At 39.3% G+C, this 72,089-nt stretch overlaps 4 protein-coding genes and 1 non-coding gene across 7 annotated transcripts in view; 4 read left to right on the top strand and 1 right to left on the bottom strand.

The window, feature by feature from the left end:
* The window catches only part of LOC117298432 (E3 ubiquitin-protein ligase RNF13-like), a 23,374-nt gene extending 10,320 nt beyond the window's left edge, over window positions 1–13,054 (top strand). The window contains exons 5-10 of one of the 2 annotated variants that reach the window (XM_033781693.1): window positions 610–697; window positions 827–908; window positions 4,225–4,330; window positions 7,022–7,115; window positions 8,932–9,012; window positions 9,915–13,054. In XM_033781693.1, the coding sequence (XP_033637584.1) occupies window positions 610–697; window positions 827–908; window positions 4,225–4,330; window positions 7,022–7,115; window positions 8,932–9,012; window positions 9,915–10,399 (936 nt within the window). In that variant the 3' untranslated portion in view covers window positions 10,400–13,054. Of the gene's footprint in view, window positions 1–609; window positions 698–826; window positions 909–2,233; window positions 2,340–4,224; window positions 4,331–7,021; window positions 7,116–8,931; window positions 9,013–9,914 lie in introns of both variants that reach the window. The other variant, XM_033781692.1, reaches the window with a different exon arrangement.
* A 2,504-nt stretch (window positions 13,055–15,558) lies between these two features.
* LOC117298383 (profilin-1-like) lies at window positions 15,559–24,514 on the top strand. The gene is made up of 3 exons (XM_033781626.1): window positions 15,559–15,767; window positions 17,912–18,089; window positions 22,864–24,514. The coding sequence occupies exons 1-3, from the start codon at window positions 15,609–15,611 to the stop codon at window positions 22,959–22,961; spliced, it is 435 nt and encodes a 144-aa protein (XP_033637517.1). The 5' UTR covers window positions 15,559–15,608; the 3' UTR covers window positions 22,962–24,514.
* Window positions 24,515–35,341: 10,827 nt separating this feature from the next.
* LOC117298537 (general transcription factor IIF subunit 2-like) lies at window positions 35,342–43,288 on the bottom strand. The gene is made up of 8 exons (XM_033781843.1): window positions 43,055–43,288; window positions 41,703–41,776; window positions 40,144–40,298; window positions 39,369–39,404; window positions 38,677–38,755; window positions 38,033–38,126; window positions 37,480–37,623; window positions 35,342–36,014 (listed from the first exon to the last, which is right to left on the bottom strand). The coding sequence occupies exons 1-8, from the start codon at window positions 43,115–43,117 to the stop codon at window positions 35,886–35,888; spliced, it is 774 nt and encodes a 257-aa protein (XP_033637734.1). The 5' UTR covers window positions 43,118–43,288; the 3' UTR covers window positions 35,342–35,885.
* Trnas-aga lies at window positions 39,932–40,004 on the top strand. The gene has a single exon. It is a non-coding gene; the product is annotated as a tRNA-Ser (tRNA).
* Window positions 43,289–45,948: 2,660 nt separating the features above from the next.
* LOC117298760 (fragile X mental retardation syndrome-related protein 1-like) lies at window positions 45,949–71,740 on the top strand. 2 transcript variants are annotated; one of them, XM_033782080.1, is made up of 14 exons: window positions 45,949–46,009; window positions 58,781–58,833; window positions 59,625–59,724; window positions 60,871–60,942; window positions 61,488–61,570; window positions 61,955–62,020; window positions 62,263–62,356; window positions 62,907–63,194; window positions 63,677–63,752; window positions 65,315–65,514; window positions 66,040–66,286; window positions 66,789–67,043; window positions 67,729–67,869; window positions 69,996–71,740. In XM_033782080.1, the coding sequence occupies exons 1-14, from the start codon at window positions 45,959–45,961 to the stop codon at window positions 70,451–70,453; spliced, it is 2,184 nt and encodes a 727-aa protein (XP_033637971.1). In that variant the 5' UTR covers window positions 45,949–45,958; the 3' UTR covers window positions 70,454–71,740. The 2 variants fall into 2 exon arrangements, with proteins under 2 accessions (XP_033637971.1, XP_033637970.1); XM_033782079.1 differs by having other exon boundaries at window positions 67,726–67,869.
* The last annotated feature ends 349 nt before the right edge of the window (window positions 71,741–72,089 follow it).

The raw sequence follows: 72,089 nt of genomic DNA, 5'->3' as shown, positions 1-72,089 counted from the left end.
ACAAAAACAGGGTTCTGCCCAGGATTTTTTATAAGTGTGGTAAAAAAAATGGCTGATGGTTGTTGCCTACTCGCCGATCCTTGATTACTAAAACAGACTCAAACCAAAGAAAAAGAGTAAGTTTCGCCAGCGGTGGTCAGGAAATCAAGCTTTCTGGCACTGACCACCATGGGCAGAACCCTGAATACAGAACCCATTGATTGAGTTATTGACTTAAATAAAAAACAATATTTGAGTTTATATAGCGCTTTTTCACTTTCGAATGGGTGTCTCAAAGCGCTTCAAATTATTACCCCTGGTCACTGGACCTTAATTCACTCCTTAAACCATCTCAGCTCCCTGGGGAGTATACAGCCTTGGCAACAAATGCGCTACTCGGCTAAATCAATCACAAGAACCATCTCTGCCCTCACAGGTCCCCATTTACCCCTGGGTGGAGAGAAGCAATAATAGTTAAGTGTCTTGCTCAGGGACACAAGTGTCACGACCGGGATTCGAACCCACACACTGCTGAACAGAATCAGCAGAGCTTGAATTTGGTGCTCTTAACCGCTTGGCCACAACACCCCATATTGATCAATCATTTATCTTTAATTATCTTTTCTCAAGGTATTGAACGCCCAGAATATGATGTACCAGGGTGTCATTGTGTTTAATGTGGGGTCTGATGAACTGCTGGAAATGGGTGGTGACAAAGGTTAGTGATTAATTGATGTCAGTCTTAATCCCTTGTTTGTAAATGTGTGACAAAGTTCCACAGTAAGCTATGCATCTACCTCGCTGGGCAGTGTACCAATCTCTATTTTCCGATGTCTTTACCCTACAGATGCCAAAGAGGTTTCTATACCCTCAGTATTTGTGGGCGCCTCGTCAGGGGCGGCCCTAAAACTAATGAATTACACCTCCGGGTAAGTCACTTAAAATCAATCACTCAAGTCCTAAACCCTCATCCATCATAATCCAACAGCTAGGCCCAATTTCATGGCGAATCTTGCCTTGAAATTATGCGCTTATGACCCTTAGTAGAAAGCACTTGATTCTATTGGTGTTAAGCGCAGAATTTCAGGCTAAACTGGGCCTTGGTGCTGCTGGTATGCTTTCATCAAATGAACAGGCTCCATTTTCATGGCTCTGTTAATATTGAATTTGGCGCTTACAATCACCATTCGGTGCAAGCGCGGAATTTTTGTGCTGACAGTGTAAGCGACGAATGCCTAGTAACTTCAAGTACTCACTCGCGCAAGCCAAAAATCCCTGCTTAGCCTTGGAAATTGCTTGCTGCAAGTGCGTAATTCCCTGCTTCCAATTCTTTTCTCACGGTAAGCAGAGCCATGAAATTGGGCCCTTATGTCTCGCTGATGGACCACTCTAGTTTTATCAGAGAGGCATTCTCTACAATAGCCTACCTGCCTATTTTGAAAAGTCATAAACCTGAATGCCTGAAGTCCTTGGCTGTGGTCAGCGCCGTAGCAGGGCGTAGAAAGTTCACTCTGGGGTCCTTTGGGCCATCTCCTGTGATCTGCAAGTCACACTATCGGACCTTGCAGAAGTCAAAGTCGTCCTTTCTTGATTTTTGTTATTCCTTGTAATCTTCCATTGTCTCAGATTATTTATCATACATGCAAAGTTTTTTTTTTGCACAAAGTCAAAAAAGAAAACTTCAAGCACTTGAACAACTATTTTGATCAATTTCAATACAGTGGTACTAAACAGGAAAATGAAAACAAAAAAAACGAACAAGGAATAAAGTCTTTCTGGTTGCCAGACCAGAAACACTATTTTCTTTTTTTTTATTGGCCTGACATCATGTGCTATTGGGTTTAAAGGCACTGTACACTTTTGGTAATTGTCAAAGACCAGTGTTCTCACTTGGTGTATCCCATCATAAGCATAAAATAACAAGCCTGTGAAAACTTGAGCTCAATTGGTCACTGAAAAAACACCCTTGTTGGACGAAATTGTGTGCTTTCAGTTTGGAATAAAATACTTCTAGCTAGAAGACTTTTATTATTTTAGTGATAAATTACCTCTTTCTCAAAATCTATGCTACTTCAGAGGGAGCCGTTTCTCACAATGTTTTATACTATCAACAGCTCTTCAATGCTCGTTACCAAGTCAGTTTTTAAAATAATATTTGTTTTGAGTAATTACCAAACGTGTACCATCCCTTTAATACAATTAATACTGATTTATTTTGTTTGAAATTTCCTCCCGTTTCTGTTTTCATACCCAGGAGCAAAATTATTTTGAATTCCGAATTCACCTTCCCCTATAATGTATACATCATCCCATTCATAAGTATTGTAGGCGTTTGCTTCATCATTATGATGTTCTTCTTGGTAAGTTTAGTGGTTTATCAATGAATGTCGGCTGGATTTACGGACATCCCCAAAGGTATCCTAGGATTTTAAATTCACTTAAAGGATTTGGGTACTTTTTGTAACACAAAACACAATGTCCACAGATTTACGTTAAACTAGCACTAGAGGAATCTTTCTCAATGGCTAAAATAGCAACACAACTAGTTAACTACTATACTTGTGTGTTGTGTTTTCGCTTAGCCTTTGAGAAAGCCTCTGCTAGGGTCAAATTGTGAGACCGTTTATACCATAAAGCCTGTAAGCACAAGAACTTGCTAAGCACAGACAAGTATAGCTTGGCAGACACAAATTACGAGCCAAATTACATAAAGTTTGCATTGTTGGGCAATTTTTGCTTAGCAAAGCAAAGAGATTTGTTTTAAAAGCTTATTTTCTGCTTAACAGCTTTTTGAAATTAGGAACGGGCCGATTTTACAAAGCAATAAAACTCATCGCAAGACAAGTTTTCAGTATCACCATAGAGATTTGTATTGTGACATCACACTTTACTTAGCAACTACGATTGATTTGAAGTTACGATCAATTTGAGACCTTTGTGAAATCGGCCCCTGGTCATTTCTGTAAGTAAGCAGTTTGCAACAGCCCATTCTATTTTCTGGGTTTGTTATTTTGGTCGAGGCAGTACGACACACATCCTTGAAAGTAATTTGATTTTTCTGAGGTTATTGTGATTGGATATTTTTTTAGTGACATTCCGAAGAAACCTTCCAACCTGTCCATAAATTCAGCCACTGTTGTGTTTGTTGTGGCAAGGCATGTTAGTTTGAAGTGGATGCTAAATGTTGATATTCTTAACACATCATTCCCCAATCACCCCCCCCCCCACATCCCCCGCCCTCTTCCTTCCTAACCTTTCCTTTGTTTTGCTTGTTTGCTTTGTTTTTTCTTAAACGCATGAAGTTCTTGATCTTTGCATGAAATGAGTTTTTGTAGCCCTCTTACTCTTGGTGCAATTATTCCAGTGAGTTTGCGAACCGTTTGAAACGATTCACTGCTGAGGTATTTTTCGGTGGCACAACTGACAACAGAACTAACTTATGTGTACTGAATAGATGGTATCTTATTTTAGAATGATACAGTTTATCTATTAAATTTCCCTAACACTGATTTTTTGTTTGCATCTTCTGTTCTGCAATTAAAACGGCGTCCAACAAACCTGAAAATTGGTTTGGACATGCTTCCCCCATAGCGCCCTCATCATGGAGGTAATAATAATAATAATAATGGAGTCTGATATAGCGCCGGTATCCGCCACAAATAGCCACATGGCGCTTCGGTTGCTCATGATACAAATAAACAGTTACAAAAAAGGAACAGAAAAAGGTGTATTTCTCTCGTCCCCATATAGCCTCCTTTCCAGATGATGCACAACCTAAAACAGCACCCTCGCTGAGGTCAGAGGATGACTTTCATTGGCGCAGAGTTATGCATAGATAATTGCGTAGTTGTTTGCCCTCATCGATAGAGGGCCTGTGCAAGGAAATTCGCAAAACATTTGCAACCCACTTCCATCCTATGAAAATAAAATTCTCAAGACGTTTGCAACCCACTTCCATCCTATGCAAGGAACATCTTAAGACACTTGCAATCCACTTCCATCCTATGAAAAGAAAATTCACAAGACACTTGCAATCCACTTCCATCCTATGCAAAGAAAATTCACAAGACGTTTACAACCAACTTCCATCCTATGAAAAGAAAATTCACGAGACATTTTGCTATCCACTTCCATCCTATGCTTTGCCACAGCATCACACCGCCATCAAACAATGCCGTCAATTACTTTGTTTTTTTTATCGTGATGTTTTGTGTTTTATTCCTCTTGACGTGCAATTCGGTATAGGACGGAGGTGAAACTTACCCCTTATATCAACTTCCCCGCCGGCTATTTCCTCTTTCCTTTTGTCATTGTTTCGTCAACGTGCATTGTCTTCTTTGGTATTTACGTGGTAAGTCAAGTCTTTCACTAACCCAATGGGTACCTGCATCATGCGCCTCTCCCCCCTAACTGTGGCTAATCCACAACACCATCCTCCCCTTTCTAATTTGTAAGTTTATACTGTTGTGTTTTCCCTTCAATATGAACGTCACCATCTTTGGATTGCCATGTTCTGGTGCCAAATTTGAAGAGCTGCTTACTGATAAGTGAATTTTCACGCTATTTATAGCAATACAATTCGTAAAATAAAAAAACACAACTGTTCACAGATTCACACATGACTTACATGATTTAAAAGTAAGTAATGGTAGAAAGGGTTCCTTTCAATATTTCTGCCTAAAATGCTAACGGTTTTGAGAAATGAGTAGAACAATAGTTTTTATGTATATTTGGTTTGCGGTAACACCATGTGTGTATCTACTTGCCAGGTAGAGTTGTTCTTAGGGAACTGTCTTGCTTTATTCTACTGCCGTGGAGTAGATAAACGGAGGTTCGGGAGACTTCTCAGTTCTGAAAAGAACTGTCCTGCTTTTAACTATTACCAGGGCGGATGGTATAGAAATTAGACTGGACTACTACTTTAGCTCATAGGATCGTAATTAACTGTACTGCCGCGGAGTCAGTTCTGAAATTGGTCTCAACGTTTCGACTAGCTGGCTCTAGTCATCGTCAGAAGTCTCTCGAACCTCCGATTATCTACTCCACGGCAGTAGAATAAAGCAAGACAGTTCCCTAAGAACAACTCTACCTGGCAAGTAGATACACACATGGTGTTACCGCAAACCAAATATACATTGATACCTCACCATGCAATGCCTCAAATCCTATAATAGTTTTTATCACGCGTGATAATAAACGTGTTCACCCTGTATTGATTTGTTTGCTAACAGAAAGCAGCAAAAGGTTAACATGCCTTTTCCCATCTTTGTGATTAGCAGCGATGTGAAATGGAAATCGCACAGTAAGCTCAAATTCTGACAGTTAGGCAGCTCAATGATAATGGTTCCTAGTGTTATTAGAGTATGGCTTCTTGGTTCTGGTCGTTACACTTGTTTCCTGGTGAAAGGGCATGTCCTGAACTGCCATTTTGTCAAATTTCAACACCAAAACCAAATTTCTGCTTCGAAATTCGACTTCCAGAAATTATTTTATAAAAACATTGTTTCAAAAGAAAATCACCACTGGGTATGTGTAATGTGATTATTATACAGACATTAAAGCCATTGGACACTTTTGTTAAACAGTATTGTCCAAGTCCCACACTTCGTGTATCACAACTTCTATATAAAATAACAAACCTGTGAAAATTCAGGCTCAATTGGTCATCAGAGGTGGGAGAAGGTAACAGGAAAACCCACCCTTGTTTTCGCACGTTTTGCCGTGTCATGACATGTGTTTAAAATAAATCCGTAATTCTCGATACCGAGAATTGATATTGTTTTAATGTTTTCTCAAAAAGTAAAGCATTTCATGGAATAATAATTTCAAGAGAAGTCTTTCACCATTACCTTCTGTAAACCCTGTAAGTTATTTGTAAATCTGTGAACTTTTAATTTTTTTTCTGTACCGAAAGTGTCCAATGGCTTTAATAGACTTTAAATGGATTAATGTTGCACAACAAACATCATCCACTGTAAGTTTTAGGCATCAACTATGAGTGTCATTCTTTTTAACAGGCGGGCATGATACTCTTCCTAATGGGCCATATTTTTGACCGCGTGAGGGCGCACTCAATCACTTCCGGGGGTATATTCATTCATACCCAAAACAGTTATTAAAGATTGGAACACATTACCACCACAGACATCTAATCCATCACGGACAATAAGACTTTTAAAGGAGCCGTTATAATCCACCTCTAAAACAAATTGAAACTACGGCGCAACACTAGTGACAGAACGCCTATTAATCTGTGCAGGGCGAATCGCGTATACCCCCGGAAGTGATAAAAGTACTATTTATAGCGCCCTCGCGCGGTCAAAAATAAGGCGCATTTGATTTCTGATAGCTTGAAAATGTTTAAATTGTATATATGCACATGTAGGTCAGCCATTGCACTTATTAATAAGGGAATCAATGTGTGGTGAAGAGGTTTTCAACTAGTGGTTTAATCCCAACGAGGCCTTGTTCTTTATAACTCGGCGGGTTCAAACCACTAGTTGAAAATTGATTCAACACACTTTGATTCCCATTCATAAATACCTTTTGGGTCAAAAAACATCAACACTTTTGGTCAAAAAGTAAAATAAATGCTAAAATTATAATTATTCAATGATTTCTTTCAACACAACACCCCTCCAGCTATGAAATGGTAAAGCCCTCCGGTAAGGGAATGCTGTGCACGTCCCGCGTATCGCATGATGTTGCACAACTGTTTCAGCCGTTGCTCTAGACCAATAGGAATGAAGCAAATGTCTTATAATCACAGGTGCAAGCTAGCGCGTCACGCCCATGTTTCAAAACTTTTTACTGGTGTTATATCATCTGTTCAAACAAGCCCTTGTGATGCCCTCTCGACCAATCAGAATGGATAAACTGTCTTTGGTATTTATGAATACAAATTTAAACTAATTTGTTTACAAGCTGACTGATTCAGCATTTCCATGGCAACATATTTCCATGGCATAACAAATTCATGTAGATCAAAATTAATAATAACTGCATCTATGATTTAAATTGTTTTTTATTTCTTTCCCTCTAGGCTGCCAAGTATGTCCGTGAGAGACAACAAATCAAACGGGCCAGACTATCCCGTACAAATCTAAAAAAGATACCCACCAAGAAATTTGTGAAAGGTGAGAGTCTGTCGGACTAGGGAAAGATGATTTGGGTATGAACAAAGACAAATTTGACTAAATTGGGATTTGTACCAACAGCCTCCCGATTAACGTGCTGGTGCTCTACCAACTGAGCTACGGAGCAGTTCGAATCCCCAGCCGTGACACTTGTGTCCTTAAGCAAGACACTTAACCATTGCTTCATCCTTCAGATGGGACGTAAAGCCGTTGGTCCCATGTGTTGTGTATAGCATGTTAAAGAACCCAGTGCACTTATCGAAAAGAGAAGGGGTTCGCCCCTGTGTTCTTGGCTGTGGCTGCTGTATGCGTCGTAGCACCTTGTAAACCCTTATAAAGTGCTACATAATTGGTTCTCAGAATTCATCACTGCAATTACCTATCTTTCTGAAAGTTTGTATATACTCAGCGTCTCGAGTACCTTGTTTGGTAGATACGTGCGCTATATAATTTAAATGATCTTATTACCTTCCTTTGTTTTGTAAAAGGCATCCCAGCTTACAAGCTTTGCTTTAATGGGCCATGCCTCCATACAGTTTTCAGTCTTGTAACATCCTATTGTTTGTATTTGTATATTGTGTTTGTATGGAAATAAATGTTGATATAATAATAATAATAATAATAATAATAACCGTATTTATAACGCGCCTTTTGCCAAAGGATACAAAGCGCCAGGTATTATTACTGCGAGGAGTGGGGGCGATTTCTGAGATAATATAAGACCTAATCCTTAAGCACAATGTAATGGTTTACAAGGTGCTGTGGCGCAATATGCTGCCAATCCAGCCAGGAACACCGGGGCGAACCCCTTCTCTTTTCGACAAGTGCACTGGGTTCTTTTACATGCGTTTAAACAACACATGGGACCAACGGCTTTACGTCCCATCCGAAGGACGAAGCAATGGTTATGTGTCTTGCTTAAGGACACAGGTGTCACGGCTGGGGATTCGAACCCACACTCTGCTGATCAGAAACACCAGAGTTTGAATTCGGTGCTCTTAACCGCTCGGCCACGACACTTCCACTTATATAAGACTTATTATTATTATTATCTAGCCCTATGTTGGTGATCTCCCTAAAAAAGGTTTGTGACACATTGTAGAAAACAGCGTGTATTGATTACTTGGATCAGATATTTCTCTTCACTTTTGCTCTTGTTAATGTGGCTTAACTGTATGTTATGTTATAAATAACCTACATGTATATACTAACTGGCAACGAGCTTAAACAGGGTTTAAAGACACACGTTGCCTTGGATCGGTCGAGTTGGTCTTTGAAAAGCGTTTGTAACCGTTTGAAATAAAATGTATATGGTTAGATGTTGTAAAAGTAGAATACAATGATCCACACAAACATGCCTCGAAATTGCATGGTTTTTCTTTTACTTTGCGAACTAACACAGTCGGCCATTTATGGGAGTCAAAATTTTGACTCCCTCACATAAATGGCTGTTTGGTTAGTCGATGAGGTAAAAGGAAAACCATGCAGTTTCGGGTAATACTTGTGTGGATCATTATATTCTACTTTTAAAATATCTTTCTAATCATATAATAATAATAATAATAATAAGACTTGTAATGCGCACATCAAGCGAATGAGATATGGTTTGAAACGGGGTACTCGTTCTATAGTTTCTTGAGAGAATGACAACGAAATTTGGATAAATTTTCACTTAAAATAATGTTTGTAAACAGTTGAAAATTGCAAGAGTCTTTTGGAGTGTATATTTTGCCCACTGTACTATTGTTGTTCCATACATTCACTTCCCATAGAAGTGTAGATTTCATGTTTTTCCTTTGTTTCTGACTATAAACAGGTGATGCGTATGATGTCTGTGCAATCTGCCTGGATGACTATGAAGAGGGCGACAAACTGCGCATCCTCCCCTGCAATCACGGTAAGAAAAACCTCAATTTGTCACTTTACAGCAAATGCAATAACAGAAGCCCTGGATTACCATATGTTTACTTGATGCTTCCCACTGCCCCACAACAACCCTGTCCTCCCACAATTCTATTCAGCATACTGGGCAATTCCAAGCAAACATGGACATGACAGCTAACAATCAAATTGTTGTCACAATTTTCTTTCCACTAAGAAGTAATAGCTAACATAAGAAGTCAATTTATTTTTAGTTGTTGACAAGGAATGAACCCAATTTTGCCAAATAAGAACTTAGCTTGGGCTCAATGTAGGCTCAGTCAAATTGACTGACCATGGTTCTGCCATCTATACCTAAAAGTTCAAGTTGCTGACCGTTTATAAGTATCCTGTTGGATACTTATGTATAAGAGTTGTGTTACATGTAGTAAAACTTTCGCAAGTTTTTTAGTTAGAGGAAACTTTTGAATTGTACTAGTGTATTTTTGATCATGTCCTTTTTGTGTAAATGCGACTGACCGCTTTTTACAATGTTATAACATCCAGAGCACAAAGCCCACAACATTTATAATATCATCAATTCAAAGCCTTGGTTGTCAAGTACAAATCAGTCTATAAACTTAGTGGAAAGAATATCTCACATAGAACTACTAGCACCAAGATCAAGAAATGACACAGAAAAGTGTAATGTGACTGACCACGGAATTGCCCATCTCCATCTAACAGCTTAACGCTCCCAACAAAGTAATTGGCATTGAGACACTCAGCTATGCCAATGTGTTCGAACCATTATATCTGTATACTACATATAAATGTAGCAAAGACATTTCAAACAGCACTCCCCACTATGTCTTCACTACGCAATGATAAGTATAGCAGTGTGCAGTAATTTTTACTTGTATTTTGTCCAATCCACAGCATTTCACTGCAAGTGTGTTGACCCTTGGCTGACCAATAATCGCCGCACCTGTCCAGTCTGCAAACGCAAAGTGGTACCGGCCGGAGAAGCAGACTCTGACGAGAGCGATTCCGACGAAAGCTCCGGGGGTCCCACAGAGCACACCCCTCTGCTCTCGCCCACCAGCAATCACGCCGGGCCGGCCACCGCAGACACCTCGGCCGCCTCGTCCCGGGGTATGGACGGGGCATGGGGTGGAGTCGAACACAGGAACGTCGATCAAAAGGACGCATCCACCGCCATGACCGAGAACGACTCAGACTCAGATATCATCATCGACGACGATAACGTGAACTTGCTGTCGCAGTCGCCGATCAACGAGCAGACCATTCCCACCTTACACAATGTCGCGGGATTAGTTGAAGATGACGTACCAGCTGTTGTAGTCATCGACGATGAGCAACTTGTCCAGGTTGACATGGAGTCCAAGGAAAATCTAGCTTGAACTTTGACCTAGTAAGATGCTGCTGTCAACGTGAACACATCTCTAGACAGAAATTGTACATTAATAGTGAAATGTTGATGCACTAACCACTTGTAAGGTCTCACACAATGTATGTAATGGCTGGTTCAACAACAACCATGGCCTTTCAGGCCTGTATGCTTCGCAGGGCAGGTTCTCCTTGTCAAAGGGCACCCTATGAGGAAACTGATAATTTCTACTGGAGCATTTCAAGGGCACCAAATCAATGAATGACCAGGGGGCATGGAGGCAATCACATTCATTGCCTCTGTGAAGTGTCAGGCCTGGCCTAATTGCCTTTCACGTTACCATGGCCTAAACTACAGCTGAGCATGCTTTAAAATTACTCTTGTGGATTTTGAACTCTTGTTACAGAAAACAAAGAAGTATACAGAGACATTAAGAAAGCCATACAAAGAAAACAAAACATCGCAGACTTTTTATCCCTTACTGCCCCAACTACTTTTGATTTCTTACCCGATCTGAACCAACTTGCATGCAATGGTTTCGGGCATTCCAATCTTACACAGTCTACAATGTTTGAGTGTTAAACCAGCTTGAGTTCGGTGCTCTTATCCATTTGGCCAGGACACCCCATGGACACCCCATGGACACCCCATGGACAAAGGACAAAGGACCAGTCTATCCTATTATTGGCTGAGAGGTGCTCTTTTCCATTGTTTGACCTTGATAATGGTGGCTAATGCAAGGGGGTAACCGGAACTATCAAAAAAGTTACACATAGAAACTGATATGGACACCCTTCTAAACACGTTTAACAAACAAACCTTGATTCTTTGATTTGCTTTTTGATAAAATGTGAAGAATGAATATAAAGTATGTATGATATTTATACATGTCATGTAATCTTTATTTAGACATTATAAACATCAAACAATTGATTTGTTTATAACGTTATAAACTTTAAACAATTGATTTGTTTATAATGTAAGTTTCCTGCAATTAGTATAATCTCACTCTCTATTTTTCCTTCTGCGAGTGGCACTTCATGTAAATTTGTAAATCATAATCCAACTTTTGGGACGATTTATCTTTTTTTTTACAATTTCAAATTACTTGATTTGAAAGTTTGTAGAGTAGAGATACAACCTAGCAAGGTGTTTTGTAACGGCATCTAATTATCTCTTCTTTTTTCTGATTGAAATGTTGTGTTATTACACCGCCTGGGCCCGATTTCATGGCTCTGCTACCATAAGCACAGAATCAGCGTTTACGGAAGCAGTGAATTCTGTGCTTACGGCAAGCGTATTTCACGGGTAAGTGGCAAGTTTTGGCTTTTGCGTACTCAGAGCCATGAAATTGGGCCCTGTTGTTTTACATAACCAAATTTCTCTTGAAGATGATCGGAGCTTACTGATCGCAAGGTTGCATTTCCAGTTGTTTACACCACTGGATCTGTTCAGAACCATCAAACCTCAAAGAGAGATTTGAATTTTATGGCAAACTTGCAATGTTTCAAAGAAGTGTGCCAGTCTTCTAAGTAGGAATTCTTCAAAAATCAACAGTGCTTACCAGAAAAATATTACCTGCAAAAATACACCATCATGTACTGTTTCCCGACTCACCTAAGCAATTTGTTTCAGCTTATGTGGTTTCATGAAGTCTGACTTTGGTTTAACCCTAACCAATTGCCCAATGTTCATCTTTACTTTGTCTCAAATCTTACTTAAATTTCCTTTAATATTTTGACAAATTTACCTGTGTGTCTCTCAAATCTTACACTAACTTTAATCTTGTCTAATATTTTGACAATTTGTTTTCTTCAAATTTGTGTGTGTGTGACAGAGGCTATTACATTCTAACTCTTGTAATTCTCTCTTATTTTTCTGTATTTTTTTTAAACAAAGGGTGATTTTGGAGACACGTAGACATTAATATAAAAATTATTTACCTCAGAGTAATACAAAAATCACGATTGTTTTCATCAAGCCTGTTTGTTTGATACTGTGACGTGGTTGCCATGCTAGCATGCATTGATGTAAGAGCAACTCTTTTGAAAACAGCTGCAGCATATTAACATGCATTAATAATAATAATAATATTAAAAATAACAACAATAGTAAACATGCGTTGATGCTTAGGATTCCCTTATAGCAACACTCCTAGGTTAATCCCCTGCCACCAATTTAGACTGACCTAAGGAATTTCACGAAAAAATAGTTTAATCATGTTTCGAGCGAAGGCATTTCAGCATTAACCTATTCACAATTGCAACAGGGAACATAACTCTCAGGGGTGAGAGGCTAATAAAAAAGTCTGATACTGGGATACAAATTCTAAAGTATTTTGATACAAAAAGCTTTTTTGAACAGTTTCTGCAAGTAGACACAAGAGCGGATTACTTTATACATGTAGACAAAATTATTTTCCTCACAAGGCCGACATAAAAAGTCTGAATTCAGCATAGAGCTTCAAAACCTTAGTGCGTGTATAACGGGGTGTTAGCGCTCTAGTCAATATATATAGCTCTATGGAATTCAGATACAAGTTTACAACAAATCTTATCCTTGAACTAGGCTGCTGGCAATCAGCAAGGTCAAGCGAGGCCCATTTGTCGACTGATTTTGCTTCTTACACCAGGCATGATATTCTTCCTACTTAAAGGGTCTATGTAACTTTTGTACGACAAAAAAAAACACAATGTCCACAGATTTACACTTAACTTACACAGTTTGAAAATAATGATAGTAGAAAGCTTCACTGAAAATTTTACCCGCTGAGGTGCTGTAGTTTTTGGGAAATGAGTAAAACAATGTCATAAAAATAGTTTTCGTCTCATGAGGCAAAAATTATTTTAAGCATTTACAAACGTATTTTCATGACATTGTTTTACTTATTTCTCAAAAACTACAGCACCTCAGTAAGTAATATTTGAAGGGAAGCTTTCCACTACCATTATCTTCAAACCCTGTAAGTTTATTGTAAATCTATGGACATTTTAAAAAGGTACCCAAATCCTTTAAGTCTGATTATCTCTCTTTTTGGTACTCAGGAATAATCAGCAAAATTGTTGTAAAAATACCCTGAAATGTCTATAAAGCCTATACTATACATTTATATACATGCAGGCAAGCCCTTGTTCTCGAACACTCATAGTTTTTTCAAAAGGGCCAAGCATCATGCCTGCTTGAGCCCAATTTCATAGAGCCGCTTAAGCACAAAAAGTAGCTCAGCACAATAAAATGTTGCTTACCAGAATAAGGTTAACCAGCCAAACTGCAATGTCACATGTACGATTTGTAACTGGTAACCAGCTCATTTCTGCTTAGCAGACAATTGTAAAGCAATATTTTCTGCTTCAGCAGCTCTATGAACTTCAGCCCTGGTGCCCAATACAGATATTTGAGCATGAGTACCAGTTAATTGACTGGCATTGTGCAGTTTTTTTTTACGCAGTTGTAACCAGTCAATGGCCAGTGATCAACCAATGACAAGTTCAACCAAAACAGTTATTTGTCAGGACCCCGAAAAACGCATCCCTGGTTGTGAGCACTTGGGGATAGTAATAAAAGATTCTGTTTGATAAAATCATGTTGTAAACAGTCAGCTAAATATGTTTTACTTACAAGATTTAATTCTATTTCTTTTTGGTGTTTTTAATAACTATGTATTAAAGGGACACATTGCCTTGGATCGGATGAGTTGGTCATTAAAAAGTGTTTGAAACCGTTTGTTATAAAATGCAAATGGTTAGATGGATCAAAAGTAGAATATAACGATCCACACACACATGCCTCGAAATTGCACCGTTACCCTTTAACAGCGCGAAGAAACACGATCGGCCATTTTGTGGAGTCAAAATTTTGACACCATAAAATGGCTGACCGTGTTAATTCGCGACGTAAAAAGAAAACCGTGCAGTTTCGATTGATACTTGTGTGGATCATTCTACTTTTAAAATATCTTTCTAACCATATGCATTTCATAACAAACGGTTTCAAACGCTTTTCAACGACCTACTCGATCGATCCAAGGCAACGTGTATTACTTTAATAAAGAATACTGAATGCAGCAATGTCAAGAATCATTTGGAGGTACTCTGTCTGAGGCACTCTTGTTTTAGGAGGACAATATTTTGTAAAGGATTAATTAAATAATGCGTTAATTTTGTAACAGGTTCAAGATTGGTTGCTTTTTAACTGAGGTACACAAACTTGTTGTAAATATAAAATAAATAAAAAATTATATTGTTTTGATTGTAAGCTAATTAATATACGTACATGTATTTGGTAAAATTTAAATAAAGTTTTAAGATATCAATGGTAAACTTGTTGTGTGGCAGTTTGAGTATGTGAAAAAAAATTAATAGTGTGAAAATTGCAAAACAAGACCGCCCCAACCTAAGGGCTCAATTTCATAGAGCTGCTTAAGCACAAAATAAGCTAAGCAACAGATTTTTCTTACCAGAATAAGGTTAACATTCCAAATACCATGTCACATGTAGAATTTGTGACTGGTATCCTGCCCATTTTTGCTAAGCAGAATTGTTAAGCACTAATTTAGGAGCAATTAGGCCCCATCAGCTTGGCAAATTGATTCAAAGCAAACAATTGAGCGGGGCACCAGTTGCAATACTGTAAACTTCATGAAACTTTGGCTGGTAACCAGTTTCTGTTAAGCAAGAGTTTGTGGGCTTACAGGCTTTTTGAAATTGGGCCCTCACCTCCAATGAAGTTATATTAGTACCAACTCACCTCACCACCTACCCATTCCATCCAACCGAGCTCTACCCATCCAGTGCCTCGGGGAACCTAGCTTGCTTCTCCCCCCCCCCCCCCCCACCCCCCGGCCAGGTTTGAAGACTGTTTTAACAACCCCCCTTACAACGCCGCCTACCCCCCCCCCCCCTCCCCCCCCCAATTAGACCAAGCCCCGCCCACATGATACCTTAGAATAGTGGGCGTTTACTTTAAATCACGTTTTTAGGTCTGAAACCAGACTACATTACAATCTTCCTATATCATTGTGGGGCCTGCTCCAGACTAATTTCGGCACGCGCGCGCGCGCGTGGCCGGGCCGGGTCGATCAATCATCGACGATCGCGTGATACAATTTTGTGTTTTATTTTTGAGTTGGTCGTCTGCTGCATGCTACTGCTCGATCAGTTGATGAGTGGCTGTCTTAAGTGACCAAATTGTGCCGTAAATTTCAACAATAAATACAGAACACAATGGCTTGGGATGCGTACAAGGACTCCCTGGATGGCTACTATGTTGCAGAAATCCAGAAACGTGGGGAGAAGGGACCAAGTCAGCTCTCAAAGGTTGGGATTTTTGGATTAAGCGATGGAAATCCGTGGATGTCGACGAACAAACCTTGGTCGTTGCAGGTAGGTGAAATAAATTGCCACACTGAAGCAAATTCGTGAAACTTTGTCCATTCCCCGCCAAAACTCTTCGACTGCGGGGCGAGAGGTGAGAAGAAAATAAGGGGTTCTGTTTTATGGTTTTACATTCCTTCCTTGTCCTAGTCCAGTAATATTTTGTTAAAATCATTAAGGGCACAATTGCAGAAAAACTGAAAACCCCAAATGTTGTAATTTTTGCTTACCGATTTGTGAACTTGTGGGGTTGTGTTGTGTTGCTGTCGCGGAGTCAGTGGTTGACTGATTTTCCTGTGCAAAGTTTTCTCTGTATTTATTTTAATTTACAGTTTGAAGAAAATAAATTAGTTAGTCCATACTTTGGAAAAGTTTCCGTATGGCGCCACCACTTTTTCATTCGATATGAAATAATATAGACTATATAGTATCTAATTTACCTCAAAGAGATATCCCTTTTTGTAAAAATGAGGGGAAAAGTGGTGGCGCCATACGGAAAGTTATCCCATACTTTATAGCAGATACTGAGCAGAGCCTGGTATTTTCTTCCAGCTAGTTGCGATAGCTAACATAACCCTCCTTCCGACTTCGCCGTCGGGAGGAGAGTTTCGTTATTAATTAGACGTTATCGCAACTAGTAGTACCATACCATCAAGCTACCAATCCATTTCTGATTTAAAATTTAATGATATATAGGCCTATTAACTAGAAAATAATAATGTTTATTTTTTTTATGCAGAAATTTATGATTTGCATAAAATTATGATTTTCTTTATTTGTTTCAGCCTTGAAAACGCTCAGTTACATATGATGAGTCTTTCTATGTTGACTGTCAGTGTCAGTCACAGAAAATGGCTGGATGCCCAATTTGGTTGTTACTCCTATAAACTAGCGTCCTAGGCAGAGTAGGAATTGTTGATTCCTGTCGCTAAGCAAAAAAAACAATTTTGTTGTTACCTTTTGTCTTAAAATACTAATAATGTCATATTCATTATGGTTCGGGGAATATCTACTGTTGTATGATGACATGGCATCCTTCCCTTAATCCCTTTCCCCTCTTTTTGTCTATAAATGGATATGTTTGTACTTGTGTATGCCTCTGAAGAGAGCCTGGTTTGGATCGAAAGCTAAGGCCACCCTACTCAAATGACATGGCATGGCAATAGACTGTGCAAGTCTCGCGCGGATTTTAACTTCCAGGACCATTGTGGTCCCAACCTTATGGAGTTTTACGTTGGGGAGATTTTGTTTCGTCCATTACTTTAGTTTAATATAGTTTATGACCATGAAAATGACATATGTTGTTTAAAATGTAATACTAATTAACATCATATATAAAAGTAAAAATAAAGTCAACATAATAACGAAGAAAAACCGATATTTAAACTTGACCTCAGGTCAGGTTACTTGGTAAAAATTAAGAATTTGGGCCGTCTCCGATCACGAAACTTACGCAGACGCTTGTTTTGGTCGCGCGGGGTGAAAAGCCTTTTCATTGTTCGTTTAGGCGTCGGCTTCCTCTTTAAACTGTGTCATGCGTTTATCTAACGCTCTTGCGACCATCGTGCGTCCGCGTATAAACCAGCTTTGAGTAGTTTCACATTTGGGCGTAGATTTACAAAAGGGGTTTCACAAAATTTAAGATCAAACAAACATCCTTGTCCCAGAGTTTTACTTTTGTCTATACATAGACTTTAACCGATAATTGTGTATTTGTTTAAAAAGCTAAAACTAATTTAAACAAGCTCTATAGGGTATTTTTGTTGTTCAGATTCGGCACTAAGAATAAATTAAAGCAAAGATTTGTTCATAAAAAAATAAAGTTCTTCAGTTGTCGTGTTTTCTCGCTCCGGTGCGCGCGATACTTGCACAGTCTATGACATGGCAATTATTAATGTTTTGGAGTTTCTAATTTCCCCACTGAAAACCAGAAAACTGAATGCAAGATGAAAATATTGTTGATAAAACTAGTGAGAACGTGTAGTCCTTTCATTTTTTTTTTTTAATATGTTGTGATTTACAATAAGGCCGGGCAATTCCAAGGTTACTCATGTTAAGATTTTGATGTACTTTTAAGTTTCCTTGTGCTGTAATTGCTTCACTTGTAAGTGGCACTTTGGTAGCTTATTTATTTGACTTTGATTTGTTAACAGGCTGCACCTGGTGAGATAACAGCGATCGCATCGTCCTACACACAAAATCCCAGTCCACTAGGTGGCACAGGCATCAAACTAGGCTCTTTGAAATTCATGTACTTGAGGAATGATGAGACGACGATATTCGGAAAGAAGAAAGGCGTTGGAGCTCTCTGCATTTATAAATCAAAAACAGGTGAGGTCAAAAGTGGAAGGGTTAATCAAGAAAAAAAATCATTTGAATAAAAATGAGTTATCAAGATTCTCTATTGACCCATTTTTATGACATGCCCTTCCCTTCCTGTCTGCCATTTTGTAAGCCCTGTAAGGAATTGACTCAAAAATGGTTGAAATTGTAGCATTTTATTGTGTGAAGGTGTGTTCCACATTGTGTAAGGGGTCAATAGTAGTGTCAGCGAGTAACACAGACTTCGTTTCGACTGGTCTTGGCCTTAGTGCCTCTTCCCTTAGACTTTAAAGATTTGATTTTCCCAAGGAAAGTGCCCTATCGCAAAATGAATTAATGGCTTTGCAACTCAATGATGACTTTGGCCCTTAGTAATGTACATGTAAAGCCAAATGGGCCTGCTACTTCAGTTTTGTATAAGGCAGGCATGCAACCCTTCCGCGTTTTTTTTTTTTTTTTTTTTTTTTCAATTTTTTTTTTGCCTCATATATGCCTGGTATTAACAGTGTACAACTACAATCATGTAAAATAAGCCTAGTACATGCTAAAAATGCACCTAGGAGCATAATAAACCTCAACATTTTCTAGGGTACCATTGTGGGTATCATGTCCCGTGGCGTTTCGGCTGCCTCGCTCCGCACTTGCCTTGTGCCTTTGAAAATTTTCCTTTTTTTAAATTTTTCAACGGGCAGTTGCATGCCTGATAAGGGCAAGGCAGTCCTTTCCTTTGTACAGTAGCTCTGTTGTCTATGAGAGAAATGTAAATTCCTGCGGAACTTTTCAAGGCAATCCAAAGGGCATGTAGGCAAATTCCTCTATAAAGTATCGGGCCTGGTAATTTTGAGTGTATAATTGGATTTCAAGACTTGATATTCAGTTATTTATTTAAACGTTATGAAACTGCTGATCAAAGTCATTGTCAGGGACTTATTCTGGGCTTGAAATAACCATTGGACCACTGGCAATGAGAGTGAGCAAGTTAAGCCGGGCGATGATAGGCGAGACAGAAACACACTAAATTATATGTCCTTTAGAGACGCGGGTAACTATTGGTCAAAGACCAGTCTTCTCACTTGGTGTATGTCAACATATGCATAAAATAACAAACCTGTGGAAATTTGAGCTCAATTGGTCATCGAAGTTGCGAGATAATAATGAAAGAAAAAACACCCCTGTCACACTAAGTTGTGTGCTTTCATATGCTTGATTTTGAGACCTCAAATTCTAAATCTAAGGTCTCGAAATCAAATTCGTGGAAAACTACATTACTTCAGAGGGAGCCATTTCTCACAATGTTTTAAACTATCAACCTCTCTCCATTAGTCGTTACCAAGTAAGGTTTTATGCTAATAATTATTTTGAGTAATTACCAATAGTGTCCACTGCCTTTAAAGAAAATGGATACTACTGACTGTGATTTTATCTTTTTTGTTATCTTTTTAAATAGGGGCAAGCTGATGTGAATTTAGTTATTTTATTTGTTTATTTTTTTCTCCTAATGAATTTTTACTGGAAAGAAAAATCGAATAAAAAAGAAGAAAAAATTAGGATTATCATGTTTATTTGTAAGTAGTTTCAATTTAATTTCTAAACATGCTGCTTGAAACATTGAGGATCGAAAGAACGCGTAGATTATGCAAGAAGACAATTTAATACCAAAACAGTGTTTAACTCCTTGTACTACAGTACGTGTACAGTACTTACTGTACGTATCACTTTTATCACCCCCAAAGACATTTAGTTTTAAAAGTTGCTCTTAACAAAATTTTCATAAATGATTTGGAACATTTTCTTGTTTTGGGAGCAGATGCCTTTGAGACAAACATAAATGCAAATTACAGAATGAAACCCCGGCACGCTTGTCAAATTGCCATCTCTCGAAACACTCTCTCAAACAGTTTCATCAATGCTTATTGAACCCTCACCAATGGTTCCCCGCCGCCACACACTTAGCGTATTAATGTCAAGTTAACCCAATTGAAAGCCGATACCGACGGCTCGGTCCATAGCCAGGTTAATAACCAGTGATCCCGGACTCCCCATACAGGGGTAAAATATGCATAGTACAAATATTAAGACTGCGGCGTGCTTGTTTAGAAATGTAGCCTAAAGGGCAATGTGGAGTGTGGCAGTTTCCGAACGCCTGAAGCCCCAAACAAACGCCCCGCTGGATTGGATAACAGCTTAAACTGTGTTTGTGTTGAAATGAACAGCTCTGTGATAAACACATTAGACAAAAACATTGCTTTAAGGGCTAACGACGAATTTTGACGAAGAAAAAAATAATGGCTGGGCAGGGTTCTCTGCAAAATGTTTGCACAGTGACTCTCAGCACCACCACCCCCCTCTACTCCCCCTCCTCCTCCACACACACACTCACAAACAATCCCCCCTACTTATCTGCTTATTTTGATTGCAACAATAAAACAAGAATATCTTTCATGAATTGCCATAAAATGGATCCTTAACAAAACACTAAAATGTGACCACTGACATGCAAGTATCATTTGTTGAAGTTTTCATGTTTAGATTGTACATTAGATTAGATTTCTTTATTACATGAATGGCCATAATAAAAAAAATACAGATTATTGTATTCCATTGGCAACTGAAACATTAAAAATCAGAAAATATAGCTCTTAAAAGCAACAAAGTAGGCCTGACAACAAAATTTAACCAATAAACAAAAAATACAGTGAGGCAATACAATAGGAGACTTTTTGATGGTCCTTTTCACAGATCTCGCCAGTAGTGCGCGTGCTCAGACCTACACGTACAATACTGAGCATGTGCACACACGCTCAGAACCGCAAAAAGGACCGTTATTTCTGCTGCCGCCAGCATCTCAAAAGTCTAAAAAGTATCAAATGTCAAAAAGACAAACAATTTGAAACTATAAAAACGTTGGCTGTATGGTGTGTTTTTAAAAGTTTTGTAAGCCTTTTTGAGATGAGGGGGACACAATGCTACAACACTATGGTTTGGGTAAATTTGTGTGTATACACCTAAACCAAACATTACACTCTATCACGTACATGTACGCCATACTTCCAAAAGGCTTATTGAGGGATGGGTACGAATTTCTCCTTTCAAAAACAAAGATAAATCACCTGTAAAACAACGCATGCTGTAGTGTTTAATAAATTTAGATAGAAGAATATTAGGAAGGTAACTGAAAGTGTATACCGTAATATGGCACCATTCCTTTAGTTTGTGAATGGAAACGTGTGTGGAGAACATTCTTGTTATGTGCACACATTCATGGCCTGATTCCAACATATGTAGTAGTCCAACCCCTCCATTAGCCTTAAAGTTGAAGCCACTGACATACTAATTAGTCTCATGTAGACTAAGAAGTAGGTCATTAAAGATCAGCGTATTGTAAATGACTGTTGGATAACATGAAGATATGTTGGTAGCCAGGCAGGAGGATGCTTTTTTGATATTGTATCACCACATAAACACAGTGCATGCAGGCCTGATACTTCACGTAGGCCACAAAGGTCATTGCCATGCCTTGGTGCCCTTGAAATGCTCCAGTAGAAATCTACAATTTTCTTAGGGTGCCCTCTACCAAGGAGAAAATGTTGTGCCCTTTCGCTTTCAAAACATGAAGCATACAGGGCTGTGCATGTTTGTGTAGATTTTCAGTACAAGTGTAAGCGTGTGTCATCTTCAGATGAGTTGTCAACAACACCATGGGTATTTGTATCGTGACATCACACTTTTTGTAGCAGTTTTAAGAATGATTTACAGTTTTAGATTAATCTTAGGTTTTTTGTGAAATCAGCCCCTGGTCAGGCAGGCTGTCAATTCACGTACAGGTACAACCCACAATAATTGTCAAGAAAAAACTTCTTCCATTTTGGTCAATGAATTGATAATCTTTTTTTTTAGCCCTTTTTTTTTTAAAGATCAATCTTAGCTCTTTATAAAATTAGCTTGGGGCTCAAATTCACAAAGAGCTGAGATCGTTCTTAACTCTGAATCAATCTTAATTGCCGAGCAAAGTGTGATCCCAAAATACAAATCACTATGGCAATACTGACAACTCGTCTTAAAGACGAATCTTATCTCTTTGTGAAATCCGCCCCCAGGTCAGGTAGCGTTCCAATTAACTTGCAACCCTCAAATTGCTCAAATGGCACGATTTGGTTCAGTATTGCCCAGAACGAAAAAATTTGTCTAGCAAAAATACACTGTGCTGCCCAGCACAGATTTTCCCCAGATTTCACTTTAGTAGTGATGGCCCCCATATCTACATGTAAACATGAATAATGTTGATGAACTGTTCGCCCTTCGTGGTCTTATTGGATTTAGAGCCCACACTAAAATTTGTCTAATGAAGCTACAATACTGTTTTGGTCACTGAATTCAAGACAGTGGACACCTTTGGTTATTGTCAAAGACCGGTCTTCTCACTTGGTGTATCTCAACATATGCACAAAATAACAAACCTGTGAAAATTTGAACTCAATTGGTTGTTGAAGTTGTGAGATAATAATGGAAGAAAAACACCCTTGTCACACAAAGTTGTGTGCTTTGATGCTTGATGTCGAGACCTCAAAATCTAATTCTGTGGTCTCAAAATCAAATTCGTGGAAATTTCTTCTTTCTCGAAAACTACGTTACTTCAGAGGTAGCCGTTTCTCACAATATTTTGTACTCTCCATTGCTTGTTACCTAGTGAATTTTTATTCTAACAATTATTTTGAGTGTTTACCAATAGTGTCTAGTGCCTTTAAATAGTGTTGTCTTTTCTCCTTTGCTGTCTCCTATTCAGCTCTTCTGGTCGTCATTGCCGGTGAAGCTGCCCAAGCCGGAGATCTAAACAGTGCCACCATCAAGCTAGGAGATTACCTCTCATCTACTGGCATGTAACTGTAAGATTAGATCATGAACATAGGAAACCATTCCTACCCCTTTATAATCTCACATTTTTATTCATCCTCGATTTATTCAATCTGGCATCAGTAAAGTGGCTTCACATCAAATTTGGACCGTGTACAAATTATTTCTCGTGAATGAAATACATTCAAACATCAGTTGGAAGACTCCAGTGTAGTAAATGATTGGTTTTTTTTTCTCTATTTGGATTTTGGACTGTGTAGAATGTTGAAAGTTTTTAAGATTTGAGCATATAAACACAGATTTGAGCATGTAAACACGGTCTCTGCCATTTTTTATGTATTGGTACAAACTTCATGGTTTGTATAACAACTCTTGGCCTAACTTCAAATAGTTTGTTCATAAAGTCAATGCAACTGTGCAGAGCAGCGTGTTGTACTGCTGTTTGTGAATTGTTTGACTCCTGTCAGACACCCATGCAGTGTATCTCATAACAGCCATATCGTCTTTTAAAACAACTCAACAAAAACAGAAATTTACAGCTGACACATGTTTTTTTATTAAAGTGATTTTTGTTTTACTGAAATAAAACATATTGCCAGATATTGCCGCTAATTTGACAGATTTAAAAAAAAAATTGTCTTCGTTGTGATTACATTTATATACAAATTCTTGCCGATATGCAAATGTAGCTCATAGACATTGCCAAGGAAATATTTTACAAATAATTTCACAGAAGTATCAACTGAATTTTTTTTTGTCAATAAAAATTCATTATCGAGACTGTATTCATTTGAAAAGTGATGTGACTGAAACAAGAATCAGGGAAAACAATGTGTATTTCCTGATGTTTTAAAGAAAAACTGAAATGAAATGGTGTGACGGAATTGTGCAAGTGAAATATGCATTGGTTCATAATGATATAATTTTCATTGCTTTTTTTGTTGAGTTGTTACTTTGTTTACACATTAGTGTTGAAAAATTATCATAGAAATTTTATAGCAAATCTATTGTTTTTTAAAATTATTTTACAGTTTAATTTGTATCATTATTTGTTAGTCATAAAAAAACGTGGCTCGCACGCTGCTGCCAGTAAATCAAGGTCAATTTCAAGATTGATTGTTAATAGTTTTACAATTTTTTTTATTGCTAAAGAAAATAAGAGTTTTCCACAACAGATGCTTCCTTGGACTTGTTAAAAAAAACTTTTAGCAAAGGTGAATATATGCAAATATCTTTTGTTCATTTATCGACAACAATTAAATGTCGTATTCAAACACTGGTTTTAAATTTTATGTCACTGACCGTGACGAAATGATACGTTATAAGTTCAGACGGAAATATTTCAATGGAGAAAAAGGGCATTTCATGGTTTTTTTTTTGTGCTTCCGGTATTTTATAAACCAAAAAATATTCATATAAGTATTCACTGTATATGGGATTGGAAGCTAAGAGCACAAATTTACTGAAATTCATTTTTATTGCATTGTGTCAAAATAGTCCCAGATCGCAGGCTACAGACAAAGAAATGTGTCTAAACATCATCTTAAGGTTTAGCATATTATGTCTGGACTGTGGGGGGGGGGGGGGGGAAAGGGTCCATGTTAGGTAGTCTGTCATATCTGGCACACAGCCAAGCATGTGGATTTTTCTCCTCTTTTATTTAGGGGGATATTAAGTCAATGAATATTTACATTTCTGCGGGTTTTTTTTCCAGCGCCAGATGGTGGAATGATTTGGTCAGCGTCAGGGTTGAAATCTCACACACGACCCTTGCCTCCCGCTTCCCTAGTGTTGGGACTGATTGCCTATGTGTTAAGCATCCAATGGGTGTATTAAGCATTCAATGGGTGTGTTAGATTCATAATACAGGCTGACAGGTTTCATCCCTAAAAGCAAGAAGTTTGTAAGATTTTTTGGGGAAATGAAACTGGTTTTTTCCCTTTTTTTGTTCCTATGTTTCTTAGCCCAATTTCATAGAGACGCTTTAAAACAAGAAGTAGCAGGGCACAGCAAAATTAAGCTTGCCGCAATAAGGTTGGCAGTAAAAAATACACAATTACCATCATGACTGTCCTACATGTACCTCATTTTTACTTAGCAGAAAATTAGGTAACCTTTTTTGCTGAAGCAATTCTCCTGACCTATCTCATTTTTTGCTGAAGCAATTCTCCTGACCTATCTCATTTTTTGCTGAGCAAAAAAAAAAAGAAGTAATATTTTCTGCTTTCAAGCAACCCTCAATAAACTCTTCTGCAGAAGGATGCGATGTGCTGATGGATTATTACCATTTTGGACTCTGGAAGTACAGTGCTTAATAATCGCACAGCGGTGATGAACAAACGGATTACTGGGCAGAATTTCCATTTATAATTTACAATGTCTGACTGTGGAGCGAGGTTTGCAGGCTTGCTACACCCATTTTTACAGTAAATGTAAAGCGGCCCTAATGCATGACTCACTCGATTCATTAGTTTGTGACCGTAGTTGGGAAAGAAAAAGGGGGGAAATACAGTTTCCTTATTCAAATAATGACCTTGGTTTGGTTAAATCAGATGCTTCGTATACAGCTGATAAAATAAAGGGTTGCAGCGTATCTAGGGACACCCGATATTCACAAAATCAACCAAAAATATTGATGCCTTACTCGCACAATTCATTAGTTTCTGGCCATTATTGGAAAGAGTTGGAAAAAGACAGTTTCCGTATTCAGGACAAAATAATATGTGGTTAAATCAGGTGCTTCTTATTCAGCTTATAAAATAAAGGAATGCAGTGTTTTCTCAGGACACTTTGGACCAATTTCATAGAGCTGCTTAAGCTGACAATATTGCTTATTAATTGTTTGCTTAGAAGAAATGAGCAGGACACCAGTCACAAACTGTACATGAGACATGGCATTGTGGTTGGCAACCTTATTCTAGTAAGCATATTTTTGTTGTGCTAAGCTATTTTATTGTGCTGAAGCATCTCGATGAAATTGGGCCCAGATAGTCACAAAATCAACACCAAATACCAAATATATCTGTTGGTTAAATCAGATACCATTTCAAAGTAATCAGCACCAATTATTTGATATTTCATGGTCTGGGTAAGCAGTGCATACTTTCACACCCGGTTTGTTATCGAATCGGAGAAGCTGTGTTCAGTACATTATGCAAAAAGAAAACTCCCACCTCAAGTTGCAAACACGAGCCAATGGCTTTAATAAAAAACCACACTTCAACAACAATTTCTTAAGTGTTTTTATGCCGTGTTTGGATTTCGCAGAACTATTGAATTCCTATCATTGGTGTAGCCCTGCTTCAGAGCTGCCTCGGGCGAAAATATTGATTTTTTTAAGGGGGTGGAAGTGGTTGTACCTTTTCTTTCAACTGAACACATCCAGTGCTTACGTGTAATGATATTTTGTTTGTAATTGCTAGGACTTTAAAATAATTGAATTTTCATCTTGTTAATCAATTGTTCAATGTTTTATAGCTTAAAGGAGTTATCTTGTCACGATTTTACTGACAAATGTATGGCCATGGGATTGTCACCCTTTGACCTTTCCCATACTGCGTGTCACTTTAACTTATGATCAAAGGTATACGGTTCTGACCAAGTGGTGCTCATCCCCAGTGGTGGCTTTTATTTTGTTGGCTACAGAGGACAAGCTTGTAAAGCCGTTCATAAAAGAACAAGATTGTGCAGAGAACAGAAAAGTTTGGCTTAAGAGAATTGGGTTACTATCCGAAGTACTGTGTATTTCAATGCTCTTTGAGGGTTCCCTGCCATGTTTGTGACATTGTGGGCCAGGGTCAATGGTATCAATTGGTGCTTACAGTATTCAGGCCTGGAATTTCATGGAGACCATGGCCTCTGTTGCCCTGGTCTTGGCCTTGGTGCCCTTTCAAAAGTTTCCCATAGATTTTCCAAAGAAGGTGCCCTTTTCAAAATGAAAATGGCCTTGCCCTCTCAATGATGAAATTCCAGGCCTGTGAGTTGTCCAAAAAAAATGTGTAGCAACCTTGTTTTAACTTGTAAAGGCCGGTTTATAGTCGGTCGTGCGATGGTCGCGCGACAGAAATCTTGCGCGCAATCCTAAGACTGAGGCCTAAAAACCATTTTTATGATTGCACGTCAAGATTTCCGACGCCCAACCATCGCGCGACGGACTATAACTCGGCCTTAAGAGTTAGTTTTGCAAAGTATTCTAATTGTTGTTCAATGTATTAAAAGAAGTTTTAAAATGTTCATTAACCGTTCAAGTATTAACTGTTTTGAGGCTAATGTTTTAAAAGTGTATGAATATACACATTGCTGCAATATGCATTTAAGAAATCAGTTTTGTAAAAAAGAACAAATTTGTTGAACAAATTTCCTAGAAATTTAAAGCTCATAATAGAAAGGCTAAATTGTTGTTTCATTCAGGAATGTAGACAGTATTGTAAGCATAGCCATATTCAGTTTGAAATATGCACTTATGGTTTTGCACTGCATGTAAACAATTTACCAATGAAACATTATTCAGTGTCTACCAAGACGGCCCATTCATCATAATTTGAGACATTCTTCACATTTTTTTTTTTTTGTGGGGGGAAAATTATTCGAAGTTGCAGGGCCAACGTACACCGTAGCCATACATATTTCTTTTGATCAGTATGTATCCTTCATGCATGTACATGTATAACCAACTGGTTGATAACAGAAGCGAATGAATACAAATATGAATGCAATACTTATATGAAGTCTATTTGAAACTCATTGCTGAGTCACATTTTCATTATGCCTGTGTGTTTTGTCTGTCATCGTTAGGTCGATATTGGAGGTCCGGATCACAGGTCGAATTTGATACGACAAGAGTTAAAAAGAAATAGATCGACCATAACTTAATGCAATGCCAATTCAATCAAGTGCATAAATTATTTGTAATTTTCTTTTCAAGGAGAACTTCAAGGTAATTAATTTTTTCATTTAGAATGCAATGCCTGAGAATATCCTTCCATTGGCTCACATGTATACCATGTACACTGTATTAGATATGTGACCCATTGTACAGGGCCTAATTTCATGGTACTGTTTACCACAGCATTCTGCTCTTATCATCATCATCATTTGGGCTGTATTCATCATTTCTATTTCTTGCAGTTCTGGATTATGTTGTTATAATAATAATGATATAGCATTGCAGTCTTATACAGCGCACTTATCTACCAACAAGCTTGCAAACTCAAATTCACCAACTCAACCCCCTCACCCCCCCCCCCCCCCCCCCCCCGATAGTCATACTCGTTAGCGATTGACAGCCTTTAAAAAAAAACGTTTGCCACGACACTTCCACACTTCATGTTGTTCCTGCCTATATACCATGATGTCATCTCTCCATCTTCTTCTCTGTCTACCTCTTTTTCCTTTTTTACCTGTCCTTGGTTGCAAATCCATTATTTGTGTTGTCCAGTATTTCAGTATTTTTCTGTTTTTAATTAAAAATATGTTCCTTTAAAAAAAAATGAAATCATCAGAACATTAAACCATGCCAATAGGAAATTGAGTACTCTTTCATCTTAAAATTTGTTGGTTTTTAATTGGCACTATAACAATACAGTGCGTTCAAATGTACAAAATAACGATTTAACAATACATAATCCAGTCTAGTTACACACATCACCGAGTGACATTTTTAGGGGGCAATCTAAGCCTGTGTTTAAGACACTGGACACATTTGGTAATGTTGTCAAATACCAGTATCCTTACTTGGTGTATCCCAACATGTGCATAAAATAACACATCTGTGAACATTTTGACTCAATTGGTCATCGAAAGTTGCAAGACAATAATGAAAGAACCCTTGTTGCAGAAAATTGTGTGCTTTCAGATCGGATGCCCTCCTTTGATACTTGAGTGAGAAATTACCTCTTCTTTTCAAAAACTACTTCTCACAATGTCTTAAAACTTATAACAACAGCCCTCCAATGCTCTCCAATGCTCGTTCGCCAATTAAATGTTTATGCTAACCATTATTTTGAGTATTTACCAATAGGTCATCCCCCCGTCTCAGGGGATGGACCATCCTCAGACCAAGCATAATAAATTCTCACACTATTGCAGTGTCAACGTCTTGAACGATTACAAGCAGATGGTTCGTGTGAAATTGAGAATGGATGATAATTTCACCGGGGTTAAAGTTACACTTTTTGATGCAATCGGAGATGGCTCGTTGAAAAAGAGTTTATATTGAGGACAGTCTGTCCCCATATATAGGCCACTCGTCACAGACCGTGACAAGATAAGCCCCATCAACGAAACCACATCTTCAAAATATGCTCAGAAACATTCTTTGAATCCAGATAAACATTCAATCTGTGAACATTTTCAGAAGTGAGGGCAGAGTAGTGCAGTACCGAGTGAAAATGCAAAATATGTCGTCGGTATACACAAAGTTTCTGGCAAAACATTTCTATGTGGTAGAAAAAAAGTCTACTCCAGACGTCACATAATAGCTATAATTCATTTTGATGCGAGTTAAATCATTATCGCCACCGTGATTCCTATTTTATTTAGTAATTCCTTTAATAATGTCACATCACAGTTTGCAAAGAAGAAAGATTCATCGACCAACTCCAAATTTTCCCTTTACTCCGGAGAAGGTCAGGGATGATAAGTTTCAGAAATGTTTAGGCCTGTCTGGTGAAAATAATGTTATTTTCTTCAGCTATAAATAAATAACTAATTATGCTGATTGGACAACTTCTCTAGCACTGAGGATAGGCCCTACCATTCCTAAAAGCTCCTTGAAATTAAATTCTATAACTCGCAGGATTCCCAAAGAGTTGAAATTCCTTCATTTCAACATACCTCCCCAAATTTGAAATCTTAAGTTTTTAGACCTTTTTATCAACAATGACTCTCACCCCTAAAAGCCACTCTATTCCAGGAAACTTGTAAATAAAATTCATACTAGATTTCAACTTGATCTCAGAGAATTTGATTAGCAGATTGTACAAAAATCCTTCCAAAACAACAGGTCTAGAACTCAGATTTTGTTTTAGCATGGCAGTTACTTTCTATCACAATCTATCAAATTTGGCCACTCTCTTCCAGAAATACAGACCTTTATGAACTGTAAAATCATTCTTAATAGGTTTCAACTTGACCTCGGAAAAATTTGATTAGTGAGAAAAATGTAATTTTATAAAAATCCTTCCAAAGAAGTAAGAAATGTCTAGAATTTAGAATACAGTTCAGCATGACAGTTGCTATCTCAAACACAACCTCCAATTAAAAAAACTTGATAACCATTTACTGCAGTGTAGGTAAAATCAGTAATTGAATTGAAGTTGATTTTGTAACCATATTACTTTTAAGGCCGTCCTATCATTCAATGCATGTTGACGGGGCAATCCAGCCAGAGCCATGATGACATCAATTTGGCTTTGCTGATGTAGCCAGGGCCACGGCCATGTCTGGATTGGCAGTTGTGGCTGTTGTTAAGATCTTGGTATTTCCTATCCTTCAATGCATGTTGTGGGGATGTAGCCAGAGCCAATGGCTATGTGCGGATTGGTAGTTGGCTGTTGTTAAGAGTATTGCTAGGGATGTCCATATTGGTGACATAGCCATGTCAGGATTAGTGTTTGCTACGAGTGTTGCTATATTAAGGCTGTCCTATCATTCAATGCATGTTGATGGGGCAATCCAGCCAGAGCCATGATGACATCAATTTGGCTTTGCTGATGAAGCCAGGGCCATGGCCATGTCTGGATTGGCAGTTGTGGCTGTTGTTAAGATCTTGGTATTTCCTATCCTTCAATGCATGTTGTGGGGATGTAGCCAGAGCCAATGGCTATGTCCGGATTGCCAGTTGTGGCTGTTGTTCAGAATATTGCTTGAGATGTCCTCTCCTTCAATGTATGTTGAAATGTTTGCTGCCTGCACAGGCCTACTGATAATAAAGGGGAGGCCATAACTCAATTGATGACAAGTGCTATAGCACCATAGAGTTATATATAAGAACTAGAGGGCGCACTGGCCTATATATGCGACCCGGCATGCGCGCAGGCGGCCATTTTCTAAGTTGACAAAAGAGGCATCGCACAGCTTGTGTTTGTGCGGCCGTTTTGTAAGTTGACACAACAGCATCGTGTACAGTCATCCTATACTGATGTTGATGATGTAGCCAGAGCCATGGCCATGTCCGGATTGGCGACTGGGGCTGTTGCTAAGAGTTGCTAGAGATGTCCGATCATGTTGATGATGTAGCCAGGGCCATGGCCATGTCTGGATTGGCAGTTGTGGCTGTTGTTAAGATCTTGGTATTTCCTATATCCTTCAATGCATGTTGTGGGGATGTAGCCAGAGCCAATGGCTATGTCCGGATTGTCAGTTGTGGCTGTTGTTCAGAATATTGCTTGAGATGTCCTCTCCTTCAATGCATGTTGATGTTGGGATGTAGCCAGAGCCAATGGCTATGTCCGGGTTGTCAGTTGTGGCTGTTGTTAATGAGTATTGCTAGGGATGTCCTCTCCTTCCACGATGTTGATGTTGGGATGTAGCCAGAGCCAATGGCTATGTGCGGATTGGTAGTTGGCTGTTGTTAAGAGTATTGCTAGGGATGTCCATGTTGGTGACCCAGCCATAGCCATGTCAGGATTAGTGTTTGCTAGGAGTGTTGCTATATTAAGGCCGTCCTATCATTCAATGCATGTTGATGGGGCAATCCAGCCAGAGCCATGATGACATCAATTTGGCTTTGCTGATGTAGCCAGGGCATGGCCATGTCTGGATTGGCAGTTGTGGCTGTTGTTAAGATCTTGGTATTTCCTATCCTTCAATGCATGTTGTGGGGATGTAGCCAGAGCCAGTGGCTATGTCCGGATTGCCAGTTGTGGCTGTTGTTCAGAATATTGCTTGAGATGTCCTCTCCTTCAATGCATGTTGATGTTGGGATGTAGCCAGAGCCAATGGCTATGTCCGGATTGTCAGTTGTGGCTGTTGTTAATGAGTATTGCTAGGGATGTCCTCTCCTTCCACGATGTTGATGTTGGGATGTAGCCAGAGCCAATGGCTATGTGCGGATTGGTAGTTGGCTGTTGTTAAGAGTACATGTATTGCTAGGGATGTCCATGTTGGTGACCCAGCCATAGCCATGTAAGGATTAGTGTTTGCTACGAGTGTTGCTATATTAAGGCCGTCCTATCATTCAATGCATGTTGATGGGGCAATCCAGCCATCGCCATGATGACATCAATTTGGCTTTGCTGATGTAGCAAGGGCCATGGCCATGTCTGGATTGGCAGTTGTGGCTGTTGTTAAGATCTTGGTATTTCCTATCCTTCAATGCATGTTGTGGGGATGTAGCCAGAGCCAGTGGCTATGTCCGGATTGCCAGTTGTGGCTGTTGTTCAGAATATTGCTTGAGATGTCCTCTCCTTCAATGCATGTTGAAATGTTTGCTGCCTGCACAGGCCTACTGATAATAAAGGGGAGGCCATAACTCAATTGATGACAAGCGCTATAGCACCATAGAGTTATATATAAGAACTAGAGGGCGCACTGGCCTATATATGCGACCCGGCATGCGCGCAGGCGGCCATTTTCTAAGTTGACAAAAGAGGCATCGCACAGCTTGTGTTTGTGCGGCCGTCATTTAATTGACACAACAGCATCGTGTATAGTCATCCTATAATGCATGTTGATGATGTAGCCAGAGCCATGGCCATGTCCGGATTGGCGACTGGGGCTGTTGCTAAGGGTTGCTAGAGATGTCCTATCATGTTGATGATGTAGCCAGGGCCATGGCCATGTATGGATTGGCAGTTGTGGCTGTTGTTAAGATCTTGGGTATTTTCTATCCTTCAATGCATGTTGTGGGGATGTAGCCAGAGCCAATGGCTAGGTCCGGATTGCCAGTTGTGGCTGTTGTTCAGAATATTGCTAGGGATGTCCTCTCCTTCCACGATGTTGATGTTGGGATGTAGCCAGAGCCAATGGCTATGTCCGGATTGTCAGTTGTGGCTGGTTGTTAATGAGTATTGCTAGGGATGTCCTCTCCTTCCATGATGTTGTTGGGATGTAGCCAGAGCCAATGGCTATGTGCGGATTGGTAGTTGGTAGTTGGCTGTTGTTAAGAGTATTGCTAGGGACGCCATGTTGGTGACCCAGCCATAGCCATGTCAGGATTAGGGTTTGCTACGAGTGTTGCTATATTAAGGCCGTCCTATCATTCAATGCATGTTGATGGGGCAATCCAGCCAGCGCCATGATGACATCAATTTGGCTTTGCTGATGTAGCCAGGGCCATGGCCATGTCTGGATTGGCAGTTGTGGCTGTTGTTAAGATCTTGGTATTTCCTATCCTTCAATGCATGTTGCGGGGATGTAGCCAGAGCCAATGGCTATGTCCGGATTGCCAGTTGTGGCTGTTGTTCAGAATATTGCTTGAGATGTCCTCTCCTTCAATGCATGTTGAAATGTTTGCTGCCTGCACAGGCCTACTGATAATAAAGGGGAGGCCATAACTCAATTGATGACAAGTGCTATAGCACCATAGAGTTATATAAAAGAACTAGAGGGCGCACTGGCCAATATATGCGACCCGGTGTGGCGGTTTCAGTCTTCCGCCGTGTTCAGTTTTCCGGGTGACGTAGCCTGACATTTCACCACGTTGTTGTAACGGTTTAAGCTTTCCGGCGTGTTCAGTTTTCCGGGTGACGTAGCCAGTCTGCCATGGTCTGTGAAGATGGTTGCTTAAGACAGCCCAAAGTAAATTGACTAATAATATCACATCCCAATTTTGGATTGCGGTGCGGGGAGCAATTACTTCATTATTGCAGATTTCTTGACTAGCGATCCTCATTTATTTGCTCATTTATTTGCTCTTGATTAACGATTTCAAGATAAGGCTTGAAGCTGGGAGCGGGTGGGGGAGATTTCAGTTGAGCCCAAATGTTCATGAAGAAATTTTAGCCAAGATGCGCTTTAATAGATTTCGTAAAATAAGGGAGTTGTGGCGGTGCTCTCACGCGAACTGCTGGTTGCCGACTTCTACTCCCCATCAAATGGGACCGTAGTCGTGAGAGCAGTAGTCTCGCGGGGCCAGCAGTCTCGCAAGAATACCCAGGAAGCGCGGGGAGAGTCGGAACACTATCACCGGGACATTTAACAACTTGTCCACAAGTCTATGTTTTATCTAGTAATAGAAGAAATAGGTATTAACTACGTCCGTTATCACTTGCCAATTTGATGCATCCGATTTCAACTACTGACCAACAGGGCCTAATTTCATAAAGCCTGTAGGTAGGTAAGCAAGAATTCCTTAAAGTTAACATTGTTATCATGTGCCCCACTCAGTATTTTGCCCGGTGGGTCCAATGTCATGAAGCTGTTGCGCAGGAAAACTGGGTTAACAAATCCATCTGCTAAGCATAATTAAGCAGAACAGCCTACCTGATCACATTACATGATGTTTTGGTTTGAATATTAAAGGAGGAATTTTGTGCTCGGCCAATTTTTCATTCATATTTATTTACTTTGAACATGATACAGAAATTTTTCACAAAAAAATTCCTCAGTAGAATGCAATATTATACAAATATAACATGGTTTGAGGGTGACTAGTCAATATTAGCTCCCCAAGGTATTGGAAGTTGGTTCGCCTCGGGAGAACTAGTTTGCCAATTTCCAATACCGAGGGAGCTCATCGACTAGTCACCCTAAATAAACCATGTTATATTTGTTTTACTATACTTCATACATATTCAATTACCGGAACATGAGTTTTGAGCAAGAGAAATGATGACTGAAACCAAATGCACATGATAAGTTTGTTCATGTATTGGATGTCGCTAAGAGAGCGCTGTTCATGCGTGTATACAAAACAGTACCACGGTCGTAAATCGCATGACAAGTAGAATAGCGCCCGGGGATGACGTCGCGCAATGGTAGTGCGCATGACAAGTAGAAAAGCTCCCAGGGAGCTATTACTTGTTATGCGCACTTTCCACTTGCGTGAATACTCACAAGCACGCTTGGTAATTAGCAAAATTAACACCTGGCACATGGTGATGAACAGACAAATGAGAACTTGACTCTCGGTCATGAATATGTATGAGGTATAGTACTAAATTGCAATATACTCTGTGCAAGTACTTTACAACCTAGGCTCAATTTCATATAAAATGTTCAGAAAATACTGCTTAAAAATTTTTTTTTTGCTAAACAAAAAACGGCCCAGTCACAACAATGCAAACTTAAATGTAATTTGGGCTGGTAACCTGTTTCTGCTAAGCAATACCATTCTGTGCTTAGTGAGTTTTTGTGCTTACACAGGCTTTAAGGCCGTTTTATAGACGGTCGCGCGATGGAAATCTTGAAGCGCGACACACTTTATAGTCATCGCTGAGGCCTAAAAACTGTGTTGTTTTTTTTGGTCGCGCGTCAAGATTTCCATCGCCCGACCATCGCGCGACCGACTATAAACCGGCCTTCATGAAATTGGGCCCAGCCACTCTTACAATTGGGCCAGAAATACAAATCCTAACCGAGTCACAACATTTGGGTTTTGAAATTCATGTAGTATTTTGAAGGATATGGCCAAGAACTAATCAGCCAAATAACCGTAACATTGTCCCTGTCCATTCTGCAAATCAGCGGAAATAATTGTTTATACAAAAAACAATCGTGTCCCGGGAAACTTCCAGACCATAAAATTCATGCTCAAGCTCATGTTATCTTTGAAACTATCCGTTCTCCATGTAGTCATCTATCAGACCAGGGCTGAAATAACACAGAGGCCATGGCCTGTTGCCCCTGGTCTTGGCCTTGGTGCCCTTCAAAAGTTTCCCTTTGCAAAATGAAAATGGCCTTGCCCTTTCAACATGTTCAAAGATGAAATTCCTGGGCTGTCGGACATGTCAAATTCGCTCCATCAAGAGTTTGTAGAGAGTTTGTGTGCACCGTAGGCAAGGCACCAGACTACTACCTAGTATCTTCCTTCTTATCCCCCTCTGTATAGTGCCTGTACTCCGGCTTCAGTTCCCACATTTGTTTGTGTGGCGCCCTCATGTTGTAAATGCCAATTTCTTTAAGGATTTCTTTCAGATAGGGCTGAAAAAAAATAATATAAAACAATAAATTGCTGGAAAAATCAGTTTCATAGCAAAAAATACTCACAGTCAAACCATTGAGCCTCCTACTGTTTAAACATTCAATATTATCCATTTTGGTATTAAATGATGGATAAACTTTGCCAGCAACAGGATCATGTGGTGATTGTCACCATGTTTACACTCGATTTAGAAAGGTGGATCGAGATCCAGTATTTTTTTGATGATGGCAGATCAAGTTCCGGTGTCGCGTTTACACCAGTACTTGATCCGGCCCGACACTGGTGTGGCGGTTTCAACTTTCCGCCGTGTTCAGTTTTCCGAATGACCAAATACGGTAACATTACGTCATGCGATGCCTGCGCACAGCAAGCAAAAGTAGTCAATTTTTAGTGCTGTATTCACGAGTACAACGAGCGGCAAACGCGTGGATTGTATGAGAGAATTTGGTGTGGCACAAGCAGTGTGACCTGCTTACAGCTGTACGCATGAATACGTGTAAAGATGGGGCAAGAGAATGTGACTAAACAGAAAAGAATCGTAATAATAAACAATTTTGGGTCACTGAGAGAACTACAGTACTCGCCAGGGTACTCGCGGCTGTATTTTTGTCTGGCTACGTCACCCGGAAAACTGAACACGCCGGAAAGCTTAAACCGTTCCAACAACGTGGTGAAATGTCCGGCTACGTCACCCGGAAAACTGAACACGGCGGAAGACTGAAACCGCCACACCGGAACTTGATCTGGCTCCCATTTGTAATGACGTCATTCGGAAAGAGCTCAAGGCTTACGTGGCAAAGATCGTTGATCACGATTACAAGCGCGCCATGTTTTGCTCGAGGTACATCATCAAACATAAACGATGGAACGATCTGTATTGTGATTGTTGATTCCGATATTATTGGCGAAGAAAAGAAGGTAATGTCAAGACTGATTTACTCGGAGTCAATCAGTCTGGTACCAATTCAATTGCGACAATTGACGTTCGATTGTTGTTAAATTGTTGAGGGAACCCGACAAAACCCTGAAAAAGATATAATAATAATAATACAAGGATTTTATATAGCGCTTTTTCACGGGGTGTCTCAAAGCGCTTCCGACATTATTACCCCTGGTCATTGGGCCTTAACTCATTCCTTAAACCATCTCAGCTCCCTGGGGAGTATACAGCCTGTGCGACAATTATATGCGCTACATGGCTAAACAAATCACAAGTCACCGTCTCTGCCCTCACAGGTACCCATTTACCCCTGGGTGGAGAGAAGCAATTATAGTTAAGTGTCGTGCTCAGGGACACAAGTGTCACCACCGGGATTCGAACCCACACTCTGCTGAACAGAGACAGCAGAGCTTGAGTTCGGTGCTCTTATCCACTCGGCCACGACACCCCATAAAGAAGATATGTCTTCTTCAATTTTTTATTGTACAAATCCATGATGATAAGTTTATATTGATCCTACTTACACTTGGCTGTTGTGTGAGTCCTACCAGATCTTTGAAAGCATAATACTGATGTTTCTCAAATGCATTGAAGAGAATATCCTGGACTTTATCTTTGTCCATCCTCGACCTCTTGCCCTCCTCCTTCTTCCTTTTATCATATTCAATCTAAATCAATAAAATCGTAGAATCAATCAAAGCATTTTTGGGGTGTTTCTTGTACGACACAAAACACAAACTTCCACAGTTTTTCATAAAGCTTACACCGTTTAAAGATAATGATGATAGAAAGCTTCCCTTAAAATATAACTTCCTGAGGTGCTGTGGTTTTTGAGAAATGAGTTAGAAAAATTCACAGAAAAAAAAATTGTCTCAGTGAGACAACAAATATTTAGCATGTACAACAGACTTACACGACTCTCCTTAAAACATTGCTCTGTGATTTCCCCTTTTTTTTCTAAAAAATTTGAGAACTAATGAAGCTGAAACTTCTGCAGGTAAATCATATTACATACATGTTCAACCACAGTGAGTAAGGATTCATGTCATGGCCAAAAACTTGATTTAAGAAACTTACATTGCCAATGTGGTTCTTGATAGGTTTGAATGTCTGCACTCTGTCCTCAAGCTTGGTCATCCTGGTGGGTTTATGTGCATTCTCAAAATGGGTTCTATAATGACAACATACACATTGCATCAAAGAACAAAACAAAAACAGCTGGACGGCAACATTGTGCCCAACTTCGGAGGCATTTCTACAAGAGGATATTATAATAACTTGTTCTGATGTAGCGCAGTTCACTATAACGCTCCGATGTGCTTTACATTAGTGCCATGGTCGCTGGCCAATAAAATCCATTCATCTTTCTCAGCTCCCTGGGGAGTATACAACCCTGAGCTGCCTCCAGTGGCTTTTTCAAACACATTGTCAACCTCTACCCTCACAGGGACCCTCTCAACCCCCTGAGTGAAATATGCACAGTCCAAAGGACCGGTTCACTTACACCCCGACTACTTAAAGCAGTTCAAATAGAACACTTCTAGTTCTACCGTTTGAATTTTAACAAAGTTCCCCAAAGGAGAAAATCCCATCTAGGCCTCATATTGTGTTAGTCAAACCGAGAACACCGGGGCAAATCTCTTCTCTTTTCCTTGCATAACAAAACGCATGGGAAAAAGACTTAAATTTTTTTTGTTTCCTTCATGATGTATTTTATGTACCTCTTCATTTTCATGTAAAGGTCGTCAGCTAGCGGTCTACACTCCAATCTGGACGCCACTTTTCCCTCTATAGCAATATCTGTGAATAAATCATAATAAAAATAATATTAATATTCCCAGAGTCTCATATAGCACACGTGTCTACCAATCAGAAACTGGGTTATGGCCAAGTGGTTTTAGAGCAAGTTCTGGTGGTTAAAGACACTGGACACTATTGGTAATTGTCAAAGACCAGTCTGCTCACTTGGTGTATCTCAACACATGCACAAAATAACAAACCTGTAAAAATTTGAGCTCGATTGGTCGTCGGAGTTGCGAGATAACTATGAAAGGAAAAAACACCCTTGTCACACTAAGTTGTGTGCTTTCAGATGCTTGATTTCCAGACCTCAAATTCTGATCTTGAGGTCTCGAAATCAAATTCGTGGAAAATTACTTCTTTCTCGAAAACTTCGTCACTTCAGAGGGAGCCGTTTCTCACAATGTTTTATACTATCAACCTCTCCCCATTACTCGTTAACAAGTAAGGTTTTATGCTGATAATTATTTTGAGTAATTACTAATATTGTCCACTGCCTTTAACAAGTTTAACAAGAAGAGAGTTAGATAACCCATACAACAGACCATTACAGTTTTTAATCTGCATCCAAAGCATTTGAAGAAGGTTAGGCCTAACACCAATTTAAACAAACCTGATTTTGATGATGAGTCCCCCTGCTCGGACATTTCTAAAACATAAAAGACAGAGAGAGTTGGTTCATAAGTAGGACTTGAAACTTTGCATGGTGAAATTACAATCTTGTGACGTTTGCGGTAACACCATGTAATGATAATCTCTAAATGAGTTGGGGTGGTTCTGAAAAGAACCCACGGTTTCAACTCGCTGTTTCAATCAGAATGCTCTGATCATCTTCTGGAGAATGATGAGTTGGTTCATATTGCGCTATCTAGCCGTAAGGGTCATGTCACACGAAAAAGACAATTTACAGGCAACCAGTTCCATGCGATCTCCAGAAGAAAAGCCATTCACATTTCAATGAAATTGAAAGATGGAACATTCATTATTTGTAAAATAAACCACAATGGAAACTGACCCAGTTAGTTGCCATTATGGTTTGTAACTTGATAGATCTATTCACCTATCCATCTGAGTCCTACACAATGATAATTAAAACAAACAAACAAAACATCTATTATATCGTTGCGGTACCCGCTGCCAAAACATAGGGTTCGAACTGCCTCTAGCTACCGGGCAACCTCGGTAGTCTAGTTGGTAAGACACTGCACTAGAATTGCAAGGGTCGTGGGTTCGAATCCCACCCGAGCTACATGCCCGTGATATTTTTTCACAGGACTCGGGAAAGTACTGAGTATACAGTGCTAACACACATCGGTGTATGGGTAAAAAAACAAAATTAATATTCTTTATCCCCGATGCAAATTTAACATCTATTAAAAACAACTCACCGTCATTTCTCTCTGAGAAGACCATAAGAGTCCTGTCTGAAGCACTGAGGATGTGGAATTTATTCTCAGCCGGTATACCTGTGTCGTCTTCCTTCATCTTCAGATCAGCCAGCTTCCCCTTCATTGAGAAAGCTATATCTGGCTTTCCAAACCGCCTGTAAGGGAATGACATACAGTTTACAATTTAATTACATGTAATACGTAACTAAACTGGGCCAAATTTCATGGCTCTGCTTACCATACCCACAGAATCGGCACTTACGGAAGCAGGGAATTCTGTGCTTACGGCAAGCCTATTTCACGGGTTAGCGGCGAATTTTGGCTTCTGCGCCTGCGTACTCCACGTTACTAGCCATTCTACGCTTACAAGGCTAGCGTAAAAATTCAGCGCTTGCATGTAAGCGGGGAATCGTGTTCGTAAGCGCAGAATTCGGTGGTAAGCAGAGCCATGAAATTGGGCCCTGATGTGAAGCTAAGCCAAACCACTGTCCACGACCATGTACAGTTGAATAATAATAATAATAATATCGAAGTCTTATATAGCGCACGTATCCTGCCAAACAAGGTACTCAAGGCGCTGAGTATAATACAAACTTTCAGAAAGATAGGTAATTGCAGTGATGAATTTTGAGACCCAATAAGTGGTTGTAAAAATATAACATGTACATCCGTCTGTTCAGAACTATGCAGTCTTGAGTGCAATGTATATGGATTTCGTAAAACTGCTTTTGCATATTTTGGAGCTCCTTGTCTTCAAAGTATTTATTGAACAAAATGGAACACTTGTTTCCCAAGTAAAAAGTTGTTTTTTTGGTTATTTTGATTTAATTTCTTTTAATTTGACAAGTATTTTTCAGGACCATAAGGATCATTATGTATATTAAATTGCCATTAATGACCTTAGAGTTCTGAGCAAATGCTGTAGTTTATTATATACATGAACAGGCATGTATGCTTCGTTTTTGAAAGGGCAAGGGCATCAAGGCATTTTGCCCTAGGTAAAGGGCACCCTGTGAGGAAATTGTAAACTTCTACTGGAGCATTTCAAGGGCACCAAGGAAATGGCAAGGGGCAACGGAGGCAATCGCCTCCGTTGCCTCCATGAAATATCACTATATCATTATCAGGCCTGCATGAAACCACAACCCTGCATCGTAGGGGATGGGTTTGAGGGTAGGGGTCACTAGATTGTGTGAAAAAAGGGCACCAAGGGCCAAGACCAAGACAAGGGCAACAGAGGCTATGCATATATGGCCGCCTTGAAATTCCAGGAATAATAAATAATACAACTTTGTAACAAACAGCACTTGAAAAGCACACAGTGTCTGACAAAAAATGCCATTCAAGGGCATCTGTTTGTCAAGTTAAAGTCATGTGTCCAAGATTTAAAACGCATGTTTGAAGAGGTGGATTTTGAGCTGTCGTTGAATAATTGAAGGATTCTTCTGATTTCTGAGGTCAAGCGGCAGTGAATTCCTTAGATGAGGTGCAATGTTAGAGAAAGCTCTGTCTCCATAGCTTCAACATAAACAACTAAAAATCACAACTGTTTTGCTTACTGTCCGATTTTCAGGTGACCAATTTCTCTTGAGCTGTCTGCTTTTTCCCATCGTTCTGATATATATTTTGGGACCTAGCAACAATTAAGAGAACAAAGGGTAAGGAAACATGAATGATGTTAATTACGCTTAATTTGAAGCACAGTATAAACAGTTTAAAGGCAGTGTATAGTTTAGTAAACGATTTACGGCCAAAATGGCACTGACCATGTGCAGTGGCTGGTTTTGGTAACAGTTATAAATTTTACTGCGAGTTGTGAAACATATTTTGGTTAAATAACCATCCAACATTGTATTCATTTCAAATGAAAATCATACTTTATTTCCCTTCTTAAAAAAATAAAAATCCCCGGTATCCACAAATCGAAAGGTAATTGGTTTTATAATAAACTATAAAGAAGACTATTCTTAATTTAGGGGTGGATGAGGGAAACAAAGGCAAGGGTACTCTAAAAAAGGGCCTATGTCTTAACTTAACTAAATTAAGACAATATTGGCTTTGGTTGGTAAAAACCGAACAACAATATGTGAGAAAAATGGCAGTCAGATACGGAAATTTTTCCAGCCTCAGTAAAGACAGTAGAATTTGGGAATTTGGTCCAATGAGCAGGATTCTACCTCTCGGTCTATAAACCACCACCAGGTAGAGGACAACAATTTCCAGTTAATCAATCTAAAGCCTGGTTCATACTTCATGGAAGCGAATTTGACGTCACAACCGTCTTTTCGCAGCGAATTATTCAGAAGTGGGATAACTTTCCGTATGGCGCCACCACTTTTTCACTCATTTTTACAAAAAGGGATATATCAATCAGGTAAATAAGTTCCTATATTATTTTATATCGAATGAAAAAGTGGTGGCGCCATACGGAAACTTTTCCCAGAAGTGAGTTGAGCAGAGTTCAACTGCTGCAATTTTTTCGTTGTGAATTTGTGACGTCAACATTCGTATCTCATTCGCATTCGCATTCGCAGGAAGTATGAACCGGGCTAAACCTAAATTTTGGCTAAGTTCTTGTACACATCAATCATAGAGGACGCTGTACGATCAGCTGGCTTACAAATACAAAAGTTAAAGTTAAAAAATAAATAAAACTAGCAAAATCAACCAGGCCTAAGAATACCCTACCTACCCTAGTCCTACAGTACAAACAAACACAACAACCATAAAGCAATGACAGAGTACATAGTAATGAATTTTGAACCGGCCACACAGAAAAATCATTTCATGATTTGTGACTTCTGTTCTTTTAACATTTTTATTTGACAGTTGACATAGGCCTACACAATACAGACGTGCGTGATGAATGAAGGAAATGTTGAAATAAAAAATAAAGACAAATTTGCGGTACCTTTACGAGCCAAAGACCATTGTTACATCCACTAAGATCTAATGTTGACTTGCCGTCTCCCATTATTGTTAAAAACCAAAGCCAAAGTTAACAAACAAACTATTTAGAATAATATTTGAGACAGCCAGATCGCTAAAGTGCGTAGGTTTATTATCAATCACAGTATGGAAATTTAATCAGTGGGTTCCCGTCCGATAACACTACTTTTACCATATAAAGGGTCAAGTGACAAGACTTATTGAAAAGCACCGGTGACAGTAAATAGCGCCACCATTCATCCATTCTAAAGAAATTAATTCCAAGGCTTTGACTGGCGCTCTCGAGGGCTACACAATCGGTCTAATGGGGGATACAAGAAAGGTGGAGCGAACAAAAGGAAAAACGGATCCGAACTTCTTGGACTGTTTGCATTTTCCCATCTAAGTCATGTTATCTAAAATAAAAATGCAACACTAAATCTGTTTTGCACAGGCGTCAACATTGTTTTCAAAGTGATAGTATGAGATAGAATAAAATAATGTTATGCCTAGCTTTTAGACTGAGGAGGTTTTCTCGGTCATACATTTTCGTTCGGCCCCCGCCGGCGCGCGAAATAACAAGAGGCCAATGGTTATCATTATATATTTCGCGTGAAATCGAAAGCATCATGACATTTATCTCAAAGTGTCAGCAGTTGGTCTTTGGGGATCATGCAATTGAAAACAGGTAACAATTATAACAACATGTTAATCCGCAACTTTGATGAAATCTCTACGAGCGCATTTGCGTATGTGCGGAGGGCGTTGAGGAGCGGAGCGGTGAATGACGATTGGCTATATAGAACTTTTAGGTATGAGACAAACTTATTATTGAATTTTTAACATTTTTTTCCTGAGAGTGACTGAAAACCATAACTATACTACTACAAATTTGTATATTTTAGTTTTGTGAATGTCTTACGCTTTCGTTGATGGTAAAAAATAGCCTCCTTCGAAAAACAATTAGTGTTAGAAGAAAAACAATCCAGGCTCAAACAAGTAAGCTCATACAACCATTAGGCCTACCAACACATTCCCCATTCAGTGCATAAAATGATAGAGTCGATATAGAGACAAACCAATCCAATTTCGTGACCATTCTTATAGGCATATCTCAAGTAGACCTCAGCACTTCAAACGAGTTCTGGATGTGCGTGGATTTCTCAAACGCTCTTTTATCAGAGCCAAACCAGAAGAGAAAAGACAATAAGACATCAGTTTTAGATGTGCTGTGTTATTGACCTCAACATGAAAACATCAAAATTCACACAAAAGTAAAAACAATCCGAGGTTTTACAAACTTGATGTAACTCGGCGAGGTGTGGTGTCTTGCCTCGCCTTCCACCTCGGGACCCCGGTTCGAATCTCATCGGGGTTCATTTTGTGGACTGGGTTTCTCAGTCCCCCGCCTATGCTGACATACGGTGGGTTTACCCTGGAGTATCTCTGTGCGGGTTTACCCAATCCCCGGATGCCTAACTGACGTAAACCTTTCGATGCACCTCATTCAAGGCATAGAGAAAGGCTATTATGTTCAAGGCAACGTCTCCTATAGCGCCCGCCCCTTCTCGTACGGTCATCCATGGAGGAATATCCAAAGCCCTTCAGATTGACTGCATTATAATTCATAGAACATCAATCACTGCAGTGGGAGGAGGAGTGCGGAATCCACGTGACAGGCTCCAGATGATTGCTATCGACAAGTAAAGGCTCCCCCGTCAAAACGGCCCAAAGTTTCCCATCAATACTACGATCCGATACTCGCTGCGCTGCAGGCACATCCCGTGAATCATACTAGTGGAATTCGAACCATCTAAATAATAAAGCTCCACAAACACATTTTGTCCGGCCGTCTTGAGGGTGCTGGAAGCATCCAGGAATCATCATTTTAGATACAATCTCAATTTTGTAAGCGGATTCAACCCCCAAATCGGTTTCCCATTATTTTAGAAATTGCTGCATTCGACAATCTTTTAATTTTTCCGGCTATAGAAAAAGAAGTTTAACGAAACACATCTCGAAAGCCCAATTTCACATAGCTGCTCAACGAAAAGTAGCTATACTGTTAAGCACAATAAAAATATGCTAACCAGAATAAGGTAGCTAGTAAAAAAAAGCATTCCACATGTACCAGTTGTTACAATTTCATAGAGCTGCTAAGCACGAAAAAATAAATGCTTAGCCGCTAAATTTCTTCCAACCAATTTTTCCCAAGTGATTTTCGGGATAAGCAAACAACATCAGAATACCAGTAACAAGCAATATGCAACACATGGAAATTTGGTTGGTAATCCTATTTTTTATCAAGGAAGAAGTTTCATGCTAAGCAAATTTTTGTGCTTAGCAGGGGCCAATTTCATATTTCGGAAATAGCTTGCTTGTTTTACACATGTTACTGGCAAAAATGTCATGTCAAATGCATTGCTTGTGACTGGTATTTAGCTGTTGTTCACTTGGAGTCTTGATTTTACTAAGCAAGGATTTGTTTGTTTGAGCAAAATTTTGTTCTTAAGCAGCTCTATGAAATTTGGCCCTGGTCCATGAAATTCGGCCCGCCGGGTCTCATGCTTATTAATTTTGTTCAGAAGAATTTCTAACTGTGAAAATTTGGCCAATTTATTTTGTTCATGTTTTGTGTGTTGCACATAGGGGCTCCTGCATTATCTCCACCATAAATGTATAGAATGTTTTGTTGAATTATTTCATTTTTATCTGGAAACTTCCGCATCCTCGCTGCAGCTCAATGACCTTGGACGAAATAAAAGAAGAGAGAGAATGGAGAAAACCAACACGCAATCCACACATAAGAGAGTACGCATGTGTAGCAAGTGTGAATGAAACGCAAAATCCCATTTACCCATAATGCCATTCGAAACTTCAGTCCAAAATGGAGGAGCTATCTGTCGAAGTGCTTGACGCGAACGGTGCATATTACAAGGTAAATTTCATCATTTTATAGTGGGGCGTTTTTGTTTCAGGATGCAGTTTTAGAAGCGTGAATAATGTGGAATCTGTATGCAGTTATATTTATGTTCTAACGGTGAATGTAAAGTTGGAGAATTAGCGGGAAAAATCGACGTGCCTTGCCCGATCATCATGAGTTTGGTTGCCCATCTCTTCTGCATGCAGTTCACGTGAAATATTTTGCAATTAAAAATAAAACATGGGTGAATATTTGTTGGTTAGTATTTTGGACAGCTCGTCGGACATAATGTACGCGAACGTCACCCATGGATTTATTGCACATGAAATGATGTTAACAGCCAGTGAAGTTTGATGTGCTTTTGACTTTTTCGTTAGGTAAAAAATGCAAAATCTGAGCTGCTGAGTCTGACCTCCACTGCACTGCAATTCAATCACTCTCTCATTCTCACTCTCTCTGCAGTCCTGAGTAATTGTCTCTGTCTGTTTGAGTGACAATGTCACTGTCACACTCACTCACAGTCGTGTCAGTGATGTCAGTGTGTCTGTTTATGTCACTGTGTCAGGGTCTTTCAGTCATTGTACTCGGATGTCGGACAACTTTACAACAGGTCAGATAACTCGACTGCCTGTTATGCTTGTCCGTTAAAAAAAGGATAACTTGAACATGGAATGGAAGTACTTTTTTCAAATTAACAACCATCCCCATGGATTCGTGATTTGAGGATCATTTGTATAATAAAACTTCTTTTGCAATGAAATTGTTGTGATTCAACGATCGGTCGTCGATGCACGTTAGGAACAAATTTAATAAACTTTACCCTGCATCACCAGGAGGCTGTATCGGCAAAACTTGTCGATGTAGTGTGTATAAATAGCCTTATTAATTAAGGCTTAAACCCAAGTTTAAGGCAAGCCGGCAAACACTCAACTCAAACGTGACTTAAATTTGTTTTGTGGTTCCAATCAGCACTTCCAATCATTGGCAGACTTTTTAATTTTAGTCTGGGTATATTTTAAATGGGTTTTTTAAATTACTTAAATTCAGAACCTGCATGTTTCATACATTTAAAATTGTCCAATTAAAAAAGAAGATCATCAAATATGTGGCCGGCTCTATGAAATCTAGAGTAGAAATAACCACTTACAATTAAATGTAAAACAGGAAATTTGTGTAAACATTGTCAATGTTAGTTATTGATGTCACTATGTATATTTGGTTTGCGGTCTCCTGACGATGACTAGAGCAAGCTAGTCGAAACGTTGAGACCAATTTCAGAACTGACTCCGCGGCAGTACAGTTAAGCTAACCATCCTATAAGCTAAAGTAGTAGTCCAGTCTAATTTCTATACCATCCGCCCTGGTAATAGTTAAAAGCAGGACAGTTCTTTTCAGAACTGAGAAGTCTCTCGAACCTCCGATTATCTACTCCACGGCAGTAGAATAAAGCAAGACAGTTCCCTAAGAACAACTCTACCTGGCAAGTAGATGGTGTTACCGCAAACCAAATATACATTGATACCTCACCATGCAATGCCTCAAATCCTATAGATGTCACTATGGTCACTCACACGTCAACTTGTCTTTGCACTCTGTCGAATTGTCAAGAAGCCATAGAGTTGTTTGTCATGTTAAGTTGTCCAACTATCGAGTTAGATAGGATTTGAAACTTTGCATGGTGGAAATACGATATGGAAAGGTTTGCGGTAACACCATGTACCGAAAACCTTTCCATATTATAACTGTTGAGTTGATATTGTGTACATGTACATCCCTCTTACTTGGCCCCATTGGAATAGTGCTAATGTGCTAAACTCCCTTCGCTTCTTGGCCCTAGCCCCACATATCATCAGGAACTGTGATGATCTTTGGAATGGAAACTGAAGATTTTTTTCTTGAAAGTTTCCCCCCTGGCACAGCAAGTTGCAGCACAGTTGTTGCGAGCACATTCAACATTTTTTTTTTGCAAGCTCATGTGTGTTATTTTATGAAGAATCTCTGAGGTGATATTGACTCGTTTTGACTTTGTTGGCGCCATGATATTTACTGATGCGCATGACAATGACAAACTGTATGAATTCACTATTCTCTAGTAATAGTCTAGTTGTCAGGGCAGTATTCATCACACACAGCTCCTCGAAACACCAAACAAGCAGAAGCAATGCGGAATAAATTAGCTTGCTGTTGTGCAGCGAATCAGCGCTCATGATCATGGTTGAACATCATGGTATTGACGATGTTTAAAATAGTGATCATGGTTGAATGTCATGGTATTGAAGATGTTTAAATAAGTGATTATCAAATCAGAGATTCTTCATAAAATTATACCAAATCGAGCGCGCTCAAAATCAGTTTTTAATTTTCCCTCAAACTTGACACAATACAGGCATAATATTTGTTTGTTCTACTTTAATCTGTTTTGTTGTTGCCCTTAGAAGAATCAGCAAAACTGTTATTAAAAAGCCTGGGAACAAAATCTACAAAAGCCCATACATGTGCATGCACCATGTACATAATATGGACAGCCCTGTACATTTATAACTGAATTTCCTACTTTGTTCATGCCTGTTAATTGGACTACTACACCATTGTATTTCATGCTGAAAATATTTCACCATGAACAGTGTTTAAAACTCTTTTGTGTTGCTTGAACTGTTGTCATGTTTGCAAACTGGAAAGTACACATTGCATTTCCATTGTATGCAAGCTTTCATGCATCATTAAGTTCCAAACTTTAAACCAGTATAGGCCTACTGTATGTAAAGTACATTAAGTACACAAATGAGTGTACAAGGTATGTCAAGGCATGGGGAATTCCCACTGATGAGCAATCTGATAAACAATGTACATGTATGACTGTTGGCAATGACAGCCATCTTGGAAATAATTTCAGAATGTCTACCTTAAAAGAATGCTTTATGGAGTATCAGTCTAAAATATTAAATGTCTACTTATAAATATTAATTATTGGACGACCACAATCTAGCAGAAGGAACAATGGATTGGATGTAAATGTGTGTGCACACAAACATGTTTGTGTACTTGATAATATGTACACTGAGTGTATTTTTCATGTACTTAATCAGATTTAACAGTCAACATGTATAATGTGTGTATTTACTCCTATGGTTGAGACCCATTTGAATCTAATCTCAAAATCATAACTGTTTTAGGTTTATTCTGATCAGCAGAACAAAAACCTGATGTTGACCCATGGAGGTAATTGCGTTCGTTTGTCAAGTGTGTTAACCCATGTACATGTAGCTTGACCAAAAATTTCATGGATACACAAAAATATGTCAACGTTATTTTTTCTCTAAAATACTGTTGTTTTATAATAGTAAAAAAGACAAAATGTCTGATTGGAAATACCAGGAAGAATTTTTAAAACAACTGTGTTTTAAAGATAGATAATCATCGCACACCGAAATGAATAAAATTTTCTGAGAAACTGTGAAGGTACTTGAAGAATGACTTGAGAGTTACATGTACCTACATGTACAGTTACCATGGTACATGTACCAGGCCTGATACTTCATGGAGGCATCAAAGCTGATTGCCTCCATGTTCCTTGGTCATGCTCTCCAGTAGAAATTTACAATTTTCTCATAAGGGTTCCCTTTACCAAGGAAAAAATGCCTTGGTGCCCTTGCCCTTTCAAAAACGAAGCATCATACCTGTGGCAGGCCTGATACTTTACGGAGGGAGGCAACAAAGGCAATTGCCTCCATGCCCCCCGGTCAATGCCTTGGTGCCCTCCCTTGAACTGCTTCAGTAGAAATTTACAATTTTCTCATAGGGTGCCCTTTACCAAAGAAAAAAATGCCTTGGTGCCCTTGCCCTTTCAAAAACGAAGCATCATGCCTGTGGTACATGTACAACATACCTTTGCTCTGCACTGGAGTCCCTAGTGTGCTTCCCTGAGACCGCTTGTAAATTATGTAAACTTTCAGTGTGTTTTGGGGGAACACAAAAGATTTACTTTGTGTAGGTTTTGGGTGTGCCCCCAAATTAGAGATCTTCAGTCAATACTGTAGGGGTTCTCTCTATGAATGCTCCTTGTGCAGGCCGTATACCAGTTAAAACACTGGATCCAGGACCAAACTCATGGGCTCAATTTCATAAAGCAAGTAAGCACAGGATAGTAATTGCTCAGCAGAATTCAGGTTACCACCCCAAATACATCAAGTTTGCATTGTTGTGGCTGGTGCCCGACTCATTTGTTGCTTAGCAAAGAGTCTGGTATTAAGCAGTATTTTTCGCTAAACAGCTTTGTGAAATTGGGCCCAGGTCCTTCTGGTCTGTTCATTGATGTACATGTACCTGCAGACCAGGCTGCCCCGGGGTAGTGGGAATTGTTGCTTGTTAGTGGAGTACTTCATGTTACTAGACATGCTTCACTTACACAGCTTCATGTACATTTGTAGTGCAGAAATTTTGGACTTGCACAGTAAGTGGAGAATGGCGATTATAAGCGCAGAATTAGGCGGTAAGTAGAGCCTTGAAATTGGGCCCTGGTTTTTTCTTCTAGGCACCTAGCTCAATGCATCTTATTGCTGTAAAGAGTGGAAATATAAACCCTGCTAGTGCTAGTGTACAACAACAACATGCAACACAGTTGAAATAAAAACACTGAGCATGTACATGCAGCAATATGAAACAAGGTCGAAATGAAAACACTGCTGCATGTACAAGCAGCAAAATGCACTAGGATTGCACATGGCTGGCCAAGGACATGTACATTACGAGTACATTTAGATGTAGAACCCTAATGCAGCTCACAGTGCAACAGAATATGGGATTTGAGTTGACTAAAAAGCCTGGTCCACACTTTTGCAATGTGAATATTGAAGACGATGTCACAACTAATTTGCAGCGATTGAAATGTGCTCAACTCCTGCAGAACACTGGCTGCGAAAACAGCCCTGTGACGTCAACATTTACTTTCTCAGGAAGTACACACTCAAAATGTAACGACGTAATTGCAATTTAAATACAACTTTTACCGTTTGGCGTATTTTGTTTTATAAGGGAGGGATAGGGTTTTCATGGTTTGTTTGGTATTGACTTAAAATCAAAGGCAATCCATGATCTGCAAGTACTAAGTATGTAGACTGTTCTACACCCAACATGTTGCAGTAGAAAATGTTTCCGATTGTTTTATTTTTATTCCAACGCTTCAAATTCTAGTTTTATGGAAAACAAATTTCAAAATTTATACTGCCAGCTGCATGGATGCGCTATCTGTGAACAACAGCGCTACTGCCGTAACCTTGAATATCTTGTAGTTTGTTTAATAAACCAGAACAATTCATTAAACTTAGCCATTGATGTCTGAGGCATAGTTTCAAGAGGCCTTGTTTCAAGTGTTGCTTTAATGGAGTCCAAACCCAGTTCACAATAATAGATTGCTTTTGTATGCTCCTGTCTGGTGTTGGTTGCATGCATTCCTGTAGCAGTGATTGGGGTTCACCATAGTTTTTTTGCAACCGCAGAATTTGTGCTCACTGTGAAAGGGTCATACCAGAGTGGTGCATGTCTGTACATGCATAATGCAGTATTGTAAAAACATTGTATGCCTACAAAGATTTTGGAATTGTATATGTGATGAAATGTACAATGTAAAAGTGTGCATAGGTACAATTGTAAACCTACATTATTCATTGTGATCCCTTTGAGAAAAAAAAAAAAAAAAAAAAAAAAAAAAAATGGAAATCTCCGTTGAGAGAATTTGTTTATGAGAATTTGTGTTTTGGGATTATAGATTTCATTTTAAAGGATTGGACACTTTTGGTAATTTCTCCAAAAAATTATTAGCATAAAAACCTACTTGGTTACGGATACGAGGAATGGGGAGCTGTTGATAATATAAAACATTGTGAGAAACTGCTTCCTCTGAAGTAACATAGTTTTTGAGAAGTTGAAGTTATTTTCCACGAATTTGATTTCGAGACCTTAGATTTAGAATTTGAGGTCTCAAAATCAAGCATCTGAAAGCACAAAACTTTGTGTGACAAGGGTGTTTTTTCTTTCATATTATCTCTCAACTTCGATGACCGATTGAGCTCAAATTTTCACATTTTGTTATTTTATGTATATGTTGAGTTACAGCAAGTGAGAAGACTGGTCTTTGACAATTACCAATAGTGTCCAGTGTCTTTAAGCTTAAATAATGTTTAAATGAGAATTCTGTGCATTGAAGCCTTTTTGTGTACGCTGCTTAACAATGTAGTGCTTGTTGAATGAAAACTTAAAAAAAAAGGGGATTACTGGCAAGCTCAGAACTGCACAATTCGTCCTAGATTTCTGACCGTTTTCTAATAATATCCCCAGTCACATGATAGCTGGATGCATTGTAATCACAGAGAGTGTTGCTTTTTAATCACCATTGTTTGTGCAGAAAACCGGGGAATCCCTTCTATAATAAAACACATCAGATCGCTGAGGTTTGCAGTTTTCATTTGTCTCTGGTGCATTCAAAGAATCAATATTTTGGCACCAAACCATCGTGACAGGTGTTCCATTTTGACAGGAACAATAATGAAGTGCACTACACTAAGCTGTCACAGGTGACTAGGGATAGAGAATAATAACTGCAGTCGTGCGCTTCGGATAATAAAGGAGCACAAAAGGAGAGCAAGGCTAAATCAAGCACGATTCTGCATGTTGATTACCTAATGATCAGAGTAATGCCAATAATTATTGTAAAGATGCACACCCCTCGGAATATGAATACAAACTACTCAAAAATTAAAGCCAGGTTTTGGTAATGATGCATTATGAAAATTGGTCGTCATAGTTTGTTAAAGATGCTATGTCAGATTTTTAGCCCCAAACATTAAAAAATAAATTTTTTTGAGTGAATGGTATTTCAAAGAGTATTTCACCCGCTCTAACGAAAAAAAAATTAACTTTTACTTTTAATGGTTAGGAACCATGACAAAAAATTTAAAACTTTTCTTATAAAACACATAAGAATTGGTCACGTGATATATTGTCGGGATCCCGACAAAAACTAATTTGGGGCACTTTATTTCACTGCTACTACAGTAATAATTGGCAGACTTTTTCGAGCAATGGCTCAAATGAAAGCTTGTAACTTTCTCGACCCCCATCAAAGTACCCATTGAATTTTAAATCAAAATTTTGGGGTCAAATCGGCCAAAAATCTGACATAGCATCTTTAATATGGAAGTTCCCATACATAATATTTGGCCTCACACTGGGGTTAATGGTGTGGAACAAGATAACTGCATGTTTTCGCAATCGAATTGTTTCAGGTGAAGTTAATTGCACAGTTTATAACCAATGAAAGCAGTTAGAACTGCTGAGTCATTTTGTAGTAACTCTCCTTGATATTATGACACTGTTTTGCATTCACAAACCTTTAGTGTTTAAACCTTTATTTTGTGCATTTCTCACTGTATGTTTGGAATACATTCTTAGAAGTAACAATACTAAATTGTAAAACTTGAGGGTACAACCATGTTATCTTATTTGAGGGAGTGTTGGCAAGCCTGTGTGGTCTTGACGTTTCGAACAGTGTACTCTACTTGTCTTCAGGAGAGTGTTATCTCTTTTGAGGGAGTGTTGGCTCTTTAAGAGCCTGTGTGGTCTTGATGTTTCGAACAGTATACTCTACAGTACTCGTCTTCAGGAGAGGCTCGTCTTCACATTCTATGTGAATGTACAGTACATGACGTACATGTCCACGAATTGTGTTATAGTAGTAGAGTTAGTGTTATGAAGTGTAATGTACGTACAGTCAGCACATTGTAGGGTTGTACACATTTGTACAGAGAGTTTACTGTACATGTCTAGGCCTATAGTATGAACTGCGGTAGAGTGTACATGCATGCTGTATACTGATTGTACATTCCTATGTTATGAATCTGCTTATCACGGTACAACTGTAGACAACCAGTCAGACAGTGTGTATGTAGATCATGTTCAAAACAGACTTTTGTATCAGGCTTGGAATGCATATTGGAGGCCACAGAGGCCATGTCCTCGGTTGCCCTGGTCTTGGCCATGCTGCTGCTTGAAAATTTCATGTAGACGTTAAGATTAGCCAATAGAAGAGCCCTTTACGAAATGATAATGGCCTTGCCCTCTCAAAAATGAACATCATGGGCTGATGTATAATGTGTACATCTGGTATTTAGTAGGAAAAAAGGGGATTTTTGTTTTCATTTCCGTGGGAATTCGAGTCTACAATTTGTTTTTCTTTATGCATGGGTACAAAGGCCAAGAGCAGGGCAACCAATGCAATGACCCCCATTACTCTGAGATGAGGAATAATCATGTTACCAAGGTATAACAAAACCATTGTTGCACACTGTGATTTGGGGTCCATGGGTTTTGTACACCCTCGGGGGGGGGGGGGGGGGGGGGGGGGTGGAAATGGCACCCTCGGCTTCGCCTCGGGTGCCGTTTCCCCCCATGGACCCCGTCACAGCGTGCAACAATTGTATACTGTACAAGGAGGTCATTGACATACATTGTATGATGTACAATCTCAAATAATAGTTCGCTAATGTTATCACAGATCCGAGTTAAAGTTTGGGCCTACATGTACATGAGCCTTTTTGAAGTATGGCGGACGTGATACGCGTGTCACACGCGGCGACTGATGCCACGCTTACCATGAACGTTGGTGGTCAATAGGTTTACGTGTAAATGCTGCGTCGCCTAAAATAATGCGCACTTCACTGAATAACACGCACTCTATTTCTATGGTCAATACGCACAAATTTACCCAAACCTTAGGTGTTGTAGCATTGTGTCTGCCATATCTCAAAAAGGCTTATGTATGTGACGTGAAAACTTTAGTAACGTCAGAAACAAACCTCAAGTACAGTAGCATCTGGATATTATTCACTAACATGGGATTTGAAGAGGAGAATGTCACCATAAACATTACAAGGCCTACTGTGATGTCAACTCATACCAATGCGTTTACTCGTACTCGCTTTATTTGTACCCTGATGTAATATGCGCTAAATATAGACGAATTACAGTATACAGTACATGTATGTTATGTATGCACACACAAGACACAATCATGGTTCATGACCAGATTTTGTAGAGACAATTTTGCCAACTGTGTATTGTTTGTCATGCAAAATTTCATTATGTAGATGAAAGATTGGATGAAAATTAATGAAAATTAATGTCAATGACGTAAAGGGGTAAATAAGGACACATCGATACGAGGTGTGCAAGAGGTTTTTCCATTTTGGACCCTTCAGATGGTAGATATCTAACGGAAGGTTGATAGGCTGAAATAGCTGACATAGCTGGGGTCTTGTGTCAAGTTGATTGAGTTAAGTGTACTACAGCACTGTTGTGACTGGTAGTACACAGAAAAGGGCCTCCTAGTTTTACACACATGCCTGTGGGGAGAAATGCACCAGGGGTGCACACGTGTGTACCACCAGGTCAAGATGTTTCTGTCCTTAATGTTTGGGATGGTCCAGGCTGCCCCTCTGTGTTTTCACATTTTTCTTTTCGTCTGTGCGGCAGACAAAGAATTTTTCCCAGTGCGGTTTGAATGAAATGGGTGCTGTGGTAATTGAAGAAGAGCTACATGTAAAGAAAGAAAAATGGTTTGTAAAGACTTGCAATGGCATAGTTATCTTGAGAGGGCAAGGCTGTTTTCATTTTGTAAAGGCATTCCCATTGGAAAAGCTTAAAGAAAATCTTACGTCTGTGCAGCAGACAAAGAATTTAGGTCTCTTTTAGGTCTCTGAGATAAGTTCATGAGAAAGGTTGCATATTTGTCTTGCCACTCATGCTTGTACTATGTACTTGCCTCCCAAGTCTGCTGTGGAGTCTGTTTGTTGATTTCCAAAGTATAAAGGTACATTTACAAGAACACCCGTTTATCTCGTCCAGTTTCGTTGAAGATTTTAAAACATTCTTATTTTTGATCTGCATGTAATCTTGGAGAAAGAATTCTGTCCTTTATTGTTACATGTATGTATCATGTACAATATAGCTCAAAATTTTGTAGTCTGAGGTAAGCCTGGTTCATATTTCATGCAAATGACGTGAATTTGACGTCACAAGCCTCCTTTCGCAGTGATATTCGCAAGTGAGTAGAGCAGAGGGCAACTGCTGCGAATTATTCGTTGCGAATTTGTGACGTCAACATTCGCTTCGCATCCACATTTGCAGGAAGTGTGAACCAGGCTGTAGACTTGTACCTCCCCTACTTGTAATGTTGATGTTTATGAAACTCGGTGTCTAACAATGTCTAATATTTGACAATGTGCCAAGGAGAATATTCTAGGCGCAAACTCTTGCTGTGGTCGTAGGCCCTTTCTGTTTATTTTTAGGAACTGAAATTTATCACACAATTTTAGGGAAACTCTAACCGATATTTTTCAAATTTAAGTTTTGATCGGTAAAAACCCTTGCAAAGTTGCAATCCCACATAAAACATGCAGTTGCCAAAGTGAATGATTGAGCTGAAGGGCTTTGGGGGGGGGGGGAGGACAGTAGACCCAAATAAGTGCTATCACAGGGTCATATCTTACGTAAGTTCAAACAATTTGGTGCGGAGTGATGTTGAAGAAGTAGGATATTTGAGGAGTATGGTCACAGGCTTGGCTTGCCAAACTGACAACATGTACAATAGTCTGTAATGTTGATTTAAAAAAACTTTCTTGAAAAAAAAACCGCCTGCAAGTAGGCCTACTTGTATAAATTTCTAACTTAAAATCAGGCTAGGCAATGATGAGATGACACTGTAAATATTTACAACTAAATGTTTGAGATGTTTTGGGCATGAAAACTTGACCTTTAAAGACCTTATTTCATTAAAAGTACATGTGATATTGTTTTTGCACTTTTGCAAATGTAGTGTTGGACAATACATGTAGTATGTTGTGTTTTGGATTTCGAAACAAAATGCCAGGTTAAAGGATAAGTGGTGGGTAGATAGATAGCGAGTCTATTTTTAGTTTAGAAACTAATAATAAACTCTAGCTTAACTTTTAGTTGCAGACCCTTTTCTTTTTTGGTCTGTAACATTTAAGAAGAATACATGGCATATATGTAGAAAAGGTGCAAGCTTTGATGTGAATCAGTTGGCAATACAAGTGGTATGTAAAACCCTAAAACATTTTCAAGACTACAGCTTGTTATGTTGTTAGACAGTTGTGCAAACCTTGCAGCGAGCTGATCCAGCTGTCTGATGTACATATACATATACATGACATACTTTTCACACGTACATGTAGTACATAATTCCAACACATGAAATGAGAATATGGCCAACTTTTTACATGCATAATTTCACACCCAGCGTGCGACTAGCAAAGATCAGCAGGACCCCAGCAACTTAGTGTGTACAATGAGTCCCCTATACACAGAGACTGTCTTACAAATTAAATGCATGGATTCATGTTTTTGACCTTGGCTAATATTGAAGCGTACAATTTATGAGTGTATTTGGGTTTTAATACATTGTAGATCATTGCCCTGGCACATGCATGAAGGAATGTGCCTGTCTGGTTGGATTTAGCTTCACATCATTAACTGTCTTTACTCCCATCCAATACTTAAAGGGAATACTGCAGTCCTGAAATTTCATCTTTATAAAAGGGCAAGGCCATTTTCTCTTTGCAAAGGGCACTTCCATTGGAAAATCTTTGGGTGCGTGCGATAAGCTTCCCTGTGTCGACCCCGCAGTGCTCACTCGGGTGAGCCCCTGACAAGAGCTAATCGAACGATCACACTCGCCCTCTCGTGGTGATGTCATGCACCCCAGGTCACCCCCAAGTGACCCACTCCACAAGCAGGGCACTTGGTGCTGACCCGAGTGAGCCCCGTCAAAGCCATTCGAACGTAACGGGCAGACCGCGGTCGACCCAGGGTAGTGAAACGAACGCACCCTTTTTTAAGTCAATTGAAAACGTTTGAAGAGGCACCAAGGCCAAGACCAGGGGCAACGGAGGCTTGTGGCCTGCGGGTAATTCCAGGCATGATACTGAAGGCATTATGAAATTGGGCTTAGATCTTCCAGTATCCCACTCATCTACATTATGCACTTCACACAAACTTGTTTGGTCTTACGACATGTATGCTTGACCCACTGATTATTGTTATTTTGGCTTACAAACCTGCACTTATTTAACATTTAATTCATCCATTTTGTTTGTTACCCAGTACATCTTGTCTTTGTATTCTGTTGTGTTTTTCTCAAGAGCGCTTAGGGACATGTTTGATTTCTATGTGTTTTGCGCTATATAAGAATGGTTAATTATTATTATTAAACCCCACCCTATCTTCTTCTGACTCCTTTTTTTTTGGGCAAAGAAAAGAGCATGAAGGATTTGTGAGGGGTAGGGTTTATAATGAATAGCTCTAATTAGTATTCAAAATCCAATTTTATGTCGGTACAAAGATGGATTTACTTTTATTATGTGCACAGTTTTTGCAGATTTATGTTTTTAAAAATGTTGTTCAATATTCCTTACTGTTAACGGTGTCCATACACTGTAGATCGTTTTTACTGTCTTGATAGGTAATCGTATTTTAGTACAACCAGACAACTCGAGTAAACTGAACAAATCATTAGTAGGATTTGAAACTTCGCATTTTGAGTGGAATGTAATGATAATCTCTAAATGAGTTTTGGTGGTTCTGAAAAGAACGGTGGTTCTGAAAAGAACAAGAAAACTTGCACTTGAGATTCATCCAATATTGAAAATTAAGCAAGGTGTATACTACATGTACCTGAAATATGTAATAATTTATTTTTGCCTCAATCTATTGCAGGCGGTGATCAAGAACATCCACGATAAAGAGGTCACTGTAGGTTTTGAAAACAAGTAAGTCATCACGTACAATGTATGTTTAACCTCCCACATGGCACACTCATTTAACCACATGACACATGTACACATGTTTGTTTAAATAGTGTTATGTTTCAAGTTTTGTCTGTGAAACACCCCCAAAGTGCCATATCAAACACGGAGTTTGTCTGCACAGTGTTGGTCGTAAATAGTGAATCACGACTACATCACGACTGCATCACAAGAGCAGGCTAGCAGCGTTGTAGCCACGGTGGGCGGCGGTGGGCGGGCCTGCCCAGCACTGACAATATCCGCCCGGCACTTCAGCTGAAAAATAGACTGCCGCCCACCACAAAATTTCCCCCAACAATTAATAAAAAATTAAAAGTTCTGCCGATATTGATCACATTGCAAGACTAAAATGTTTTGTAATTTTAAATGCAGTTAGTAATTTTTTTGAGCCGGATTTTCGAGCAATAAAAACCTCTAACGTATTCCACACGTAACTTGCCTCTTTTGCATCAGTTTTCATTCAGCTGCCCACCACTAAAAATGTCCTAGCTACAACACTGCAGTCTTGTTTCAAGCCTGTACATATTTTCATCACTGTCATACATTTCTCTATAGACTGTGCAAGTCTCACGCGGTTTTGAACTTTGTGAACCAAGTTGGTCCAACCCATTTTGAGTTTACCTGTGCGCGATTCTCTTTCTCCAAATACTTAGATTTCTTGTTTTTAGAAGTTCAAAGCCCCATTATTTATGGGATTCAATAGCTAACATGCAGCAATTTTTTAAATTAATTATAGTTTTATGTTTGATTTGTAGTTGGAACCCGGAGAAACGTGTTCCGTTTTCTGATGTCCGTCTTCCCCCTCCTCCATCAGTGGAAGAGCCCAAGGATCTAAAAGCTGGTGATGAAGTAGAGGTACATGTCAGATTAATAAAACACTTAAAGAAATTGGGTAATTTTTGTACGACACAAAACACAAACGTCCACAGATTTACATTTAACTTACACTGTTTAAAGATAATGATAGTTGGAAAACTTCCCTTAAAATATTACGTGCTGAGGTGCTGGAGTTTTTTGAAAAATGAGTACAACAGTTTCACAAAAATAATTTTTTGTCTCGGTGAGGTGAAAATTAGTTTAGCATGTACAGAGAATTTCACGTCTCTCCTGAAAAAATTGCTTTGTGATTTTCGTTGCCGACTAATTAAAGTATTTGAACACAACTCAAAAGTGTTTCAACATGTGAAAGGACATGCTGGCTTGCACTATCAGTATATTGAATTAATTACTCTCAAATTTCAATCTAAAAATTTATTGAAAAGGCAGGTAACCTTTTCTTGTTCATTTTTGATAATAAAAAATAAATAAATGAATAAATAAATAAATAATAATAATAGTATTAAAACAAATGAACAAATGAAATTATTTTCAGTATAAGACTTCATGAACAATCACATGGTGGAAAATTGTAGGGGGGTTTGATGGGGTTAAAAATTACGACTATTAATTTTTGTTTTAACATGATGGTTGCAAAGTGGCATCCTCAATCGTGTTTGTAGTTTATTTAGAGTTTATTTTGTGACGCGAGATAAAAATACCTTCGTAAATATCACTGTGCAGACATCAATCTTTACAGCAGAACATTGATATTCAAAAGCCAATTGTGTACCTTCTGCCCAGATTGTAGTTAAAAAGCAGGACAATTCTTTTCAGAACTGAGAAGTCTCTCGAATTCCAAAAATCTACTTCGCGGTAGTAGAATATAAAGGAAGAACGAAATCTACCTGGCAAGCGTAGACACACACCAGTATTACTGCAAACCAAATATACATTGATACCTCACCACGCAATGCCTCAAATCCAACACAGAACATTGGTATTCGATAAACTAAAACATACACTAAACAGATGGAACAAATAGAGGATCCAGACGACATTATGACCTGTGGTTTACTAGTATGTCCATGGTATGCAGGCAGCAGTACAATGTGGGCGGATCTGATTTGCTTCTAATCCCTGTGTCATCGTTGTGGTTTTTGTTTTCTTCTCGTCCGCTATCAGGTATTCTCACGATCTTTTGAGGGAGAGCCATGTGGCTGGTGGCATGCCAAGATTCAGATGATCAAAGGAGAGGTATGGTTAAGACCCGGTCCCACTGCAGCGATAACGAAAAATTATAACGATCACGAAGTGAAGAAAACGCATTCTATTGGTCGAATTTCTCTACGCAGAATACGCACACGCTCATTCAACCATTGGAATGCGTTCTCGTTATCCCTGCAGTGGGACCGAGCCTTTATGGTTGATTTTGTAACTTTGTAAAGGTACGGTCCGTCTTGAAACTTTGTTCACAGTTTTAAACAAAATTCTTTACACGACCACGTATGAGATCAACATAGTTGTGCCCTCATCACTGCATTTTTACTTTAATCATCCTTAAAAAAATAAAAAATAATAATAGAAATACCCCCATTAAAACAAAGGCAATAAGAAACAAATTTTATGCTGTCAACTCATCTTGATCATTTATGCGAGTTTTTCTGCTTCGGTAAGCATACAAACTTGCTTACCTGTAAACAGCTTAATGAAGTTAGGCCTTGCTCTCTACATGTGTATAGTAATAACTAGCATGCACTTTGACCTTCATATGTGTTGTTTTTTTCTTTCTTCTTTTTCAGTTCTTTGTAATAGAATACCATGGATATGATGCAACATACAATGAGATAGTACAGGGAGATAGATTGAGGCAGCCAAACACAGAGTAAGTTATCTACCATCTTGGGGAAGAGTTATAAAAACAAATCTTGATCAAGGACTTGGATAGAAAGAGGGATGGTACACGTACACCCAGTGACCTCCAAAGTTTGCTTAAAGCCTGGTTCATACTTCCTGCGAATGCGAAACGAAGTCTGACGTCACAGTCCCTGTTTTCGGTGCAAATGTTTCGCAATGTTTCACAGTAAGTGATTTACCATCTTGGGGAAGAGTTACAAGAACTCAAAATCTTCATCAAGGACAGGATAGAAAGAGGGATGGTATAAATACACAACTCAACTGTTGCGAATTATTTGTTGCAAATTTGTGACGTCAAAATTAAATGTTGCTATTATTATAATGTAATAGTGTTTTTCTTTACTTCCTGCAGACCATGTCTTAGTGCGGAAACGTTTCACAAGGTGTCCATAACAGTGCCAGCAGACATCAGAGAATAGTGAGTCAAATACTGTCTCTTTTTTTCCCATTTCAGAAGAGAATTTTTTCGTGGGCATATCTTCCCGCTACAAGAAGCCGAGAGGTCCTATTTTACAACATCTTAAGAAGCGTCAAATAAAAAAATTCTTATGATCTGTGTGTATGCAAATTGTGTATTAAATGTGCAAATTTTGTTCTTATTATATTGCAAATTTTAAATGTAATTTTACAAATTATGTAAATTTCTCTCTTCACCTTCAGTGCTAGGGACACCAAACACCATCAAGACTTTCTCAAGTCAACAGGCGCTTTTGCCATCCTCTACAACGAAGACACAAGTTCTCTCCTAGTCTTTGTGAGTTTATTCAAATGATTTGTTAAAGTTATGGTGCGTTATCAAGGGATGAAATTCTTCTGCCTTTTGCGACTTCAAATGTTTTTGTTTTCAGTTCTGACTTCTTAAAGAGTTTCTGACTTTGGCAAAATAACTTTTGAAGCGGCAGGCGAGTAATTTTTCTTAACTCTGGAAAAATCAGGAGAATTTTTTTTCAGTAAGGCCTGAAAAGTCTATTAAAAAGTCTACACCATGTGTGCATGTCGGTCAGCCCTTGTACTAAATAAAATTGTTCTACTTTATTGAAAGAACCAAATATGCCTGGGGTGTATTTCACAAAGAGTTAAGACTAGTCTTATCTCGAGTTAGGACGAGTTACTCGAGTTACTCGTCCCAACTTAGAACAAGCCATACATTTTTAATATCTCCTAGGACTAGTCCTAAGTTAGGACTAGTCCTAAGTTAGGACTAGTCCTAACTCTTTGTGAAATCGACCCCAGTAATGATAAGTACACAAAACTTAGGTAAGTTAGACATACATGACTGATGGCGATGTATTTTTCATCTTCAGGGTAACTCTGCATCCTTGGTGCGTCGTGCTGAACTCCTCAGCGACATGCACTTCCGCAGCATCCGAGAGAAGATGCTGATGATGAGCCGTGCAGAAGAGGCAGCCCAGCAGCTTGAGGTCACCAAGTCCCAGATGGAAGGATGCGTGGAAGAGTTTAGCGTCAGTGAAGACCTGATGGGGTTGGCCATCGGGGCACACGGAGCCAATATCCAGAACGCACGACGGGTCATCGGGGTCAAACGCATTGATTTGGATGAGGATACGTGCACGTTTAGAGTCTTTGGAGAGGTGAGTCATCATCTGAGATTTGGGCCCAATTTCATAGAGCTGCTTAGCGTCCGATTTTGTGCGATTTCGAATTCATAGCGCTGCTAACTGTAAGTTAAACAACTTTTTAAATGTCTGCCTAGTTAAAAAAAACCACATGTGTCCTTGAGCAAGATGCTTTCACTATAACTGCTTCTCTTCACCCATGGGTATAAGTGGGTACCTGTGAGGGTAGAGGTTGAGATTGTGTATGAAAAAGCCACTGGAGCGCCGCAGCAGCTCAGGGCTGTATACTCCCCAGGGAGCTGAGAAAGATTAAAGGGATGCAAATCGCATTGATACGTTATTGTAAAATGTGCTTGAAAAATACTAGTTTACAAATATTTTAATGAACCTGCTCAGATCTGGATCCCAATTTCAGGCTTTTTTTGGTTTTTTTTGTCAGCAGTGACTCTCACCCCTGCAATAAATATGTTTTTCTGCATCTTTTTTTTTTTTGATAGCTGGATGCCATTCGTCAAGCCAGGACTATGCTGGAGTTCGGAGAAGAAGTGTGTGATGTACCACGGAATCTTATAGGTAGGTTTCTAAACAACTCGGTGATTGCTTCACATAACTCAGAAGTGCGTTTATTGACCCATTTCACCTGACGTCATCATCAAAACAATCTTGAATGCGCCATACTGGTAGGCAATTTTACTGTACATTTTTATATATAACTCTATGATGTGCGTTATGCAGTGAAAGTGCGCGTTTTAGGCGACGCTGCATTAATACACGTAAACCTAACTTGCCCACCAACATGGTGAGCGCGGTGAGTGCGCTTTGCTTAAAGGCAGTGGACACTATTGGTAATTACTCAAAATAATTATTGCCATAAAACCTTTCTTGGTGATGAGTAATGGGGAGAGGTTGATGGTATAAACCATTGTGAGAAACGGCACCCTCTGAAGTGCATTAGTTTTCGAGATAGAAGTAATTTTCCACGAATTTGATTTCGAGACCTCAGATTTAGAACTTGAGGTCTCGAAATCAACCATCTAAACGCACACAACTTCGTGTGACAAGGGTTATTTTTCTTTCATTATTATCTCGCAACTGTGATGACCGATTGAGCTCAAATTTTAACAGGTTTGTTATTTTATGCATTTGTTGAGATACACTTACTGTGAAGGCTAGTCTTTGACAATTACCAATAGTGTCCACTGCCTTTAATGCAGGGCTTTTTCCCGAACTTCGACTTGGGTACTCATGTATTTTTCTTTAGAGTTGAGATAGTTTAGGAACGCTGAAGGCAGAGTTAATCAGGGTAATAATTTTTGTGCTTTAACAAGTAACATACATTACCTGAAAAATGTATGTCATTTATTAAAAAGTAATTTACAAACTAAAATTTGGAAGCTGAATTGATTGTTGCCATTTCCCAATTGCTGGTGACACACATATTTTCAACAACATGACAGGGCCCAATTTCATAGAGCTGCTTAAGCACACAATTTTGCTTAAGCAAAATAATATTACCTGCCAAGACTCCACTCAATTGTTATGCTAGTTAAACAACAGCTAAATACCAGTCACAAGCATTGTATATGTCATGAAATTTTGGCCAGTAACATGTGTAAAATAAGCGAGCTATTTTCGTGCTTAAGCAAATTTTGTGCTTAAGCAGCTCTTTGAAATTGGCCCAGGCCTGTTCGTTTTTGAAAGGGCAAGGGCGCCAAGGCATTTTCTCCTTGGTAAAGGGAACGCCATATGGAAATTGTAAATTTCCACTTGAGCATTTCAAGACCAGCAAGACATTGACCAGGGCCCAATTTCATAGAGCTGCTAAGCCCCAAAAATCGCTTAGCATGAAATTTTTTCCTTGATAAAAAATGGGATTACCAACCAAATTTCCATTTGTTACATGTTGCTTCTTACATTTATTCAGCAGTTGTTTGCTTGTCCTGAAAATCATGTGGAAATTTGGCTGGCATTCCTGTTTTTATCAAGGGAGAAATTTCATGCTGAGCAAATTTTTATGCTTAGCAGCTCTATGAAATTGGGCCCGGGGGGCATGGAGGCAATCAACTTTGTTGTCTCCGTGAAGTATCAGGCCTGACACGATACTCATTATGGAATCAATGCTTATTCTTATGCAGGAAAAGTAATTGGCAAAAACGGGCGTGTCATCCAGGAGATTGTGGACAAATCGGGCGTGGTCAGAGTGAAGATAAAGGGCGACAACGAGCGGGATCAGTCGTCTGATATTGACATCATGGTACCGTTCATGTTTGTTGGCACCAAAGAGAATATCGTCAATGCCAGGATTCTGCTGGAGTACCATCTAGCGCATCTTAAGGTGCGTATTTGTAGAAGCAGAACAGTTCTTTTCAGAACTGAAAAGTCTCCCGACATCCGAAAAATCTGCTTTGCAGTAGTAGAATACTAAGCAAGACAAGTTCTCAAAAGAACTAATCTACATGGCAAGAAGATACACTAATGGTGTTACCGCAAACCATAGAAATAGAACCCGGAGATTGCTGAGCTCGGCCACCCTCTGTGTCGTCTGTGGACGCGACGTATCGATATTGCGCGACATGCGTGTATGGCAAAACGATCATCGCGTGAGACGTGTGTATGGGAAAATGGCAAGATGTCAGCGCACATAGACCACTTCTAGTGTGTTCATTGGTCAATAATGGCGTAACTGTAAGGCAAAATATTTTGCCATACACGCGCAACAAAAATGGCGTATGCGCGTCCATAAAAATGGTCTCACAACGAAACCGCACACACAATGAGACACTCGGCGTTCTCCGGGTTCTATTTCTATGCCGCACACCCAAACATTCACAGATTTTTGTTTGTTTTGTTTACCCTTTAGGATATGGAAGAACTGCGAATCCAGCGTCTTCAGATTGACCAACAGCTGCGCAACTTCAATGGGGGTTACAATTCTGGACCCTACTTCCCCCCACCCAGAGAACGGGGCGAGAGGGGTTATGGGTCGGATTTCTCGGAGGATGGCGGAAGTGGTAGAGGACGCAGGGGAAGAGGAAGGGGCAGAGGAGGCTCGAGGGGAGGGGGGCGAGGCGGACTGAGAGGGGGAATGAACAGCGGTTACAGCTCTGGTGAGTTGGTCTTCTTGTGTGAAGCAATTTTTTTCAGGGATGAGAAATTTTAAAACCTTTATCTGAATTCAGTTGGTCTGCCTGTTGAGAAAAACTTGCTGTTGTTCTTTTAAAGACACTGGACACCTTTGGTAATTGTCAAAGACCACTATCCTCACTTAGTGTATCCCAACATATGCATAAAGAAACAAATCTGTGAAAATTTTGACTCAATTGGTCATCGAAGTTGCAAGAGAACAAAGACAGAAAAAACACCATTCCAGCACAAATTTGTGTGTTTTCAGATGCCTTAAAAAGGCTTAAGGCCTTGAGTCTTAAGGAAGATTCAAATATTTGAGTGAGAAATTACCTTTTTCTCAAAAACTACGTTACTTCAGAGGAAGCTGTTTCTTACAATGTTTTATACTAGCCATTTCTTACAATTTTTTATACTATCAACAGCTCTCCATAAGTATCTAAAACATGAAGCCTAACAAATTTATACATTATGTTGATTTTTTAGGGCGTGGTCGTAGCACACCAGAGGAACTCGCCTCCGGTGAGGACGGGGCACGCTCCAGTGACTGGGCAGAGCAAGTTAGAGAAGAGAGGGAAGGCAACAAGCCCTTTGACCATAAGTACGGTCCCTCATCGTCAAGGGGCATGTCCTCCAGGCCTCCTAGGGGAATGTCCAGAGGAGGGTCCTCCAGAGGGGGGACTTCCAACAGAGGTCGCGGGAGGACGACACAAGGTCGCGGCAGAGGCAGAGGGGGTCATGGTAAGAATCAATGTACAAGGAATTGTAAAGATGGTAACCAATTTCATGGCTCTGCTAAATTTCATGGCTCCGCTAAATTCTACGGTCACCATTCTCCGCCTGCACGGATAGCACCAAATTTCTGCGCTAGCTGTGTAAGCAGAGAATGGCTAGTAACATTTCTGTTTGCACTGCTCTCTTCATTATGTTTTGTTGGCATGTTTATGATGGTAACATGAGGTACAATTAGAGCACAATTTATGTGTCCTATAAAAGTAACCGGAAGAGACGAATGTTAGCTCACAGACAAAAGACGAATTTCTGCGCTAGCTGTGTAAGCAGAGAATCGCTAGTAACATTTCTGTTTGCACTGCTCTCTTCATTATGTTTTGTTGGCATGTTTATGATGGTAACATGAGGTACAATTAGAGCACAATTTATGTGTCCTATAAAAGTAACCTGAACAGCCGAATGTTAGCTCACAGACAAAAGACGAATTTCTGCGCTAGCTGTGTAAGCAGAGAATCGCTAGTAACATTTCTGTTTGCACTGCTTTCTTCATTATGTTTTGTTGGCATGTTTATGATGGTAACATGAGGTACAATTAGAGCTCAATTTATGTGTCCTATAAAAGTAACCGGAAGAGACGAATGTTAGCTCACAGATTAAAAGTTGATAATCTTGTTATTGTTTTTATTTGTAGCAGATGCACCCAGTACCGGTACCCCACCGTCAGAAACCGATGAGGAAAGTTACCGTGACAACCGTCGCCGTAGACACGATGAGGAAGACACCCTCCTTGAAGACACTACAGTTGACGAGGATACAAATAATACAGAGAGAGAAGGTAAGAGGGACGTTGACACTGCGGTTTGTTGATGAATTGTATTTTGACCTCATGAAATATTTGGATTGGATTTGGATATATGGCTTACTGCTCTTATTGGAGCCAAATTGAGAAGAGGGAGAAGACCAGAGAAAACATTTTAGTTGTAGGTGTGGGAGGAAAACCCCAGAGAATTATTTCAGGGACAACCCACATGTCAGTCAAGTAGGGACTGAATACCCAATCAATATAGTGCCCCCCCATTAGGGTTCGAACGGGGGTCACAGAGGTGAAAGGCGAGGCAAGACTCCACTACACCAACCTGACCGCCCCGATTGTTGATAGTTGTTACATGTTATCAAAGTTCAAAGATTGATCCTTTAAACACTATTCCCCTACCCCAGGGGCCAATTTCATAGAGCTGCTTAAGCAAAAAATTTGCTTAAGCATGAAAATAGCTCGCTTATTTTACACATGTTACTCGCCAAAATGTCATGGCACATACATTGCTTATGACTAGTATTTAGCTGTTGTTTACTTAGCATAACAATTGAGTGGAGTCTTGACCGGTAATCTGATTTTATTAAGCCAGGATTTTTTGCGTGAGCAAAATTTTGTGCTAAAAGACTATGGACACTATGGTTAATTGTCAAAGAGTAGTCTTCACAGTTGGTGTATCTCAACATATGCATAAAATAACAAACCTGTGAAAATTTGAGCTCAATCGGTGGTCGAAGTTACGAGATAATAATGGAAGAAGGAAACGCTCTTGTCACACGAAGTTGTGTGCTTTCTGTTGCTTGATTTTGAGACCTCAAATTCTAAATCTGAGGTCTCAAAATTAAATTTGTGGAAAATTACTTCTTTCTCGAAAACTACATTACTTCAGTGGGAGCCGTTTCTCAAAATGTTTTATACTATCAACCTATCCCTATTGCTTGTTACTAAGTTAGTTTTTATGCTAATATTTATTCAGAGTAATTACCAATAGTGTCCACTGCCTTCAAACACTATTCCCCTACCCCTGGGGCTTCTTACGGACAGGTAACCTCAATCCTCCTCTTCTACAAGTATATTTGGGCTTGGATAAGATTGAAATGTCTGACCCAGTAATAAGCAATTGTGATTTGGGCCAATGGACCTAGAGGAGGACACAGAAAGATTCGGAAATATAACTGTTAAAGGAACACGTTGCCTTGGATTGGTCGAGTTGGTCTTTGAAAAGCGTTCTGTAACTGTTTGTTGTAAAATGTATATGGTAAGAAAGATATTGTAAAAGAAGAATACAATGATCTACACAAATATGCCTCGAAATTGCCTGGTTTTCTTTTTACGCTGTCGACTAACGCAGTAAAAATTTTGACTCCCATAAATGGCCGACAATGATAGTTCGACGTAAAAGGAAAACTGTGCAATGTCGAGTGATACTTGTGTGGATCATTATATTCTACTTTTAAAACATCTTACTAACCATATGCATTTCATAACACGGTTTCAAACGCTTTTAATAGACCAACTCGTCCGATCCAAGGCAACGTGTTCCTTTAATTAGGAAATTGTTTAAAAATTGTATAGTGTATTTCCTTTTGTTTTGATGAACATGTACATTTCAAGTTTTTGTCCACAGGCTACAGTATTATGAGTTGCTGCGTACTGTTACATCAACAGGCCCGGAGCTTTTCAGCTGATCTGCAGATTTCTTATCTTTGTTCTTTTAATAATATGAAGCGTTGTTGGCCCTTTCTTCTTGTATTTGTTATTACAGAGTTGTGTGTCTTCATTTTCTTTGTATAAACTTGTTTGTTTCGCTTTGTTTTCCTCTCCAGCACCTCGGTTTAGTTTTTCTAGATAGATGGCGCTATATAAATGCTAATTAGTATTATTATTATTATTATTATTATTATTTGGTTTTGTTTAATTGGAATTTGCCTGTAAGAATCAATGTTTACCTTTGTTTACCTGTAGTGAATTTTGTATTATAATTATTTACCAAGTTAAAATCTATGACCTTTTAAGAGTTAGTGTATTAGTAATTATCAAGTGTATGTAATGTATGAGTAGTTTGTTTCGTTACTAATCCTATCCTTTGGTGCATGTACTGGTGTCGAACTTCATGCTCCTAAACTTTGATTTGTTTTTCTGATCAGATGATTCAAATAGACCGAATAGACGTCGGCCCCGTAGACGCAAGAACAGAGGACGAGGGGGTACGATGAATGGCGAGGGTTTCCATAGTGGAGCGGATAACCACGACGACACCGACACGAGTAAGACAAACTCGCCCATGCCCAGACGACGCTTCGGTGGCGGCACAGGAGACAAGGGTTATTCACAGGGTAACAACGGAGCTAAAGGCAGCTCCAGGCCTGGGGAGTCATCAGACAGCCCAGCAATCAACGGTAACAGTAGCAAGTTTGTTAATAATAGTTCGGCACCGAGGGGCCCGTCCAACGGACCCAAGGAACAACGCGGACCTCGGAATCGCCGACCAGCGAGTCAGAATGGGCCGATGAAATCGGGCAGCGATGACTCCACTGAGAGCAAGCCTGCTATAAAGGCTGAGGTGAGCCCGGATACCCCCCAGTTGGTTAATGGTACGGCCTGATTGCAGAGTTAGTTCAGTGTTATGTAATATACAGGTTGGTGATCTTTCTTTGGGTGATACCATTTTATGTGAACACAAAAGGGGAGGCGGCATGCAACTTATCTGTGTTGATTACTGGTGTGTGTTAAAAAGATTTAATAGGATTGTGAGGAAACGTTTAAAAACAATTCAAAAAAAGTATGCCTTATTATTGTACTCCTTGTCATACTGAAGAAGTAGAAGACATTATTAAGCTCCTTGTATAATAAATCCCAGGGCCTTAAAACTGCAAACTTTAATGTACATGTAGTGTAAAAAAACTAAAACAAAACAAACAAGATTTCAAAACTAAAAAAAAAAAAAAAAAAAAAGTGAAAAATGAAAAAATAAAAATTGCTTGAGCCCCATTATTATGCCAAAGTCAGAATATTTGTTTGTATTCTTAACAACAAAAAACTTGTGTGACATCGATGATTAGTTATGACCTTGTTAATAGTAAATAGTTAGAACTCAGAAATGTAGTTGGGGTTTCATAGCGTTATAAAAGGCAGTGTTATGGTCTCGTGCAATACATTCATATAGAAGGTCAAGGTGCTCCATGGAATTTTTTTGTTTTTTTTCACCCGACATTAGAGGGCGCTTTCATACCCTAACAACTGCCAAGAGAGGGCGCTGTACTACGTGTACTTGGGACCACTGATCTCTATTATGTGGTCAGTGCTTGGGACTGTGGACTGACCATCTCTCTCAAATGCTTCTTTTTGTAATTAATTTCATGTGAGGCTTTTTTTCACAACAACGCTTCAACAACGCTTGTAAAATAATGCATTTGAAACTTCTTTCAATTGACTATTACAAAAACAACTTTTTTGATTAAACAAAATTTTACCATAAAAACGAAAAAAATGTATAAGAAAAGTAATAAAAATCAGTTAAGATTATTTTGCTTGTACATGGACAACTCTTGTTGATGTTTATTCTAATGTTACATAACTAGATTTTATATACAAAGGTAATTTTTTTGTTTTGGTTAGTACTGTTTTTCAGGTGTGATTATTAAAAAGACCTGATCGTTTCATTGAAGGTGAAACATGTAGTATAACAGTACTTTAACTTTGACCCTTGACGCAGTGACATTTTAGACTGATTGATAATTCTACATGTTAACGGTTGGTGTCGTAAATTGCGTAAAAGTAACTTGCAGAGAAGTCTGGTTTAGACTTTGTTTTTCAACCATCTGGGCCCAATTTCATGGCCCTGCTTACCGTAAGCAAATAATCGCCGCTTGTGGAAGCAGGGCCCAATTTCATGGCCCTGCTTACCGTAAGCACAGAATCGGCGCTTACGGAACCAAGTAGTCTGTGCTTACGGCAAGCGTATTTCACAGGTTAGCGGCGAATTTGGGCTTCTGTGCGTGCGTAGTTCAAGGATAGCGCAGAAATTTGGCGCTTGCATGTTAGCGGGGAATCGCGATCATAGGCGCAGAATTCGGTGGTAAGCAGAGCCATGAAATTTGGCCCTGGTAATTCTGTGCTTACGTCAAAGTTAGCGGAGAATTTTGCAAAATTGTCTGCTGAAGCAGCTCTACAGAATCCAGGCCCTGGTCAGAAGAAATCCAACACTATCTATCTCTGGCTGTGCTCCATGATCATTCATG

Source organism: Asterias rubens, chromosome 13 (assembly GCF_902459465.1).
Source record: "Asterias rubens chromosome 13, eAstRub1.3, whole genome shotgun sequence".
NCBI lineage: Eukaryota > Metazoa > Echinodermata > Asteroidea > Forcipulatida > Asteriidae > Asterias > Asterias rubens.
Note: the sequence above shows the minus strand (reverse complement) of the source record. Positions and strands in the feature narration are given on the sequence as shown.

Coding starts and splice junctions, on each gene's coding strand:
- LOC117298537 (XM_033781843.1), bottom strand. CDS start 43,117: ATGGGAGACGGCAAGTCAACATTAGATCTTAGTGGATGTAACAATGGT. Junction 41,777..43,054: donor ATGGTCTTTGGCTCGTAAAG/GTACCGCAAATT, acceptor AATTGTTGCTAG/GTCCCAAAATATATATCAGA. Junction 38,127..38,676: donor CTTTACATGAAAATGAAGAG/GTACATAAAATA, acceptor TTGTCATTATAG/AACCCATTTTGAGAATGCAC.
- LOC117298383 (XM_033781626.1), top strand. CDS start 15,609: ATGGCTTGGGATGCGTACAAGGACTCCCTGGATGGCTACTATGTTGCA. Junction 15,768..17,911: donor ACAAACCTTGGTCGTTGCAG/GTAGGTGAAATA, acceptor ATTTGTTAACAG/GCTGCACCTGGTGAGATAAC. Junction 18,090..22,863: donor CATTTATAAATCAAAAACAG/GTGAGGTCAAAA, acceptor TCTCCTATTCAG/CTCTTCTGGTCGTCATTGCC.
- LOC117298760 (XM_033782079.1), top strand. CDS start 45,959: ATGGAGGAGCTATCTGTCGAAGTGCTTGACGCGAACGGTGCATATTAC. Junction 58,834..59,624: donor ACTGTAGGTTTTGAAAACAA/GTAAGTCATCAC, acceptor TTTGATTTGTAG/TTGGAACCCGGAGAAACGTG. Junction 61,571..61,954: donor TTGAGGCAGCCAAACACAGA/GTAAGTTATCTA, acceptor TACTTCCTGCAG/ACCATGTCTTAGTGCGGAAA.